Here is a 72,089-nt window from a genome sequence, read left to right as displayed (position 1 = left end):
CTTTAGACCTTCTTCTCCCTAGAACTCTTGTTCAGAAAGATTTTGAGGTTTTCACATGTTGCTGGAAATTAGTTTTATAGCAGCTTTTACTGTTAGTGTGCAATGTATTGACATTGTGTTGTGTGGTGGCTTCAACACTCTTACCAAGAGCACTTTATCTGAAATCACAGAATTCCATGTCCATGTGCAAATTGCTCCAAAAACCTGTTTGTAGGATTGACCATGTTCGCAGAAAGGGGCCTTAAGCATACTACTTAATGAAACAAGTAGTACTTAGTTGTGTTTTCATTAAAAAAAAAGAAAAAAGCCTTGGCTAGTGAAAGCCTAGTATTTGCTTAAATGAAAAATGAGAACTGATAAATATTCTCTCCTTCCACTAGAGGGAATCAAATGTCATAGTTGGTTGTGATGAAATGTGTCATTGAGGTAACTCCCATACTTTTAAATTTTAACTAGGGATTTAAATGGTGAACTTCACCCTTAATTTAGTTGTCAGGGCAGCTCTTTCTACATTTCACTACTTTGTGAATTGCAAAGAAGTTGAGGTTGCACTGTAACTGTTTCCTTTTTTTTAAGTATGATGCAGTCAAATAGAAGAACATGGCTGATCAGTTACTAAATTTTTTAAAATACAGTGTTTTAAACTTCAGTTTTATCTTTCTGTCTAGTGTTGAACAGACATACTGTTTACTGTAATTCTGAGGCCTACGTATATTTTTGGTATTCATTTTCATCTTAAAGTCTATCAGTGCTGTCTTTCTGGGCTGTAATACTTGAAGGCTTAGTATTGTAGCTTGGATGTACATTTAACTCTCTGATACCAATTTTAATATTTTTTTTCTGCACAGGGACTAGGGTGTTGTGTCAACTAGTGAACTTCTTAAAAGCAAATCAAAGATTAAAATGTACATATACTTGTAACATAATGGTGAACAAATTAGTTTCTTTAAATGCTGGCTTTGATAATTGCTTTTGAGGTGATGCAACTGCAGTGTTCAACTTTGTTATGAACTCAGCCCATAACCATGAAATACTATGTACATCTAGAGTGTGATAAATCAAGTTTAAACATCACTGCAAAACATCTACATTTCTGTTAAAAATCATAATAATTTGATTACTGTCTAAGCCCTTGATCTTTACCATTACAAACCAGCAATTTGAAGAAAAAGGTCAGTGCTTTCATCTTTAAAATTATCTAAAATCCACAACAAAAATACTTGAGAGCTATGGTTTCTAAAGTAGAATTCCTAGCCTTCATCCTAGAAACTTCAAAATACAAATAATGATATGTATGCACCTGCACTGTAAATGGAAAGGTAAGAATTCTTCAGTCTGTGATAGCTAATACTGATCTTCAAAGCTAAGTTGGGGGATTCCAGGTAACCTGTCAAATTGTCAGTGCAGAGCAGTTTCTACTTTCTGTGCTGTGCTTCTGTGTATGTAGAGATTTTATAGCTCCCATTATTTCCACATCTTCAAAGGTAGATGGGAGTAATTTCTCTGATTATGATCAGATTATGATATTTGTGGATAGTTCTCCTTAGATATTTGCCCCCCACCCTATGCCTGCAGGTAGGACATAGTGCTAAATCTGTTTTGATGCTGAAATGTGAGTATGATAAAGATATGACTAGCTTTCTATTTGCAGTGTTTGCTTGGTTGATATTAGTCTCGGGATTTTAGGAGTGGGCTTCATTGGAATAGTGACCCACAATCATCACTTTGTGTGGTTGTCACTAGGAGGGCTATATAGAGAGTATTCTAGAACCTGCATTGGAATCAGTTGCAGAAGTACTTTGCAACTTACAACACCTTTGCATTTGTAGAAGGTTTATTTTTACTATGCATTCTGTTGCATACTCTTCTCAGTTGATTGCTTGTATGAAGTGCAGTAGTATGCACTTGAATAAGCTTTTACTAGGAAACAAACTATTTCAGTACTACTTGAATCTTTGATTCTCTTTAGAACGGATTGATATGGCGTGTGCAAAACGTAGTCTCCTTTTACATATATGTGCTTCTACACAAAGTGAAAGGGAGAAGTTTTGTATACTGTTAATTTGTATAGTCTAACCTCTAAGAAACAGAATAGCTTGATAATTTGACCAGTTTTCACCTTTTGAACAGAAGATTGTTAAGGTGTATGAGAACAAAAATTCTTGCTTGTTTTTCTAGTTCAGATGCTGTAATTAAAGCTAGGATGCAAGAAAATGTGGTATTGCAGATGGTGACTATTCTTAGTGAAATGGAGATTTTAATTAAAATACAAGTTTAAGCATCTTATGAATAAGACTAGAATATATTTATTAGGTGTTTTGAATTTGTTTTTATTCTTGTTAACTCAACACTAAACTTGGAATTGTGAAAAGCTTTTTATTGAATAACTAAGTGAAACCAATTAGAAAGAATACAATTCTTACACTTCAGAATTTTGTATTCTGACTACTGAGAGTACAGTTCTTCAGAATTTTGTATTCTTACAACTATAAGAAGAAATAAAGGCAAGAATAAAATCCTGGCTAAAGAGTATAGTTGGAAAATATAGATATTTTTAGATAGGATTTCTTATTAGAGCCCAATTTGAGCTTTATGATGTAGATATATTTAGTGAAAAATGATGCTTGAAAAAGTGAAGGGGAAATAGAGAAAAACATACATTCTTGATGGTTATGTCGTAGACCAAAGAGACTTGGACTGTAATTTCATGTGATCTGTTGCAGTCTTACAAATCTGTTAAGTGAATCACACTTACTTCTACATCTGTCTTAATATTTTGCATCCTAGATGGTCTACTGGTAGACCTCTGTCCTGTATTTTTGAAGAAGGTATGTTTGGAATGCTATTTGCTAGCTATTAAGTTGTTGAGTTTTTTTGTATTGCATGTTAATCTGACATTTTGAGATAGATTTCATGATAGTTTATCTGTGTTTTGGTAGTCGGAGCTGGAAGAATGCATGGAAAAACTAAAGGAAGAACAGAAAGCTAGAGTAAAGGCTGAGGAACGATTACTAGAGGTAAAGATACTTAACTATTAACGATCTTTACTTTTAAAGGAGGCACTGCTCAGAGCATGCACTTGCTTAGGGGTAATTATCAATGACCACTGTTGTGGTAGCTTCCAGAGTTTCTGTTCAAAGTCACGTGGATCGTTTACCGTTCTTAAGGGCAGTGATGAAATCTGTGTTTAGTAATATTTGTTCTACTGATTCTGTTCCAGAGCCTTGAACTTCAGCTTAAGCTACTCTTTCAATGTGTTTTACACATTTTCTGAAAGACTTATGGTCTGGGGCATCCTGATACTTGCTTTTCTCAAGAAAGTGATGAAATCTATTTGCAGTATGTACACATAGATAGTTCTTTGTCTCCCAACTCACTTACCATGACTTGTGCTGGAAGCTGTGTGTTGCAACTGTTGTTCAGTTTGGTTTATTCTGTACCTTTGGTTTTTAAGCTTTATTTCTGCAGGCATTAACATATTGGATGGTTTTCTGCATGTCAGTTGTTGTGAGGTGCAGTTCAGCTTTGACAAAACTGAACAACTTAACACAGTTGAATTGTGAGGTCTGTTTCCCCTCTGCTGTTTCTGACCTAAAAATATTCTTCTGCACAAGTAAGCAGAATTTCTTCTACTATAGATGAGTGTAAGGTAGTGTAAGCAAATGGATTTGGTCCTTACATGTGATTTGGAGAGAAGTGAAAGTGGTGATATCCTTTGAAATATGAGCAACAAGTGATACCCCACAGTACAGGAAGCAGATATCTTATCTCAAAGACAGATTGTAGCCCGCTTGTGTGACTATCCCCATCTTTCTGTAATGTGATGTGCAGCAGTGGGCTCTGCTGCCTGTCTGTTGTTTAGATCCTTAAATGCTTTTTAGGCTAAACACCCCCTACAAGAAATCTTTCTCTGTCAAGGCTAGGCTGCTTGGACTTAGCACCTTGTACCAGGAGATGGAATAAAACAAGTAGCATTAATCTCTAAAAGTGTTTATTTTGTTGCTTATTTATCACCTACACTGCACTACACAATCTATAATTTTTTCATCCTCTCATAAAAAGTGCAAGACAGAAAGCCTGTGGTTGTACTTGATTGCATAGCTGTAATCTAATTAAATGAGGTAATGCTTCCCTAGAACACAAAACCTTGTGTATCCTGTAGTTATCATGCAGTTTTCAGTTTCATTGTCAATTTGATTACTGGTCAATGTGGAGAATAATTGAATCATCTTAAACTTTCAGTTTCGGGATGCACAGTGCAGGGGAGAGATAGCAGTAGTATGCATTCCCCCAATGTAGAGGGGCGAATATAAGGAGGGCATTGGTCTTAATTAAAGATTTTTTACTGGTAAAATAAATTCTTTGGTGTTAACATGTCATATAATACATACAAAGTAAAACAATATGAAAGCTAAATTTTTCTGCTTGTACTTGATCTGTAACATCCTGTACATGCTGAAGACAGTGCTAAGCCAGTGGCTTTGAGTGCCTGCAGGAATATCTATGGTAGCATAGAACTGCAGCTGTGGATAAGCAGACATGCACAGAGCTCATGTAACAGTGCCCTGAAAGTGTGTAGTACAGCAAACTCTGCATTTTGTTACATCAGTTATGATGCTGCTGTTTAGGCACACAGGTGAGATTTGATATTTTGGGGTCTTTTAAACTGAAAATGAAAGAAGTTTCTTTTTTTTTTTCCCCCACATAGCTGGAAATTGAAAATGCAAGATTAAGGAGTCTAAATATCTCCCTATCCGAGGTTCTTCATGCACAGTCAGTAACCAGCATGATTTTGGAAGATGAAGGTGTTCTAGGCAGCATTGAGAATTCTTTTCAAAAGTTTCATGCTTTTTTAGACCTCCTTAAAGATGCTGGGTAGGTTGTCACTTTAAGTCTTGCTGTTTTTCCTGATATCTTTCCAAAATTATCCTCGCAATGAAGTATGCTGCCTGCTACCCTGCCAGATTTCTAGGTCTGTACTCTCAGAGAGCAAAGGAAAATAAATTACCCATGTACCTATTGTTTAATCTTTTCCTAGTGGCAAAAGCATGATCTAAGCACTGTTCAGCTGAGTTCATGCATCTGTCTTTGCGAAAGGCTTTAAAGAAGCCTGTTCCAAAAGAGCAGAAAGCTTCTATTAAAGCACGTTTCCAAGTCTTTAGTGAATCACCTTTGTCTCTTAGCATTCCTACAATATGAAAAGCTCAAAATGCAGTTGAACTGCCTTCAGAAAGTGTCCTGCTACCTTGTGCTCTCCATTCACTAATTGAAGTATGGAAATCTACATGGGATTTGTATCTCCAGCCTTTGTATTTTAAGTCTGTATTTATTGTTACTAGTAGTAATAGTAGTAATACTACTACTACTACTACTACAGAATATTGATTAAAGTTTGTATTACCGCTGTACCTGCAGTTTGCAGAGGATGGTTCATCCTTCCCATTTTTCGAAGAATTTCAGCTTGAACCCAATTTGTAAAGTGTGTATGACCAAGCATGGCAGTCTCAGCCACAAGAAGAGAATGATACAAATATGTGTTGTAGCCTGCTCTGTGAGTTCAGAGAAGATCGCAGAAGATTTTATTTGCCCTCCCTATCTCCCACTTCCAAATTGTAGTGACATAACTCAGGACCTAAATGATAATGGCCTCAAGTTATGCCAGGTGAGATTTAGAAGGGATGTTAGAAAAATTTTTTTCCCTGAAAGTGTGGTCAGACATTGGAACTGGCTGCCCAGGGATGTGGTGAAATGGCTGCCACTGGAAGTGTCCAGGAAACATCTGGATGTGGTGCTTATGGGACATGGTTTAGTGATGAACCTAGCAGTGTTAGATTAATGGCAGGACTTGATATTAAGAGGTCTTTTTCAACCTTAATGATTCCATGATTCAGTGATTCTAACTTACTGTAAAGTTCACCCTGGGGCTGTGTTTTAATTTTTGTGACAATCGGTTTGTAGAGTTGCCATTACTACAGGAATTTCAAACTTCTCTAATACAAAAGTTTCAAACTTTTCACTACATGAAAAAAAATTATTTATATGGGCCCTATGTCTGTTTGTAGTAATAAGAAGCTGCACTGAACGTTACAGAATCCCAATCAGGAAGAATGCTCTTCTCAGTAAGCTTCTTTATATCTTAGCTATGCTATCAGTTAATGACTGCAACTTTCCACTTTTTACTGAGGCTTAAAACCTACATGTGATTGGTTTGGCCAACTTACAAGCTGTCAGGTGACCCAACATCATTGTATTTGTGAAGCTTGTCACTGAGATGTTAAGCGATTATGCGATTTGGAGATGTACACCAATTTCTGCTTGAATGACTGAGTTTTAATCTTTGTTCTGCCTGACATGGAATCTCATTGCCAGTATGCTGCTCTGAGTTCCATGCTAACTAGGAGAGCCTCGTTCTCAGCCTTGTAATGCTTGTTTTGAATCTGCAGGCTAATTTGTGCAAAGACAAGAAAATACCTTTAGCTACTTGTTTTCGTCTTAGTTAAGATATTCTGAGCATCACATAAAGTAATAGAAAACTATGTACAAAGTTTTAACAGATTCTACTTATGTTTTTTTAATGTTCAGTCTTTTGAAGAGTAAGAATAGTTTGTGTGATTTTCTGTTAAATGTTTATTTTACAGGCTTGGACAACTTGCTGTATTAGCTGGGATAGACCAATCAGATTTTGGTATTTTGGGGCATTCACAAATGAATGCTACTCTCAGTAAGCCTGTGAACATTGTAAAGGAGAAGTGTTTTGAAGAAGAAAGACAGGAACATACCGAGAATAGCAAAGTAAGTCTTTATAAGGAATGCTAGAGGCAATTCTACTTTATACTCTTTAATGTACTTTTTAGCTGTTAATCCCCCTCTGATTCATGAAGCTATTACTGCAACCTTTTGCTGTAGCTGCATTTATACAGATCATAATAATTCAGTGATTTATGTAAGCTTTTAAAGTGCTTACCACTTGGAGCATAAACGGCAGTATTTTGTAATGTATTACTCTTTGGTGGTAATTGTGTTGTTTCCTAGTCTGAAATAGGAAGTTTCAGTAGTGGAATCCATTCAAATTGGAAAATACCATTATAAGATTTCTTAGAAACATTTAATAATGAAGTATAGTGTTTTTAAGAACCCTGGTCTTAGAGGAGAGGCTATACAATGTACCTTCTGAAAATCATAAGTTATCTTGTAAGTAATTGTAGTGTATAGGTCCAGTCCTGATAGATTTCTCTGTGGCCATGACATGAGCTTCATGCAACTACAAATTTGTAGTATTTGTAAATATTGCATTAGGTTTTAGGTTCTACTTTGTGAATTAATAGTAAACCTTGAGAATTTTTCAAAGGAGATATTGAAATTCCTGTAACAAATAAAAAAACCTCAGGCTTTTTAAAAGGCTGTTAAAAATTTAGATACTGGAGGCCTGTAGCTATGTCCAAGTTGAATAAAACTGTTGTACCAAGAATCACTCTGCATTCCAGTGTGTTTCTTATATCCAGTCTTCCACTCTAACTGTTTTAATTTCCTCAAGAACACATAAGTTCCTTAAACATAGTGTTAAAAATTTGGAGGTTGTTCTAACAGTGTGGAGAGATTTTCCAGTTTTGCAGTTTTTGAAGACTCTTGTTCTTACCTCCCAGTACTGGTGATTAGTTTGGGTTCTTGTATCAGCTAGGTGTTGTGGTATAGAGACTACACTTCTGTGAATTGCTAGTAAACATAAGGAATTGCAGGTGTTTCAGGATGATAGATGTGATTAAGTTTTGGCTGCTTTTGTATAACTAACACATCTCTGGTATAAATGTCAAGCTAAATGTGAAACTGTAATGTGCCTACTCTGTGTCGTTATTACCCTAGCAATCTTCAGAAATCTGTTTTGAAAGGTGATAAAGATTGTTCAATTGCTATTACTCTGCATCTTACCTATATTAGGTAAAGACTGTATTTTGCTCTGCAGACTCCAGTATATATGGCAGTTGCAAAACTGGCTTTTTTTTTTTTTTTTTCCTCTAGTTCCCAGTTTTTTCATTGGAATCTTTTGTTTCAGAACAGAGCTGGGGACATCCAACTTCCTCTTCCTGTCACATTTCAATCCCAGATGGTTGTGAATAATGCCTTTTCATCACTTAAAGAAATGAGAGAACTTCAGGCTGCTGGACAGCAGTATCAGCCAGGTTTGTGGAAGGAAAATGAAGCTCAAACAATTAACCAAAATAAAGAGACTAAGCCTCGAAGTAGTACTCCAGTATTATCTGAAAGGAGAGTCAAACAAAATGAACAAGCAAAAGGACATTACTCAGCAAGGCAGTTGGCTACCAGTCTGCATTCATTTGCTGATTCCAGTGTACAAATTAGAAGTGATGATAGCAGAATATCCAATGGTATTCCTGGTGAAAAAAGCAAAAATTATTCCTCTAAGAAACACATCCCTGTAGCAAATGAAACAGCAACTCCAAGTAACGGAGTGAGAGGAGAGAAAAGTAGACTGCAGGTAGTAAACGTTAGCTCTGGAACTGATACTGTAGGATCTGTCTCTGAAATACAGGAAAGTATACCAAGTGTTACCAGCATTTGAAGTGTTTCTAAAATGTTTGAACTGTTCTTTATACTTACAAGATTACGTTTTGGATGTCTCAGTATAATAGTGAATTTTTTGTAAAGTTTTGTAGACTTTGACTTTTTAAAGCATTGCATACTGCTCAGTATTCGTGTTTCATGCTTGCGTTCTTTGTCACTAGATTTTTAGTTTTGAAAATGTGATACACCTAAAATGGTACCCGTGAGTTTGTACTACACGAGGGACTTGACATACGGATTTTATTATCACAGATTTTTGAGCTAATAAAGTTAATTTGAGTACATTTTTTTCCTAGTGTTTTATTTTTTTGCATGTATTCCAGTGGGAGTGCAGAAGTCGTTTTGGGGCAAACATCAATTCCTGCATAACAGTGTGTGGGTATGACAGTCCGAAAATTAGTGGAAGTTTCAGAGTCAAAAATAAGCCCAGAAACATTGCTATAGGAAACCTTTAAATACAACCATCATTAGTGCTATGACTGTAGATCATAGAATAGCACATGGAAGGGGCCTCTGGAGGATGTATAGTCTAACTCAGACTGCTCTCAGGACCTAGAGAAATGTGAGAATGTAAAACTAAGAGAATTGCCATTGTTTTAAAACTCCTGGGATTTAGCCTTGGCATCTTGTTCCTGTCCTTGTGCACAGAAGCAGCTGGTTTGCTGCTTCTGAACTACAATATACTTATACATACAGGAACTAGGCAGGATGATTTAGGCTGAACTGGGAGAAAAAACAGCCTGTAACTATTTTTTACTCAGTCATCTGCTATGTGATTTCTGGAACACATAGGATCTGTAGAAATTCCTGACTCCAGTTGCTTGACAAATATGAAAAAACTTATGAATCCTCAAATTCAATCCTACAGAGCAAATAGCAAAAGATTACCTTAGCTATTGCAGTATTGCACAAGTAATTGCACAATGAAAGTATGTTCTTTGTACAGACTTTGTCACTTCACAATATTAGAGGGTAATATATTAATCTGTTATTTTTTACATATTTTCCCAACCGCTTGTCTAATTTTTCAGTCATTCTTTCTTTGTGATTTTGGTCTGACTGAACAATATGTTCAGCAGTAAAAAGCCACCTATTCCCTTTTTGAAATCCAAATTCTAAAGCTAATCACTGAGAAATGCTGGATAAAATCATAAATTCAGAAGTGTTTTATTTGTGAGGTTAGGAGTTAGGAATCTGTCCCTAAAAATACTATGAAGAACTTAGAACAATTTATACATTACATGCCCAAAAGCAGGTGATACTTAATAGCTTTCATGTTAAATACTTGCTTTTCCATATTTGCCTTTAGAGTATGAATTACATCAAAAATCATCTTTTAAAGCAAAATTGACCAGGCAGTTTGCAATTTAGATGGGCATAGTTTTTTTCAGTGGATTAATACTTAATCTTTTTTTCCTGTTAAATCAGAAACATGAAGGATTCTTCGTGTTACTGGTGCTATGGTATTGCACTCTCACTGTAAGAATCTGTAGTGCATACTTTATATATAGTTGGATCTGAAATTGGCAGAGCCAATGGATTGAAGCTACTTGGGGAGAAGTATTCTTTTTGAGGCTATCATGAGTACATCAGAACTTCCAAGGCTTTTTCTAACAATTTAAAAACTCATTTACAAAAAGTATTTTACACATATAAACATATGTATTTGATATATGTTTAACAATAAAGTATTCTAACAAAAAGTAAAAATATTTTTATTTTAGATTATTAGGAAACCATTTTCTACCCTGAGTTGGAATAGAAACAGTTTCATTCTCTTGGTGTTAGTTAATGTTTTACATAATTGTCTATATTCTTGTTTGACCTAAAAGCCTGAAATCAATAGGCCAGCTATGTGCTAGAGAACATGTTACTGTTTACTCATTAAGCTCAATAATTTTTCTCTTTTCACTTAGTCTTCCCAAGACCTACTCTTCCCAGTTCAGGACTTCAATCTCTGAAAAACAGAATAGCCCTAAACCATTGTTTGAATCACCGAAGTGTAAGGTTTCACCAAAATTTGCTCATTTCACTAGTTTGCTTGACCAGACATCCCAGCTACCTCCTGAAATGCTTGCCAGGTTGCTATGTAGTCAGCATTATTTGTCTTTTAATAATGACGTCCATTTGTGGTACCAGACAGAGAACTTGTGTACACATGCTCTCCTTGAGTGAGTTGATTCTTTTCCAGCAGTAGTCGATCAAGGTTTTGCTGTCCAGCATAACATGAAGTCACAATGAACCTAATAAAAGTTCACTGAAAACTCTGAAAATTTATTTATTCTGTCTTCTTTTTCCAGTTATGCATTATAGTAAATAGAGCCCTCTTTGCTTTTGTGTTAATTACGCAAATCCAGGTTCATCTGCATGGACTGATTTGTAGCACTTGAAATTCTGAAGTTGTCAAATGGTAGTCAGATGGTAGTCAAATGGTAGAAGTCAGAAGCATTCCTGGAAATCATGGTTTTGAAAGCTTATATTGGGTGACTATGAATATTGGTATGATTCCATTATGGAATTCATGGTTTTTGATGTAATTAAAACATGGAATCATAATTGCTGCTAGCAAAATACTAAAACAGGAGAAATCTCAATCTAGTACAAACAAAACTGTAATGAGACCTATAATATTTATCTTTATTCTTTCCATCTGCAAAAGTATAATGATTCCTTGTCTGCAGCAAAAATTTCACATTTATTCCTTCCAATTTTATATACTTCCCATTAATGCACAGTATGAAGAGGGTTTTCTAAAGCTTCTGGGTGACAAGGCTTCCAGTGGAGTTGTCCTCTGATCTCGTGGGAGCTGCTATTTTTGACCCTTCTGGTCAGGATGATATTTCTGTGAATTGAAAGCTCCAATATCTGGTATTTCCACCAGTGCTCTGGGCTGATACCAGCACTAACTTGCCTTGTTTCTATTTTCTTGTTCTAGCTCTTTGTGCCTGCATTTGGAGTACATTTTTAACTTCAAATTTTTAATTTTCCTTGTGGTTTGTGCCACACAATTAGGATTCAAGACTGATCCTGGCGGGATGTTGAAGCACTTTCTGTAGTAGTAGGCAGGCTTCCTGACCTGAATCGCCAGTCCTACACTATTTCTGACTGCTTCCACTACCCCTTACTACGTTGGATGCCATTTTCCTAGCCAGACTGGAGTTCTAAGCTGCCTCTCTGGACCTACACAGGTGCTTTATATTTAATACTGGAAAAAGCCCATATGAGAAGCCTGTATCTTTTGATCTTATTCTACTTTGAGGCACCTAGTAAAAATAATAAAATTTTTAGTCACATCTATGTTGTTACTAAGCATTTCAGTAGTGGTTTCTATTTAATTACAACTGAGAAGTAACATAGTTGTTCTGGGTGTTGTGGTGTGAGGCATACTTTAAAAATACCTTGGGGTTTTGAAGTTTGCTATTATCTCTTAAAAATTGCAGAGGTTTCTGGTATCTGAAAGCAATTTTGATAGGTTTTTGGTAAGCTGTAGCTATCATTGAAATGAAAGTTATCTTTGCTCTAACACCAATGTTTCTGTTTACAATTTTTTAAACAAAATAACTTCCTTAAGATGAAAATATTTTAACTAAATACCGGATCAGGATATGGTCTGTAAATTCTTTTTGTGGTTCCAGGTATCACCTGGCTTTACAGGAAAAGGAACAAATTCACGTAGTCAGTATTTCTTCAGTGAAATAATTGCTAATGAAAAATGGTATTTTATATACATCTCAGAATTCACAAAATAACAGACATTGATAATGCAGTTTTCTCTACAGATAATTAATGTTGATGAACATTAGCTTGGTAAACGCCCATGAGACTAAAATAGGGCCAGCGTTTCAGGAAAAGACTGGGCAATCTAATGTGTTCAAGCACTGTGCTTTATAGAGCTACATATGAGAATTGTGAATCTTGCCCAAGATACTTTGGAATTATGGGACTCTGTGATACCCATCTGTTTTCAGTCATACTTCATGGCTTGCTTTGTCAAAATTGGTTTACTGCTACTACCTTTTAAATAACTTTGAAAACTGACTTGGGCAGAATGTCTCTCCCTGAAACAATCAGAAAATGGAATGAGCTAAAGTCTTTCTCTCAGTTACAACAGTTCAGTTGTACTACCTCTGTGTTTTTAATGAACCACGATACCGCAGGTATCTTCCATAGATCTTCCATATCTTCCCACCTGTGGGAGGAATGCTTTAGTATTCAGGGATATTAGCCTAGGATTTGGCGAACCTCAAGGCAAATCCAAGCTATGCTATCCATTATGTGAAGGTGATCAAGTTTCACAGCTCTCCTGCTTTTACTCTCTTTGATGAAATTCAAATAGCGATTTCCCTGCAACAGATTTTTTGAGGGAAGCTGCACAACATGCAGGCACTTGTTGGCTTATAGAAGGCAGGGATCCTCCTCTTCTACAAGGTAAGTATTTCACACAAAATATTAGAAGAATATTAGAAAATATTAGATTATTAGACTATTAGAAAATATTAGAAACCCATTTCATTCAAGATGAATCACAGAATCACAGAAATGGTCTGGTTGGATACAGTGGGTGATCTCCAGCTTCACAGCTTTATCAGGAACATATTAGAATACATTGCACAGGATTGTACCTGTATGTTTCTTACGTGTCTCCAGCGAGGGAGACTACACAACCTCTCTGGGACACGAGTTCTAGTGCAGGGTCGCTTCCATAGTTAAGTTCTTTGTCGTATTCAGGTGGAACTTCCTGTACATCAGTTTCTGTCCGTTGCCTCTTGTCATTTCATATGAAATACGAAGGATCTCCTAAAATGCACTGTAACTGTGTGTCGCTGCTTTTTAAGTCCTCACGCATTCACCCAGACTGCTTTTGGAACAAGCATCCCAGCGCTGCTGCAGCACCCGCAGGATGCACAGGCAAAAGGGAAAAGCACAGGCAGGAAGTTACAGCGGGACGTGCATTCACCGTGTGTGTGTGTGTTTGTGTTTCTATGTGTCAGTGTCTGTGTGTCTGTCTGCCTGTCTGCCCCCCGCACGCCTACCCAGCGTGGGCTCGGTGCGCTGCCCGCGCGGGGCGCGCCCCTGTGGGGACGCCGCGGAGCGCCGCGGGCCGGCGCCCCCGTCTCCTCCCCTCACGCCGCCTCCCCTCACACCGCCCCACCGCGGCAGCGCTGCCAATGGGCGGCCGGGACGGGCGTGGAAAGCGCCGGGCCCCGGCGGCCGTGGGTTTATAGCAGAGGGGTTGGCGGCGCGGGCGCAGCAGACCGAGCAGGAGTGGCAGCATGGCAGCGATGGAGGGCGGGCGGCAGGTCGCGAACTTCGGCGCCGGGCCGGCGAAGCTGCCGCGCTCCGTGAGTAGGGGCCGGGACTGGGGCACCGCGGGGCTGGGTGTCCTCGTCCCCCCGGCTCCCCGCGGGGCTCCGGCTGCAAAGCGACGGATAGGGAAACTAATCAATCGCAATTACATGAGTTTACCCGCACAGCGCCGAAACCTCTTGTCTTCCCCCCTTCTCCAAAGAACTGTCCTGATAAGCTCGGATTTTTGCAAACGACCTTGAGTGTGGTTCTTCGAATACTCTCTAGGATTTTGGGTTTTGGTTTTTTTTAGTGCTGGATGATACGGCACCAGCACCTATATCGTTAGTTTTGTGATGGGAAGGAAGCAGGACCTAAGCGCACAAAGATAGCTCTGTGGAGTGTGAGATTTGTCAGTTTAAATGCCATGGTAATTCCCTGAGACACCTTTTTATTAGAAGTTATAATGAATGTGGTGTACACTCAACCCTCTGGAAAGTTGCATCAGCAGCCATGGATTATCCAGTTACATATGGAGAGGGGTGGTTTCTGCCGAGCTGTACGTACCTGACTTTCAGTTTAAGAGTTATCTATCGTGGAATTTTTGTTTTGTTGTTAGTATCCTTCATAGTATTCTTCATTATTTTATGTGTTACTTCCTAAAAAAAATTCTTCAGATAAACAGATTTGCTGCAGAGCAACTTTCTTGTTTTTATGTGTTTGTGTTTCTTTCCCCTCCCATCTCTTTTCTCGAGGAAACGTCCTTTGTGGATAAGGTTGCAAAAAAATTTGTTGCAAAGAAATTTGTTGTTCTATGTCGAGCTCTAGATTCCAAAGGGACTCTCATATGCACTGCCTCCATACCCAGCTCTCTGACAGAGATGGTTAAAAACTGGGTTTAAGTTTTGATGAGTGCAGGTGGGCACAGCTGAACTCCCCATTATTAATCTGTTTGCCCTCTTGAAAATGCAGTGCTCTTTCGTGGACTGCTGTATCACCTGGATGATTTGTTTCTCTTGATTGTGGGCTGATGCTGCCCATGAAGCACGCAGACTCGGTAAAGAAAAAGATGGAGCAATTCATAGATTATAATGTGTGTCATAGATGTCTGTTGTGAGGCATGTGCAGATTTTTAGATTAGAATGTTACTGACAGAATTGGATTTTATCAAGCAGTTTAGCAAGCACTACTCTAGCAGTCTGTGTGTTCTCCCTTACTTTTTTTGCCTCCTCCTCAGGCAGGGATAAGTTTGCTCATAAAATGTGGTGGTTAAAACTTCACAATGTTTTAGTTGACCTTTTGGTAGCCAGCTGTTACAGTTGACAGGCCATGCAGATACCCAGTCAGCAAGGTAGATTTCTTAATCCTGAAATTGCCCAGAGTGTGCAGTTTCTTGTCAGATGCTAGGGTGCATGCGTGCAGCATTTGTTTGGTTCTGCCGGGGCTCCCTCTTATCCTGCTTCCTTTAGGAGCAGCCAAGACTGTTCTGGCTCTCAGACAAGAATTTACCAAAATCAGGAGCTGCAGACCCAGTGGTTGGAATCTCATGCTAATTTGTTCATACTTAAAAGCTCGGGGGGAAGACAGGAAAAAAAAAAAGAATGGCTGAAGCACTACTTGGCTGGTGACCTGTTTTTTGTTGTTGTCTCAAAATTTTGCTTAATTTCTTTCTTAACTCTCAATAAGATAGAGGCTTGTCTTCAAAAAGTGTGGAACTTCATTTTGTGAAACCAGTCATTGTCATGTTGTTGTTAAGATATCCGATTCCCCAGGCTGATCTTTCTTGGTATGTTTTCTTCAATGCTTTGGTTGTCCTATTTGCACAAGTCAAGTGAAAGGACAGAGGATGGAGTGGTGGGAGTGGGTATTAAGGATGCTTGTTTAAAAAGAGTGTATATGCAAACATTAGATGTTCTGTAAAGGTTAAGAGTTCCATTCAACTCCTAGAAATCATTCACAAATCTGGAAATGTAGCATTTGAAATAATAACTTATAACATGGTCTCCATAACAAGCATATTATTTAAGTTTGCTAGGTTATGAAAAGCCTTAAGCTTCTAGGTACAGCAAAATTGTATTGGTAACTGTACTTCTGTTAATCTCACTTGACGAGTGTCATGTTACTGCAATATGGGGCAGCTGGCATAGGCATGATGCATCAGATACTCCAGATAGTGGAGAATTCTCTTCATTTATTTCTGGATTTTTTTCTTTTGGTAGGTATTATTGGAAGCACAGAAAGAATTGGTGGACTACAAAGGACTTGGTATAAGTGTTCTTGGTAAGACTTAAAAATCTACATTTTTCATGATTATATTGTTCAACTGAATTGTTTAATAAGACTTTCTGATCTTTTGGCTCCATTTTTAATACCTGTGTGTCTGTAAAGATGTGTACAGATACCATATAGATGTATAGCATCCTTCCCATTAAGAAGGCAGTGCTCTCCTGCTGGCTGGCTTTTCAGCCCAGTTGCACAAAAGATTTATGCATCAAGATGGGGAGCAAATTATTAGTTGCTAAAAGTAGTACGTGCAGCTGTCTCCACACAATTCAGATTAATGTTTAAATTGTACACTTACACATGGAAGACAGCCCATGGATTTAAAAGGAATTACTGTGTAATTGTCCTTAATGTTTAATTAGCTTTACTGTGGGAAGAAGCCTCGCTAAAGGTAAAAGAACAAAACCTGTGCTTTTCCTGTACTTTATTATATACTTCTTACAGCATTAGCAGCAGAGAAGGTTCTTAGCATGAGGAAGAATGAAATCTTTCTAGTGACTATTTTCTTACCCACAAATGTGGTTGTAATAAGGTCATATGGGTGCCAAGTGTCAATGAACAGGATTTGCCTGTATCTGCACAAGACTGCAGGTATAAGTCTTCTGTGGGTATTTAGGAGTATTTATGCACCTAAAGAGGAGTAGGAACTGGGAATGACAACCTTCAGGCATTTTGGGTCTGTAGTGTGAAAGGTGTAAAGCTTAACACAATTTTAAAATCAAATTCATATATTACCGTCTTGTTTCATGTTATTTCTTCTCTCTATTCACCAAAGAAATGAGCCATCGGTCTTCAGATTTCACAAAAATCCTAAATACAACTGAAAATCTCATGCGTGAATTGCTGTAAGTGAATTACTTGCCACTTATTTTTATGTTATTGCGTGTGCTAGTTGCATCAGTGATGTCTAATGTGGAGACCTTTTTTTGAGAGCATCTCTTTGGTGGTGTTTTTCATGCGTGGTTACTGTGTATTGTAGGGTAATAACTTTGAGGAGGACACCAATCTTCTTATATGTAAATTTGATGCTTGTATTTTTGAATGTGACAATGGATTCTTATTAGGTTAAGATGTTTTTACATGTCTAGCTGAGTTTATTTTGAAATTTTGATTTTTGTCACCTTCATGGAATTAATGAAGGACATGATCTAAAAGAAATAAGTGCAAACAATAATAATCAGTTCTTTAGTGGTATGAATGTGATCTGCATGTTGTCCATAAGTCCTGTTTTATTAACAAAAGCTCTGTGGATCAATGTTAGAATCACTGAGCAAGAGCCCTTTTCTTATTCGTAGAATGACACATTTTAAAAAAAATTGAAATAAATGTATAATGGATTAGGATTACTGTTGTCATAGTAGTTAATAATGTCGTCCATTTAACACAAAAAGAGTTGACCCTCAGTCCAGCCGGCATCATTGACAAAGGGATTTTAATGAATAATTTGAATATGTAATTTTTGTGATTGTATGAGCAACTCTTTATTGCACTTGCTCTGCATGTATACTTTACTGTACTGTTGCACTTTCAAATTGAAGGGTCTCAGAGCTGAGCGCTACTGTAAGCACTTTGGTGACTTCATGACAGAGAAGTCATGAAGCTACCAATAGATAAAATTAAAAGTCAGCATTTATTGTGATGGAATATCTCTCAAGTCTGTGTGTACAGCTACTCAGGAGTGAGTTTGTTTCATGCAGTGCCAGGGTCGGGGAAAGGAAGGTTTTTTTCAGCGAATTTTTATCACTAAAATTCATAGCATTTACTCTTAAATATTTGACCAGTAATATTTGACTCAAGACCAGTGCTGAGGTAAGTTAGTGGGATTGATCTAACGTCTAGGCAAAGAGCCTTCTAAAACGGCAGCGTTTTTCCACAGTCACGGTTAAATGCATAATATCAAGTTGTATGCATCCTGTGTCACCTGGGAATAACATAAATGGTTATTTCTTTTGTGCAGAAATATACCAGACAACTACAAAGTTATTTTCCTTCAAGGAGGTGGATCTGCTCAGTTCAGTGCAGTCCCACTTAACCTTATTGGTTTAAAGGAGGGAAGACAGGCAGATTATGTGGTTACTGGAGGCTGGTCGGCAAAAGCAGCTAAAGAAGCAGAGAAGTATGCCAAAGTAAATATTGTTCATCCCAAGCTGGGAGCCTATACAAGTAAGTTGATGATTGCCTCTGTCCATGTGAATGCTTGGCATTTTGACTTGCTCTAAAAGCGGATCCAATGTAGCTATTGGGCTGCTGAATGTTAACTAGAGTTGACTGCCCAGCACTCGAAAGAATGTCTGCCATGCTTCTCCGTGTTCAACACTGGGAGATTTATTAAATGGCTTAACAGTTTCCACCAAAAAAAAAAAAGGTGAAATGAGGCTGAGCAGATGCCAGAAAATAAGTGGCAAGACAAAAGTATCTAAGTAGGGAAATTGTCTGGGCTCTCTCAGGGTTTTTTTTTAAATATGTTACCGAGTTCTTCACAGCTATTCACAGGGATATTGTGAGATATTTCAATTTCATCTACACTCAGTTATAAGATTGCTCTAAAATTCAGAAGCAGGTCTGAAATTTTAACTTTGTTGACCCAGTATATGAGAGACCTGAATTCTGTTACCCGCTTTTAAGGATTCCTAAATTATTATCTTTCCCACCAATGTGTCACTGAATATATATAATTCTTGGAGCAGGAATATGTGAGATCTAGTTTCTGTTCCTGCTACTTTTGCTCACTTTTCTTCCCTCTGGTCCAAATTACAGCACTTGAACTAAAAAAAGTGGCAACAAGACAAAGAATATCCCTGTATAAGTTAGTGTATTAACTGGAAATTAGGGCACTATCTTGGAAAGTAAATTTATATTCTGTGAGGCTCAGGAAGGAATTGAACCTACAACTTTCCAGTCTGGGGGAGTGTAATTCATCATTTCGTAGCTGTAGATAAGAGGAGGGGCAGTAAGTAATGATGGAGGCAGTGGTACCATCTCCCACCCTTCCCTCCACCTCCGATCAGGTTCTGGAGGAGAAAAGAAAAGGAGAGAAACTATTTGTTCTATGCCAAACCTGTTCTGTGCTGTCAGGACATGCCTGTATATTGCCTGTTGACAGAAGAGATCTTAGTTTTGTAAATCAGTTGCAAAGCTTAAAATGGGAGAAAGGTGGGTGACCTTGTGTTTGTTCAGCTTGGGCAAGACTTAAATGCTTCTGGGATTGCACAGAAGCAGAGTTTTAGAAAACTTTGCCAGTGAGAACATTTGGATGTTTCAGTGGTTCCAAAGGCAGCAGGAATATTCTTGGATTCAGTGTCTGAATTCCTCTGAAATGCTGTTTTGAACCCCTCAGACAGAAGTTTGTAGTCTGGAATTGCAAATGGGAGGAAAATTATTTGAAGAATAAGGGGTGAAAATCAAAAAGTTTTGCAAACTTAATGATGGCTCACCGGAGAATTTTGGGAATGCACTGGTATATTGGCTTTGCAGATACATTATCTTCCTGGTAACGACATGATTAATAGTCTATATGGCAAAATTGTTCTTGGTTTGCACTTAAGTTTCATGTTCAAGTAAAACTGCATGCCAAGAAAGTAACTTGTCTCCAGTGACCTCTGGGTTTCTTTTTTGGCTCTTAGGCATTCCTGACCCAAGCACTTGGAATCTTAATCCGGATGCATCTTATGTGTATTATTGTGCTAATGAAACTGTTCATGGTGTGGAGTTTGACTTTGTACCTGATGTCAAAGGAGCTGTCCTGGTTTGTGATATGTCGTCAAACTTTCTGTCCAAACCTGTGGATGTTTCCAAGGTAAAAAATTGGACACAGTAACTGCACAAAGCATTTTCAAAATTTAATGCATGTAATGAAGCACTTTGAAATGTCTGAATGGCTAGAGATGCTGAGCGGTGAAATTAAGGAAGTCGTGTTTTGTTAATTGAATATCTGATGATAGATAGAAGTGTTGAAATTTCAGGTTTGAGATTTCAATGTCTGTTTTCCTTTTTCTCGTAAAAACATACTGAACTGTGTTGAGATTGTTCATGTTAATAGACGCCCAAGATTATTTTGCTACTGTGTGATCTTCTCTGATGAAGAAAATACCTGCTAAAAGAAAATAACAGCTAAAATAAATGTCTTCTAAATAATATTTAGTCTGTAGATAGTGTATGGCTGCAGCAGGGTACTGGTAATAAATTTTTTAATCCTGCCTCTGTCATGAAAAATCTGTAACCTCTTTTAAGCTCCTAAAGCTTCCTCTGCCTCATGATTATGGTGTCTGTTTCACAGATAGTACAGGGGCAGAACATAGGCAGTTACTATTTTTGTAGAGTATACTATGAGTAGAAGTGTTACTGACTAGTGAAATAGCATGTTTCACCTTTCTTACCTGTGTGTAGCAAAATGGAGTAGTTGTTAATGCATTAAACTTGGCCTTCCCTCATCTGCCTCTTTGTACAGGTGGATTTTATGATGATTGTTCTGAAATACCAGATGGGTTGAAAATACTGTGAACTGTGTAGGAATTCGTTTTTAGTAAATTTGCTTGGAGTAGTGTGAAATTGCAACAGGCTGCCTTGAGAATTATTTGCAGCTATTAAATAAACATTTAGCAAACTGTTGTGAAATTTGTTGTGATTATCTTCTTCAGCTGAGTAGCCATAAGTGCACTTTCAAATCAGAACTTCTGCTAACTATTCTTTTAACCTACAACTTGCTGATTTTCAACACATTCTCTGTTCTGTTCAGCTGAGTAGTATGCCTGGGGTATTACTTAGTAATAAGATCTACAAGTGAATGCATGTACCAAGTTCTTTTCTTCTTCCTTTTAAAGTTTGGTGTGATTTTCGCTGGTGCTCAGAAGAATGTTGGCTGTGCTGGAGTTACTGTTGTAATAGTACGTGAGGACTTGCTGGGATTTGCACTGAAGGAATGCCCTGTTGTTCTGGATTACAAAACACAGGCAGCAAATAGCTCATTGTATAACACTCCACCATGCTACAGGTAACTCACCCTGCTCTGTGATATCCCTTACTCAGAAAGCTGCCGCGCTGCCATCTGCTGCTCTTATCTAGAAAAGCTTCCAAAGTTGCGTGTTTGCCCTCAAGCCACTGATACCTTGGAGTGTTTCACGTGATTCCTGTGAGAAAATGGGAAGTGTCCAGCCGTGTGACTAGTAGGCTTTGCGTTGCCTGGTGCGACTGAGCCACAGAGGATGTAACCCTTTTTAAAGTAAATATGACATGTCATAGTTCCATTGTAGAAGTTTCAGGATGCAGTTCTGGTTTACATGAGCACAGCTCTAGTCAATTCAGTGGTGATGCATCTCCTATTGCAAGGAGGTAATTTGGCACTTAGACTTGCTTCTTGATCCTAAATACAATTTGATTTAATTTCTTCTTGACGTTGTTCTCAGCATTTGAACCTCCAGATCCCCACTGGCTTTCTTTACTGGCAAATGGTTAATAATATGGTGATTAAAGTTTTAAATAATATATTACAAGAATATGTATTATTTTAATATTTTAAAATGTTTATTGTTCTTTCTACATCTTTCACTATTGTTGGTTTTGAAATGAAACTGTAGAAGAATTTTTTAAAAGGCATTTTAGTAGTTGCTTTGCTTTTACTCTCTTGTAGAGTTTTGCATAATTCTTTGACTGCCATCTCAGTGTTTGGTTTGGCATCCAAAGATAAAATTGATCTAGCTTTATAAACATTGCTAGCAATCAAAATTATGAAATTGCCATGTACCTGATGATTTGATTATGCAAGAAGCAGATCAGACTACAGCTTGCTTTTTTAAAATTGCTATCTTGTAGCTTCTGATAACTAGTGAAACGGTGCTTTGCTACTAGTATGTATAGCTGTTGAACTAGCAGTATCTACCTGTGCTTATCCTGAAGAATTCTTATACCAGCATCCTCTGAAATGATTGTTTAAAAAAAGATCTTCAAGCTAGTTATCATTTTTTTTCCCAGAAGCTTTTAAAATTACTTTGAAAATAGATTTCCTTTTCAGGATAATTTTATAATGAAATTTTATACTGATATTTAGTCTAAGCTCTTATAGCTTGTTTGCATGTTCCAGAATTGCAAAGTTAGGTTGCCTAATGATCTCCAGCACACATTAAATGTATAGTACAGGCCCAAAGTTCAGTGATTCCTGTATATAAACCCTATGACTTAATTCCATCATTACAATCAATATCACTACAAATTTTACTCAATTTAAGTATTTCTGAATCTGCTGATTGTCACTGCAGTGTGCTATTGCCATGACATAGGAGCAGCTATCTTTATCAGGAGAACAGAAAATCTTGTAAAATTTGTTTATGCCAGATTTTACAGTGCAGAACTTGTTCCCCCAAATTGTGTGCATACTGTACAGTACGTAGTGCTGTAATTATGCATTCTTACTGGCAGCCTGTCTGCCCTGTTGGCTGGGTACACCCAGTAAGAATTAGCTATTCAATGTTTCCAGATTTTGGTCTGCTCAATGTAGCTTTGTAACATAGGCAGGATGTATGTCTTTTCCAGTACTTGATGAAACCTCTGTTTCATGATCGATTATGTGCCTGACTGCCAAGTCACACATACTGGTTTTGGACACTGTATAATTGAATGTGCCAGGTTTTAAATCCAGCCATTCATGTTTTCCAAGTACAAAGCTATTTCCATTTGAAAAACTGAAGTTTACTTAATCTCAGTACTTGGACACAGTGTTGTTTTGAAAAGCAAAACAAATCAAATTCTGCAGTCTTATATTAGCCATTGCAAAGAACTTCTGGAAAGAAAGTGCAGCTTTAGCTGTTACTCAGTATCTGACAGTAGCCTTAACAGAGTAGTGGGTGGTTAAGGGAACTGAAAATAAAGTTGAACCATGAGTTTCTCCTTTCTCATCACTGTCTTGCTGGCTTTCACTTCATGCTACGGACTCACATTGGAGTACGCTCCAGAATCCAGAATGTAACAGACTGAAATGTTGGCAGGATGCACATCTGTTTGGCTTAGCCCTAACTGCCTGTTCCAGTTTAAGGAACTGGCAAAGCTTCTTAGTTCTCTTTTTCTGTGCTCTTTTCCTTGCACTTGTTAATGTTTTGCTGGCAAACAGGCAGGAAATATTAACTGAATTTGCAAAAACTATTTCAGCAAAATGTTAAATTAAATTAAGGTTATGGTAATGGCTTTAACCTTATGGCACTACATAGTTGACTCTTTGACCCTAATCTGTTTAGCTAAAATTAACAATGAATTTGCTATAAAAATCTCATTTGCAAGCTCTGAAATGCATTTTGAACTTAAAATTGTTCCAGAAACATTATTTTGATTGATGTAAAAGAGAGATAAAAGGTTTCAGCTGTCTGGGATTTTGTGAATGACTCTAAGGCTGACTTCTAAGAGTTCACTTGTCCCAAAAAGTTTTGCTCAAGGAAGTGAGGGCAAGATGTGAATGTGGCTCTGAATATTTGCCAAGGGCATAGTCTATACTTCACTTAAATCCTTTACACTGGAGTAGTTGATAGTGTGCTGTCATAAATGTGGCAAGATTGTGCTCTCAGAGCAGTAGGTACTTCCTATAAATGGCAGCCTGTAACCTTGGTTATTCTGCAGCCTTTTGGAAGTGTTCAAGGATTTAGTACTGGCATCCCTTTAGAAATAAAAAGCAGTGAAATTTTAAACAGCCTCCTGCTAGATATGTGTTAGGGAAACTTGTAGGGTAATGTTCTCTGAGCACTCCCTTGGAATCAATAATGAAGGGATTCATAAGAATGAACTTGTTGGATATAGGCCATAAAAACTTGTGAGCAGGTTTTTATGTAAATTGTTGTAGTCGTGGGAAATGTCTGAACTTGAACAAGCTGAGTTTTGTAGCAAAAGCACAAAGGCAAAAGGCGTCAGGGATTTTTTTATGTTGCACTTTGTGATTAGCATTGAAATTCTTGATCTCAAGCCATGTGATGCCAGTAGGCTTCCAGATCTCTACTAAGAACTTGACTGGTAACAGTCAAGTGATATACATCATAATTTGTTTCACCAAACTTCACTGTTCATGTGAGCAAAGGGTCTTTGTAAACAGCAACGGGATTAGAATTTTATTTTTAACATTTCTAAAAATATGGTTACATTTCTGGCATAATAATGTACGTGTATTTGAGATTTACTCCTGTATTTTTGCTAGAGTAGCTGCACAGGGCAAATGCTATTAACGTTTTTGCTAAATCTGGCTCCTTCTAGGCAGTTGTGTAGTCCGTCTAGGCAGGACCTGACAGGCAGTTGTGTAGGCAGTAATTGGCAGTGCGTGCAGCATGTCTGGGGATGTCTTTGGGAGCCCTGCTGGGCTGCAGGAAGCCTGCAGGACATGTCCTTCTGTGGTACAAAGGATTAAAATTGGTCCAACAGATATATGTGACATTTGAATTTCAGGATATTTCATCCTGTGTCCAGAAAACATTGTCTGTTTAGAGTTGTCATAACTTGTAAAATAGTCTAGGTTTTCATTTGTTAATCTTAACTGTCCTTAAATCAAACATGGCATTTTGGTACTGAAACATTTTGTGAACTATTAGACAAGACTTATTTTTTTCCTGTTTGAATAATTTCACTGAAAAATGTTCTTTCCTTTTGTAGTATTTATATCATGGGATTGGTACTGGAATGGATAAAGAATAATGGTGGAGCTGCAGCTATGGATAAACTCAGTTTAATCAAGTCACGGATGATTTATGATATTATAGACAAATCTAATGGATTTTATGCGTAAGTTGCTATGCTTTTCCCTTTTGCTTCAATATTTGCTACATAACCAAACATTCATAACTTTTGAGAGTTTAATTGTATTTTTGAAGTCACCTTTTTTGAGGACTGCTAGAGATAATAATATTTGTGCAAACCATTTGCTTGCTAACTGTCCAAGGATAAGTCTCATTCCAGTAGGAAGTTATTTTCACTTACCGTGGATTAGTAGTGAACCCTACTAAAAACATATTCTAAACTTAATAAAACAGGAGCGTAGGAGAAGAGTATACAAAGAACAGATATGCAGATTCTGGTTGGTATGCTTACAGAATGTCTTGGTGACACATAGGCCAAGACACAGAAAATTGCCTGTAAGAAATTGCAGACACTCCTTTGCATTGTACTTTGCCTGCCACTTTCCAGGAGTCTGCTTTTTCTCTGTCAAGCAGAGCATTTTTATTAGCTAATTATGCTAAATTCTGAAACATTTCCTGAAGTAAAATAGAAAGATCAGACCTCAAAATGGAATACATTTTCTTTATGTACTTTATGCACAGTTGATTTTCTTCAGTTATTTTTGCTGGCTTTCCAAAGCAGATTTAACCCTCTTGACTTTTACACAGAGTTGCAAAGGTATTTTTGACCTCATGGGACCTATGCATAGTTAAAAGTTGATACTGTAATAATTTTAATATTTGCCAAGCTCAGACTACTAACTGACCATGAAACTGCAAAATATTTTCTTTCACCTTCAGTGTAAAAGCAACAGTGTGGGGACCTAATTTACTTTCAAGTCCAAGTTAGGACAGAGCAAATTAAATTTGGATTTTAAATGAAAGCTGTCTGCAGTTATAATTGTCAGGGATAAAGTTTCATCATAATATTTAATACATTCTTCTTACCATTTAGTTAATGAAAACAGCTTTGCCTTTAGCATCACCATGATCAGGATTGTGATCCTACTCCAGGGAAATCCTGGGGGTTTTCATAAATGTCAGAAAGCAAATGAAGCCTTGAAAAAAACATTTTGTGACAAACAGAAATCTATATCTGGCAGGTTGGTCTGTAAGGCAATGAGTGGGAAATGCAATGCAAATTGGATGGTAAATAGTCAGTTGGGAAAGCAGAGCAAGCTTCACTAACTGAGCTGTATGCAGCTTCCTAAGCAATACAGTTAAGACTGTGAATTTTTAAATTGTATCTATAACTTAAAGGAAGACTTAATTTGAAGCTGCCTTCCCAGCTGTAATGTGGCACTTAATCTGTGGCACACTTCCCTGAGTAAGCCATGTGACAAGCCATTTAGCAAACGGAGCCTTTCTTCCATGAAGTGCTCTGTGCCATTTGTAGTTTGTTTTTCAACGTCTGTGCACTGAGTTACATCAGATTGCCTAGTAGCAACTGGGTATTCTAAAACTAGAGCATGACTGCAGTAATTCATGTATGGGAGTGCTTAGAAACATAGGCCTTTTTGAACATTATTTTCCTCGTTGAACCTGAAGTAGAAGATTTGCACAGGTGGGTGTTTGATGGATCTTTTTTTCTTTTACTCATGGAGACATCTGGAAAAAGGAACAAGAGAGGAACGAAAAAGAATGATACTCATTCTTTTCCAAATAGCATAATAATAGGTATGAAATCCACATGCAGTTTATGAAAACTCATTTATATTGAATGCCTGCAAGAATCTACATCACAGCCTTAGAAAAAAAATAAATCTGAAGGTTTCAGATCTCCTTTATAATTAGAAACACTAAAAAAGATACTTAAATCTTCTCTTCCTTACCTCGTAATTTCTTAGCTTCACAAAATAGTTGAAGAGAAATTACACATATCTTGAGTTTTCCACTTCAGATTAAATGGGATTTTAAGAAATTAAGGAGTTGTGATGCATTTCATGTAATGTTGTGGCCATATATGCAGTGTAAGATTTGTTCTAGAGATTACTCAGAATCATGAAGTAGACAAGAGGTATGTTAATTTAGAAGATGGGCTGAAATCACTAACATAAGTTTCTGATGTCTATGAAAATTTATTTATGCTGTGTTCTTATACTTCCTATAGTTCTATTTAGCTGAGTGTAATTCTGGTAGCACTTTTGACTAGTTGAGAAGTCAATCTTTGAAGAGAAAGAAAAGAAACTGCTTTAGACTTTGTCAAAATTCCCTGTAAGTAGTTCACCCATGCTAACTTTTTTCTTTTTTTCTCTTTTTCTTTTTTTTTTTTAAATTTAATTTGGTCTTTATGCAAGCCTCGTGTCCGTTTCTCTGGCACAATTCTGAGTGTGTCAGGAAGGGTTAATAAGCTTTCCACTTTACTTCCATTATTATACTTGGTTAAAAAAGGAACGTTGCTCTCTTTCACAGAAAGTAATGACAAGTTTGATTATGAAGGATTGATTTTGGTTCTAAACTGGTGTGATTATTCATTTCTCAAACTGCATATAGCTGAAATAAAAATTTTGCACAAAGCGGGTTAAGCATTACATTCTGCAACCTTTCTAGGTGTCCAGTGGAGAGAAAGAACCGAAGCAGAATGAATGTACCTTTCCGCATTGGCAGTGTCAAGGGCGATGAAGCCCTGGAAAAGAAATTCCTTGAGAAGGCTGTGGAACTTAACATGATATCTCTGAAAGGACATCGGTAAGTATTAGTCAAGTGAATCTCTGTACTGTGCAGAATAAACTGTTACTACAGTGGTACAGCATCAGGCGTTGTGCATTGACTTACCAGCCTTTATCACACATAAACTGTTCCTCATACTGGTTTGGCAACACTTGAGAATAGCAGTCTAGAGATTGTAATCAGAGATTGCTGGTGGCTCAGCTACTGCTTAGGTGAAGTGGGGGACTTCAGAGAGCTTTATCCTTAATTCTGCTCTCTTCTGCAAATCTGTCTCTGTGCAGATGCCAAAGATATCTTTTGAGGTCAGATTGTATCAGTGTATAAAATCTCTCAGATGGCTTGTGTGCCTGGTTTCAAGAGTTCTTTCCTATGTTCCGTAGTATTTGTAGGATTAGTTTTTTGATGTCATTGGGCTACAGCTTTGGAGCTGTAAATAACTAATAAATACTAAGCTTTTCTAGACTGCAAGGCTGCCTTGAAGAATTAAATATTGCTTCCCATGCACATAAATGTGAATTTTATAATTTTAGAGTAGGAATAGATTTGAATGTCTGTGACTGCTACTAATGTATTTTTTTAGAATATACAAAACTTTTCTGAGTATTTTTTTTCTCTCCTCTTTTCAATTCAGGTCTGTGGGAGGAATCCGTGCCTCTTTATATAATGCGGTGACTGTAGAAGATGTTCAGAAGCTTGCAACATTCATGAGAAGCTTCATGCAGATGCATCAGTCATAAATGCCCATGGGTTAGAGCCATGCTGCACATCTATAAAATAAAAGCTAAAGGGTTTTAACATGACTGTGATACTGCACAGCTGTAGCGCACAAGTTTTATTTTCCTTTAGTTCCTGTAGCAATATTAATTAACTGAATGGAACAGAGGCCCAGTCTTGCAGTGATGTGGCAACTTTGATTGAGGTGAGGATCCCCAGACTGATCATGATTGATTACAAAATTTGAAAATGTGTGGTTAAAACATGAATAACATTGTAAGATGCTATGGATATGAGTCTGTTTCTCACTTCTAGTTAGAAGTGACTTCAGCAATACCTTCTTTTTAGTATAATTCAGGAAGCAAAATTTGTCATAAGCTCTCTGTAATGCTTTACAAATACTCCCTGACTGCATAATGAAGGTAAACTGACACAGTCTCTAGGGACATCTAGTTGATTTGTGGGGTATATTCTAACAGTGTAGTATTTAGGAGTTCACACCAGTGTTCCTAACTTGAGAATCTGGCCTTCAGACTACTGCTGCAGTGCTAGAAGTACTGTCATAATCATTGCAAGTAATTGTGGTTAAAGTCTGCAAGGCTGGGCCTTTCTTCCTATTAACATTTATTAGTTTAAAGCTAAGATTCATGAGTCTGATTAAATCAATTTCTAAGATTTTTTTTTTATTTCTCTATGCATTTTGTATATTAAACTCTTAGGTTATTAATGTTACATTCTTATTTTGGAGCATGCATATTTGCTGCTGCAAAAAATTTGCTTTTTATTTGTTAACCTAGTGCCAGACTAGATTGTTGTCTGATGAGCCTGTGACTTTCTCTGCACTGACTTTGAGCCCAAAGTGCAGCAGACTTCTTTGTCTGGTGTTTCCTAAGTGTTTTCTCTCTCTACTTGCTCCAGTATTTGTTCTACCTTTTCATTCTTTCAGTTGTGTAGCCTTTTATATGTGGAACTTTGTCCAGCTGGAGTAAATAAGTCTTCTCTGCCTTTTCCTGATACTGCAGTGTAGTAGTTTTTGGTCCCACTTTCTCACTTGGTCCTTCTAGCTTATTGCACACTTTGATACTCTGGGCTAGAGAGGTCACTGTCGTTATGCCAAGATTTTCGGAGGGTCTCCTGTTGTAGAACCCTTGAGTTACTTTTTTTCTCAGCTTGTGACTTTAATGCCAATGTCCATACATTGACCTTAATCTCCTATTTTAACTTGTGTAGAAGCTGTCTGCTGCTGTCAGAGTGTTTAGCATTGCTACAACTGGTTTCAGACTAAACTCTCTGGCACACAATGGGGATTTTTTTTTTAATTTTTGTGTAACGTCAGTACAGTTGTAACAATTTATTAATGATAATGATGTACTATCCCTTTGTTGATGGAACCTCAGAGCAAGTCAATGGAATGTGCTAGGGGTTGAGTTACATTCCTATCTGAAAAGTCATCATTTTAAGACTACTCTTTGGAGATTTCTATCAACTTAGTGTTACTCAAAGTAAGTAAATTATGTGAAAAAAATAAAATCTAATCATGTCATGATGTGAAGTACCACCGTGTTTGAGCCTTTTTGATTTTTGTCATTTTCAGGATGAAAATCAAGACTAATGTGTGTTAGAATTTTAGATTCTGGTGTACTCCTTTTCCCTAAAAAGCAAACTTCCCTCATGTATGTTTTATTTCTTTGCAAGAAGAGTATTTCCAGTAGAAGCCATGGAAGCAAAAGTATTATTATGAATGCTTAGAGAACCCTTTTTCCCCTGCCAGTTACAAATATATAATTTGGATTCCATATTAAGCTTTTTAACTTCATAAATGTCTTTTTCTGAGTTGTATGTACTTGCTTTCAGCTGTAGCTCTGGCTTATCTCTTTCCAAAAAACAACCAACCTTTCCATTTTATAGTAGTCTTGCATTCCTCTTAGCAAGCATGCTTTTATGTGTGTTTACAAAAAAAACTGATTTGTGCAGCTGATTAGTGAGTCTGACAAGGAACCTCTTGCTGCCTCTGAATTGTGCCTAGCATCTTGTCAACTTTTTTTAACCCAGTAAGGAAAAAATCATGTAGAAATAAAATACAGAGTGAAGACTGCATTAAGCAGACAAGGGTAGACTGAATATCAAGTGAGGGGCATACAGGAATATTGGGAATACAGAAGCATGTCCTGAATGAATTATTTACTTGAGGTTTGTTTCAGACTAATCCATGCAGCAATTCTAGCCTCCCAAGCTGTTTGTATGTATTTGGGATTTTGAGCCCTTGTGGACAGCTAAATCCTGATTCTCCCACATCAGATTGGTAGGAGGAATTTCAACAACCTGTTGCTGAGACTCTCTTTTTTTTTTTTTTCTCATCAGCACTTACAAACTGGGTTAGTAATTTCAGGGCCTGGAAGCAGCTCTTTTGGTGTGATATGAATACTCTGGAGACATTAAAAGGTGTACAAAATAAAGAAAATACTGGTCTCACCTAAGTTGGCCCATATGGAAAGGGAATCATAAGACAAGATCTTTTCAATGAACAATTCTTTGAATTCCTTTTCTAATGAATCATCTCTATCTCCTAGCTCTTGTGTTTGATTTCACAAAAACATGTTCTAGCATTCTCCTTTGTAGTAAAAAAGTCTCTAGCCACTGCCTTTCCCAGACCTGGCCTAAAAAGAGAAAGCTGCATGCTCCCTCTGTATCTACTCTGTTCAGTGAGGGATGCTTTAGCCCAGGTGTCAACTGTCCTTCAGGAAGGTACCATGTCCCAGAGATTCCTGTCAGTTGTCTACAATAAGAACTTCCTATGGTAGTTAACATCTGTAAGCCAAGCAAAAATTAAATAAGAATTGGAAGTCTGGATTGCCATATCCTTATTTAACTAGTAATTCTAGTGGAGAGAAATGATTTATACAGGCAGCAGTGTGGGGAGTCCTGCTCTTCTGTAAGCTGATGCTCTGTATTTTCCTGTTTTCCTGTTTTGGTTTAAATTAATCCCAGTTTTTTCTTTTCAACTCGTAACTTATTATTTTTCAATAAACCCAGGGATGTTTGGATGTAAAAAGCGTAAGCCTATTCCTGACATTCAAGTAAGTGTTTGGAATGAAACAGGAATAAAAGACATCATATATTGATGAATTAGTAGTTGCAAAGGTATGCTGAAAGTGTTACTAAGTCTGGCACTATATTGGTATATGTTTAATTTTCACTGTATTTCATTCTCTGGGTAGAAAATAAAATGAGGATGATCCTTTTTGTACTTAATAATGATATACCTAATTAAAAAGTGAAATGTTGCAAGTTTTTACATTAAATCAGCCCATTTAATTAGAAGGAAGATTCCAGTCAGCGATTGGACTCTTGATAATCTAAAACCAGGATTCATGACAATCTGTGGTAAATAACACTCTTTTAGACTAAAGAAATGAAGAAGTTATAATTACTGATGGATTACTGAATGATTGGAGGAGAGTGATCAAAGAGATGCAAGGATAGATTTTTTTTTTTAAGTAGCTGAAGAATAGATGTGTATTTGATGTAAGGAAACCAAAAGCTGTACATTTTCTGAAATCTAAGAAAATTGGAATTATATCTCCTACTTTTACACTATGCATAAAAAGAAAAAAATTGTATATTTTGGTAAGTGAATTAATTACAAAAGAAATGTAAAGAAATCATATGAGAAAGTAGAAATTTGCTAAACTATTGTAAGAGAAATCGCCATTAAACTGCTTAGAATTTTTAATATAACAAACCAACCTGGGTATGATTCTATATTGTAGTTCCATGAAGTAATCTGAAGAGATTTGAGAGATGTATTGCTAAAACTAGGGATGGTAGTAACAAACTCTCTACTGTAAAACTTAGTAAATATTCTTCCATAGAGTAAGCAGTAGTCTTCAGAATTGAAACAACACTACGGAAGTTCCAACTCTGGTGCTAGGTTTTGAAGCTTGGCAAACCAGACCTAAATAATTATAAAAGCTGGAAAACCTCTGGTCTGGTAGTGCCCTGCCAGTATAGCATCACACTGGCTTATGGCTTTTCTTTCTTTCCAGGGCAGCCCCAATCATGCTACTTTGGGGCGTGTTTTTATTGCGAAGACACACCCTTTGGCCTTAGTGTTAGACATGTTAATGCTTGACTCAGTTGTGATTGTTCTTTGCCTGATGTCACAGTACATGTGACAGTAATATGAGTTGTATTGTCAGCTCTACTCTCTCAGTACTGAAATAGAATATTTTGTCTGTGGAGGTATTTCACTAAGCCACCTAAATGGTACCTCTTGTTTGGTATGTCATGGAAGCTTGTCTTCAGTTTCCTAAACCTGTCTGGAGATGTGAAGTAGTTTGGTGCAAGACAGGACATTGCTGTGGTGCTGTGAAGGGTCCTCAGGTGTGGCAAGAGAAAGGGTGATAGACAATGACACTGCCTTGGTTCTCTACTCTCTTCACCTGGGAGGAATACTGGTTATTGTATGGCTATATGACCATAAAGGCTGTAGCAGAAACCTGGCTAGATTGGGAATCAAGGCAGAGCACACTTCTGTATGTCAGTTAAATGGCAGGATTGAACCACACTCTCACTTTCCCTGTACAACCGCACAATGTATCCCCAATGTATAATTTACTTGATCCGTATTGTAGTGATAGCTGCAGATGAATAAAAAAATTCTCTATTCAATTACTTCTTTACATCTCTGTTACGATGAGAGAAGCAGTCCCATTGTTCCAGATGCCCACCAGCAGTAGTTTTAATTACAGCATTACTTTGAAATCAAATTGCTTGTTTGATAGCCCTAGTCAGAATCTTTAAGTGGCAATAGTGTGTACATTTCAGTAAGTGAAAAATAGTCCACTGTGTTACATTTGTATGTGTAAAGCCAGAATATTACTTCTGTCCTTACTACATTTGACACAGAGAAGACAACCACATCTGGAATTCTGATGATAGCTCTCTGCCAGGTTTTGACTGGTTTGATATCTCACTGCTGGTTGGTAGATGTTCTCAACTGCCCCTGAATGGAAAAAAAAGGAAATTTTGCCCTTGTGGCCAAGAAGGCCAACAGTGTCCTGGTGTGTACAAGGAAGAGCAGTGCCAGCTGGTCAAGGGAGATCATCCTGCTCTTCTGCTTAGCCCTGGTTTGACACATTTGGAGTGCTGTGTCCACTTCTGAGCTTCTCAGCACAACAAAGACATGGAGCTTCTAAAGCAAGTTCAGTGGATGGCAGCAAAGGTGACGAGGGGACTGGAACATAAGTTTCTTACGAGGAAAGGCTGAGGGAGCTGGGCCTGTTCAGCCCAGAGAGGAGAGACTGAGAGGGGGCCTGATCAGTGTCAGTAAGTATCTGAAGGGAGGGTGTCAAGAGAGTGGATCCAGGCTCTGCTTCGTGGTGCTGAGCAATAGGAGAGAGGCAACGAGCACAAATGGATGCACAGGACCTTTCCTTTGAATATTAAGAAGAACTTGACTGAGCCCTGGAACAGATTGTGCACAGAGGTAATGGGGTCTCCTCCACTGGGAAAATTCAAGAATTGTCTGGACACAATTCTGTGCCTTGTACTCTAGGATGACCCTGTTTGAGCAGGAAGGTTGAAACAGATGACCAACCATAATGCCTTCCAGTTGTATCCATTCAGTGATGCACATGCAAGGAAATGCATTCAAAAAATAGACCACATATCCTTTGCATTTTAAAAGATATTTTAAAAGTATAGGTGAATATTAGATACCCTTGTTTTCTGAAGTTTTAGTTTGTGTTCTGATCGTGCTGATACCCATGATTTTATATATACCCTTAAACATGACTTATTTATCCAATATGGAAATAGTTCCACAGTTATTCCATTGACAGTGAAGAGATTTGGGGACACCTTACTGTGGTCTTTTAGTATACAAAGGTAGCTTATAAGAAATGCAGAGCAAGACTTTTTATAGGGATCTGTACTTAGAGGACAAGAGGATAACTGTTTTAAACTTTAAACCGAAAAAGTGAGGTTTAGATACGACATAAGGAAGAATTATGGTGAGGTTGGTGAGGCACTAGAACAGGCTGCCCAGAGAAGCTGTGGATGTCCCATCCCTGGGACAAGGTTCAAGTGTTCAGGTTTGGATGGAGCTCTGAACAACCTGTTCTAGTGGAAGGAGTCCTTGCCCACAGCAGGGGAGTTGGAATAGATTGTCTTTGAAGGCACCTTACAACACAAACCATTCTGTGATGAAGCAAACATTTTACTTTGGAGAAGTGTTAGTGTAAATCTTAGTTCAAGGTTTGTATCAAATGTTTGTGTGACAATTGATGTTCAGAACGGGAAAAATGAATAATAGGGGAATTTCACAACGCAGAATTGCCACAGCTCTGCATTACTAAAATAACGCCTTTAAACATTGAGCCAAAATGCTGCTGAGCATTGCTAAATCCTTACTGAAAGAGAATGAACCACAATGGAAGACTGTTGTGCTCAGTGTATTTGCTTCTGGTTCTCACTTTCCAAAAACTTTGTTTAGAAAATTCACTTAAGATTCTCATTAATGACTGTAGAAAATACAGAGCTTATTATATTAAGAATGGTCATGCAGAATGAAAAGCATCGAGGAATTTACTTAAAGGATCAGATGTCTGTGGATGAGATATGAAGCAGCATACACTTTGTGTGTCTCTCACCATATCTGTGAAAGGAAGGACATTTTGCAAAAAAAGCATCTTTTAAAGCAGTTTAGTTCCAGAATAAGACTGAGCCAGAAGTAGACAGGAAATATATGTCTGCAGAATAATAAAACTATATTCACAGAGGAAGATGCTAGAAAGACATCATAAACAATCTGGAGTGTAACCCATTATCCTCTGTGTTAACCCCCAGAGAATGTGAAAAGCTTCTTGTAATGTCTTTTACACACAAATAGCCTTGTATATCAGTCTGATCTCAGTCAGATTAAACCAAAGAAACAGGCTATCCATTTAGAAAATTGTCAAAAGAAATTTGTGAAAGGCTGGGAAGTTCTCTGTCTCAGGAGATGCTGATGGGAAAGATCCACAAGAGCAGAAGGAGGTCAGTGATTTACAGTATCATGCTTCTCCTTGCTCTCTGCTGAAGTGCTGGCAAATGCTCTGTGTGCCTGTCTGTGCAAAAGGCATTGGGATGGAGCCCTACTCAGTATAAAGCAAATGATCAGTGCTTAGGTGTGAGTGTGTGGCAGTGGGGGTTTGAAGATATTTGGTCTCTCCCTGCCTGTAGCAGTGGGGGTTTGAAGAATATGTTTAGTCTCTGTTGAAAGTTTGTTTACCCCCTGTCTTGCCATGGCAGTTAGAATAATTCCAGATTTTTCCCTGTCTATCCTCAAAAATCCTGCCCCTGTAGATTGTCTGTCATGATTTGTTACACCCCTTTATCCAGAGAATTTGCTGTCAGTTGCGATTTTTCCTTTCTGCCATTGGTGTGTGACTTTCCCACTCCAGGTTATGTTTACATTTGTTACCCCAGACCCCTCCTAACTAGCCAGACGGTCTCCTCCTGGGATTCCACCCCCCCCCCCCCCCCCCCCCCCCATAAAAGCCGTTGTTTTTCTCCGTTTCCCTACTCTTTTGCTGCTGTCCCCCTCTGAGCCATGCCGCTCCCACGTCCCACCCGCCGCAACGCAACCGTCAGCAGCCTCGGCGTGCCCCTTCACAGCGAGAGAGAACACCCTCGCGGTGCAGCATCAGCAGCTGTGGCTCCTGCTGCGGAAAAGATCGCCTGCACGGCTGGTGCAGCCTGCAGCATCACTGCTGCTGCTAGTGCTGGCGCTGCCACTGCCCGCATGGTTGCGTCACCTGCCTCGTTTTGGCGCTGCTCCTGCTGCGGGAAAGAATAACACACATGTGGCAGCGCCACTGATTCCACATGGCGCTGCCCCGGCACTGCTTCTGCGCGGGAAAGAAATAAAACAGCATGGAGAAACAAGCAAAGAGCCCTTCCTTTTTCCTTTACCCTGAATCCTTCAGTGTTGGGTCCACGTTTATCGGCCATTCCTGGCGGTCTGGGACCCCAGCCAGTGGCAGAACCGCGATCCTGCCTGACAGCAGCAGAGGTAGAGCGCGGCCACTCCTGGCACGCGTGCCGATTGCCTCCTGCAATCGGGACACAACATCATGAGTGAATTTAGAAAATTCAATTCCAGGCAAGGTCATAAAAGGCCAGAAAATGCGTATTTCAAGGCTTAATGCACATTCAAACTACATGTTGCAGAGCAAATTGTAGTTCAGATTGGGAAGAAATCTTTTGCGGTCAATTAATAGCTTAGCCCAATTCAGCTCTGTGTAACAGAGGTCCGAGAACACAGAAGAGAGTTCATAAGTTGCTCAAGAGTGAAGAGCCAAAAAAGCAGTGCTTTACTTGAATAAAGGCATCACCAGAAATGGCCACAGCTCTGATGTGACTTGCAAGGCCTGAATCTCTTGACTCAGTTAACCAGTGTGGCTCACAAATGGAAAAGATTTCAATCACCACAGGCAACTGGGGGACAAGCTGCTGTACATCCCTGAGAAACTATGAACTCCTGGTACCGCAGCATGGAACTGTGAAAGAGCAATTTATTTTGTTTAAGTATTTAAAGGGCAATTAATAGGTTGTTACATGACTGACTGATTACATTTGGATTATCTTTAGGCTGTTTTACAGAATATATTCATCTAGCAACCCATCTCAAAAACCTGTGATATCAGGAAGCTTAGGAGCTGAAATGTCCCAGACTCCTGAGTGGAGGGGTTGCTTTGAGTTTATTCTAACAGTGATGCTTACCTTACAAATTTTTTTTAAATGTGAAAGGGGTATTATGTTGTCTCAAATTAAGTCTCAAAAATTCCAGTCCCTATATTAAATTATTGCAATGCTATTAAAAGCCCAGTTCTAGAAAGTGGTGATTATTCTCTGAAAAGAAATTTAATTACTGTTAAAATGTAGGATAGAAGAGAATTTTATGTCACTCATTCCCTTACTTATGCTCATTTAAATTATTTGGATTTCTTCTGTTTTACATTGCTATTAAAGAGAACTGATACCAGATTGTTAGTTTTAGCAACAAGATGTGAAGTTCTAGAGGAGTAGATATTGCTCACTAGCAGTGGGCCTTGGTATGTCCTACTCCAGGCATATTCTGAATCATGGCACTTCTTCAATCTCTTCTCCCATTCACACTTTCAGTCAGGCAGGTTAGCTGGCTGAAGGTGATGTGCTACTGATTACAGTATGTTGCAGGATACTTTGCAGTTTATCACAGCGGTAGCAAGGATCTCAGAAACCTTGCAGCTGCTCTCAACACGGCCGCTGCCACTTTTGGTTCTATTGAGTGGAATACATGAGGATTAATGATGGGAGAGCAACACAATCTGAGCTTGACTGGACACACACTGTGTCCCATGCTAGGGTAAAGGAGAAGGAAAAGCAATTTCCATTGGTTGAGGGACAATAAGCACAAAACACATTATAAATTACAGCTGTGCTGCCTATGACAAAATATGGTGCAGTGTTTTATTATCCTATTACAAAAAACATTATTCAGTAACAGGTATTTAAGACAGAGGTAGTTACGATTCACACTTGAGACAGCATTTTGAGATAGAGAAGATAAGAGACTCAGAAACTGAGCTGGAAATAATAGCTATTAAGCTACTTAATTGTTAAGCTGTTTCTGAATTCCAGAAAGAAAGAAGATCTGTTTGGCAGTAAGGAAGAAGAGATGACCAGTGTTACTTAATTGATATGGTATGGCAAGTTCCCATCTTCTGGTGCAGGAGTTTTAAAAGTCCTTACAATGAAGGGCTGAAGCTCCTTCCCTAAACTAGGGCATGCTACAAATTTTTCAGAAATAGCATTGGTGGCTTAGGTGCCCAGTCTTCCTTTTTCAGGGAGATAGATCAAAATTGTGTAGGAGATACAAGGCTAGGTGGCTGCAGTGTGGGAAGACGGAGACTGAAAAAGTGCAAAAGAGAAGGAATGAGTGGGTTGGGTGAGAAGTCATGGCTTGGGTACCAGTGTTAGCAAATGCTGTTCCTGCTGCTGATTGTTCAGCCAGATGCTCTCAAGTTCAGTGCTCTTGGAGAGGTGCTGATTTAAAGGCCAAAAATTTAGGCATATTTCTTCACAGAGCTGTATAAAGACAGGGGGAATCTGCCATCAGTCAAGGGGTGAGAAACAGACAGGCTCCGGCCACATGCTTTTGACCAGCCTCTTCACCACTCAGATAGAAGCAGCCTGGGGGGGTCCTCCTGTAGGAAAAACTGCTCTCCAGAAGTTGGTAGCCCTGCATCCTGTTGGCACTTCGGCAAGAGCTGTGGAGCAAGTGACCTGATTATTCTTTTGCTGATACATGCACTTTTTCTTTTGTTTTCTTAATTCTTTCCTAATCTCTGACAACTGGGGATAAACTGGCTCGAGGGCAGATAGCTCAGCTTGACAGCTGAGGGTTTTTTATTGCTGTGGCTGCTGTTTTGTAGAGAGGGGGATGAATCTCTGTGTCCTTTTTAAACAGTGATGACCATCTTGTGCTTTTTCCCCTTGGACAATAATTGAAAATATGCCATGAAATCACCCAAAGTCTTGAGACTAAGCATATGGGCATTGATGTAAGATATCTGTAAATATTTCAGTGAAGCAAGGCTCTAGAGAAGGCAGTGTATTTTGTTGCAGTCACTGAAAGTTATTTCATTTCCTTCTTCATAAGAGATAGCAACAGCCTGCTCTGTGGTGTCCCTGTTAGCTGCAGCTGCACCAGTCCTGTCACTTACACTAAGGGGAGTGTTTAATGCTCCAGATCTGATTTTCCCGAGGTTATGTTCAGTACTGCTGGAAGTGTAACTGCGTGAATGATAATGGACTTTATTGATGTGTTATTAATGGTGTACATCTTTCTGATGTCCGATATGCTGCATGGTAACAACTTAGTTTTCTGCAATATTGTTTAAAAAGTTACCACTAGCACCAAATGAACTAGTTCAGGGGGATTCTTTAATTGGTCATTAATGAAGTGTTTAGTGATAAAAAGTAAAGGCTGTCTGCCCCACAGTTATACCAGGCTTCTGTTAATAGTCCATTAGACCATACTTTATAATATCTTACCACACATATCCTTTTAGTTCAGGAATGAGTGGATATAAATTGAATTTTTATGACTCTTAGAACTCCAAACCAGTTATCTTCTTATGCAACATATGGTAGCTACAAGGCTGAGAGATCAGATTAATCTGTTTGGATTTTGTTTCACTTACAAAATAAAGGTCCCATTAACAGGTATGCGTAAAGTAATCGTACAGTGTACTTGTGACGCACATTCTGCCTTTCTTACCAACAGAGCTACAGGCTACTCAGTTTGCCATAATGCCAATCTGTTGTGTCCCAGACCAGAGGAGGGAGGTCAAGTGCCAGAGTATGTAGAACTAATCTGTTCCAGGGGTTATCTCCTTTTAGAGAGACCAACCTCAGGTTATCCGTCTTCTGTTTTGCAGGTTTGTGCTGTGAGACAATTATCAGATTGCCTGCACAGTAGGCACGTGGAGTGCTGGGACATTTTTTGTGAGTATGACAGACATAAAATGGGGCTGTAAAAGTGTTATGCAGACAGTAGGATCTGAAAAAATCAGGGTTCAGTTTTGTCCTGAGGGGTGCTCTGCAAGGTGCTATCTTTGTTCTATGGTTCTTCCCACATCAGGCTGATTTCCAAGTCCTCTGATGGTCTACTTGTCACTCAGAAAGGTCAATCAGGATTTAATCAGGTTGAAATATAGATTGAAAGTCTTAAAATGGACATGTTGGAGTAGAAATGCTGAAGTGGCCATTCTGTCACTGTTGTAAGGCTCTGGTTTGGTTTTAGATATCCTTTTTCTCTCCCATTGCTGGAATTGTTGAAATAAGTACCTGCTACTGACAACAACCTAACCCTCAACTTCACTTTCATGTACTACTCAAGGTATGTCTGTTGATATATTTATAGAGATTAATTCATCTCTCTGCTGTCAAAGTGAAATGATGGCACTTGATTCCTGAAAGACACAGAGTGACAAATTTAATATCTGATAGCTTTTATTAGAAGGACAGCTCTCTTGAAAGTGGTGTTGCTCAGCAGGGCTAATTTAGAGTGGCTTTTTCTCACAAATTGATATAACTCTTGTAGTATGTTTGTGGTGCAGCTGTTGCTGATGTTGTGGAAGAGCTTCCAATTCCCAGGCAGAAACTGTGGAGTGGGACAGCTTTTCTGGAGAATCTGTACGTGTACTATGGTCTGTGACTCCCTGGTGTGGTACCAGACTCAGGAAATCACCTATTGTATATCACAGCAATAACACAAAATAAAAATGTTAAGGGACTGGTCATCAGCTGCAGTCTTTTGCATTATTATTCTGCATCTTGCACTGCACAAAATGAGCTTCTGAGCCAAAGAGAATACTGACACAGTAAGGAAAGTATATACTGAGGCTGAAACTGGACTTTGACAAAATTCTGTGATTCAAAGCACTCTTTACTTTTTAGAAATAATAAATTTATTTTTACCATCTTTACTATAGCTAAAAATAAGCAATATTTGGAAGACTTGACATTTAAGCCCTGGTTACATAGTTCTCTGTCTGTTGCTACTATTGATTTCTAATTCAATACTGTAGTATGCTATAGCTAGTAATATTGGAATGCTCTATAAATACTAATTAGACATTCTAATAATTTAGCCTGATTGTTCAAAATATTTACTACCTTTATTGTGCCTGTTGCAACACCTCTTACAGAGACATAGATATACCCTTGAATGAATCCTTAGGCATAAGCAAGCTAGATGTTACCTCTATTCTACATAGATGGGTTTTTTTCTGTCAGTCTTGATATCCTTTATAGAAGCCTCATTTTGTTCAATGAAAAATTAAAAGACATAATGTATATAGTTATTTATATTTAGAGTATAAAAATGCCAATATAAGATGTAAAAATCCTGATGCAGTGATAGTAAATATTTTCAGGATTGCAATACTGATGGTTACACAACACTTAAATTTAAAAGATCACCACTCTGAATTATAAAGGACAACATCATTGAGGTGTTCTAATAGAGCTGGAAGTCTTCAGATGCTTCAGAAGTTTAGGGAGTGGGTGATATAATTAAAAATAATCTCTGCTTTCTCACACAATTTAAGATTTTTTCCCCTATCCTATTTGTTTTGGTTTTTTATTTTTTAATGATGTAAAATTCTGGAGACTTGTTTGATATAAATCCAGTAATGGCTTTTGGAATTCATGGTGAGACTTGATCACATTTCAAACCTATGTTCTTTGTAGACTTTTGTTACCTCTGACAATCTGTGACAATACAACTCACTGATGAGTTTTATGCAGTGTTTGTAATTATGTCCTTGTCCTGGCAAGAATGTGGCTTTTACATTTCTTGCTACTGTATTTCACTCTGAGTTAATGTCTGTCTCGAATATATCTATCTATTTAGAAAATCTGAAAATAGTTATGACGGGTAATAGCAAAAAAATTCTCTAGTGTGCAATCCCAAAATTTCCCTTTCTGAAATCCCCTTCAAAGAAACACGATTTTTAGTTTTTGCTTTGTATAAGACTTCTCATTGCTAAATTGCTAAATAATTAGAGAAAATCTGACTTAATTTTTCTTTAAGTTGTCTCATTTCATGATATGTTCCAACCATAGGTGCAGCTACACCTAGTCAATATGTTTGACTTCTTTGATAGCACTATAAAGCAGGGATTTTAGTTTAACTGCAAATATCTCTGTGCATTTATGATGCCATAGTAAGAATAATTGTCACATATGTAGTATTTTATTAATTTTCTACCTTAAAGATTTCACAAGTATTTTCCTATCAATTGTATTTTTTATACGTGCCTTAATAATAGCACTTAGATATTACACCAGAAGGAACGGCTTCAGGGCAGAGAAGGAATAGTTTATTTTTTGTATTTGGACACAGGTTTTGCTGCACGCTGAAGAATCACTTCTATTGAGAAGCACTTCAGTGTTGTGAAGTAAATAAATATACCTTTCACAATGAACTTAACAACTTCCAGCAATGTGAATAGTATTAAAAAAAATTTAAAAGGAAGAAAAAGTACGTAAAGTTTTAAAATATCAGAGAAATGTCTTTGTGAACCAGATAATAAGACAGAAAATCACCAAAATGCCAGGAGGGCAATTTGAAATGAGAAGGCTGGTTAGGAACTGGATTGTAATTTGGGCAATAAACCCTGTTTATGATAGTCTTCCAGTCATTAACTGTGTCTGTTGCCAGAGGAAACTGGGACTATTAACTTCCTCTGACTGAACCAGAGGCAGAAAGCAATAATTTCTTTTACAAGCAGAAGGAAAGGTTCTGCTCAATAAAAAGCAATTAAACATTTCCTATAAAAAACAATGCTCAGGAGACCTCATGCCACTGTCAATGTTGCCCTCAAAAGCTTTCCTTTGGCTCTTTGAAAGATACTCCATGCTATTTGTTTATTTATTACACCTCAGCAATAACAAACTTTACTGAAGACAGATTTTGTTGAGGTGAATGATTCCACTGAATGACTAAGGATCTAATGAATTTCCTTCTCATCCCAAGGAGCTAATCTTTGATCTGTTTTCAGAGGCAACAACTAAAGAGATATTCCTGTATGCTTATCTTGCTCTGAACAACTAGAGATGACTTTTTAATTATTCAGATAATTTCTTTATGCCTCTTTAATTAATTTTGAACTTTTTTCCTCAGTAGTATATTTGTTGCTTTATTATCTTGAATCAGTTACTTGTTCAGGAAATTAGACTGTATCATTATATGCTGTATAAAGAAATGTTTTCTTTCAATCTCCTCAGGCTACAAAATTATTTTGGAGCTATTATTTCTGTTAAAAGATTTTAATCCTGTGATCCTTGTCTGGATCATAGCATTCTGTGTACCACAAAAAGAGAAGAAAGAGCAGTCCTTTTTCCATGGAGTTCAGAATTGAACAGTAGTGAAAGATGCAAAAAAATAGCAGACATGGCTTCTAGCTGTAAGAGGAGTAGCCTGGGAAGAGAATGACTTCATTTTCATAATATACTGGTATCATTTAGCTGTATGAGTAATTTGCTCACAAGGAAAAGGATAATAAATTATTGCAAATTACTCCTTCAATTTATCATTATCAACATATAACAGTCATATCACTTTAGCAGTTCGTAAAAATGTGGTATTTCACGGGGTTTTATTAGTATCTGGATTGCTGTACAAAACGCCTTTCAGAAGAGAGTCTGCATCATTACATTGCTTCCCATTTATCACCAGCTGGCTATCAAAGGATACAGGAGTAAAACAAACAATGAAAATTACAGCCCACATGCTGGTCCTCTTTCCACCATGGCGTCTGCAGTAATTGAAAGCTTGGCTTCTCTAACTGCAGCTGAATTCATGCAACGTCTACTGCCAAACAAAACACTCATATTACTGCTTATTTCAAAGCTAGTTTTCAGTAATGTTACTACTCAAGACTGTTAGTGAGTGGTGGATTAAGTACTTCAACACTTAAGCAAAATCATCTCTGAAGGCCAAAGAAAAGCCTACTTGACTCAACATTTTGTCTAAGATCATTCTATCACATTACATTAGAAAAGGTGTGTGACAGAAGTGTGGGAGCTCTTCCTCACCCCACAGGCAGCCACCCCATGTATCTGTGGTCTTGTGACCTACTTAGTGTTCGCCTCCTCAGTATGGGTTACAAATCCGACTTACACATCATTGTGGTTGTGTTTACCTTCTGAATTGTAGAAAATGGAAAAGGGGGAAAGCAAAGATTCAGGGAGACAAAATATATTCAAATGCAGGTCTGCTATAGAAGATAAGTGCTGAAAAATCTCTATGAGCAGGATTTACTCTAGCTCTACTACACTGCCTTTCTCTTTAGCTAGGTGAGAAAAGGTTATAGTGAGAAATACTTCAATGTACTCTCTATCCCCCTATTGGAGGGATTTTCAAAGCCATAAAACTAACAACTATTACTTCTCCTTGAAACAGGAATGGCAATAACATACCAGGGTGATGGGTTACAACTTCAGAGAGATGTGTGCCATTCTGTAGAAGTCAATGAACGTAGAGGTTTATAGAAAATCAGATCACAGACTGCTTAATAAGAGAGAATTCCAGTGAATGAAAAAAATAGAAGGATTTGAAAACTGCTAATATTTTCTATTAGAGCAACTGAGAGTTAGACACTGGGGAAAAAATTTTGACTCCTCCTTTGGGTCAAAAATGTAAGCATGAGGTAGCATTTTAGAGTACAATCTCCAAAAGGTTTGCAATGATTTAATGTATGCTAAGTAATTCACAATAATAACAAGAGTGGGCAAATTTTAGATAATTATTGGCTGTGTTATACCAAATTATTTGGTCTGGTGGTTAAAAGAAAAGATTCTTTGCCTAAAGACCTTTTTGTTCAGTTCCTTCTTATTTTACCAGACCAAAGCAAGCATTATCCAGAAGATTTTTGTGATCTCATGGGCAGGCAAGAAGTGGGAACAGAAATGATAGCAAATATATCCAAGCCCTACAAAAGGGCTACAAAAGTAATTTTCATTAAAAAAGGTATTTTTTAATGCTTTTAATGCTTTTGGAATTGGATCATCTGCCTCAGCTTATTGGAAGGGAATCTACCAGGCTTGACTCTGAGGTGCGTGTGTGTGGCCAAAGCACATATGAGTAAAAGGTTTGGCCTAAGGTCTTCATTCTCCTTTTAGAAAGGGATAGATATATAGCAGCAAATAGAAATGGAAGACTAACAGCCATTGCTGATAGAATAGACTTACAGCAAGTAAGAGACATATAACTAGACAGGTGTCATGTTGTGGGTTTATCCCAGACTTCCATTAGATTGAAATGATGGCTATTCTCAAAAATCTTTCTATGCCAAATTCATGGACAGTAGCTGTTCATGTGTATAATCGGTGTTTTGTTTTGGGGTTTTTTTTCTTTTTTTCTTATTTTTTTTTAAAATATTTGGAACATTCCTCTACAAATTTCTAAAGGTTCATACAAAAAGGTGTTTGTTATTTGGAAACACTTTTTCTACTGCCCTGGAGGTTCAAATATTCAAATATCAGATGCAGTGCCTTCCAAATAATGTGATTTGATTTGGAAGCTTGTTCCCTTACAGCAAAAGAGAAAGATTCTGCTCTACAGATTCTCTTAAAAAGAGGAACACATTCAGCACTAGAAAATGTAAAAATACAGCAACAAACCACATACTAGTAATGTCACAAAGACGGTTGTCTCGGCTGTTGCAAATATGAGAAAAAGGAAAACAAAGGGGAAATAAAGGAAAAATCAATGGGTAGATTTTATATGACATGTCTGAGGGTCTTTCCCATGTACCAGTATATTTCTTTTAAAGCAGTCTCACACTACTTAATGAGCGAAGCATAGATGTGTGTGTGCATCAAAAATGCATGATATATCCACCTTAGCTCCATATAATCCCTTTGGAAATAAAAACAGGCAACTTTACTAAGATATTGCAGAATTTAATAATTGATTAGTTTAAGATTTAATGATATGTTTCATCTATGCATTAATCATTTCTCCCCCTTCTGATGTTAATGCTTTTGAAAGTCATTGCTTGATGACACCATGTAAATTCAGCAGTCTGACAGTTAAAAGAAAGGTTTAGAGGTCTTGGATAAGTTTTTGAAAATTAGTATATTGTAAGTACCAAGAAATTTTAGATGCAGTATCTTAGCAGGGAAAAAAAAATCAATCATAAATTGCAAAGGGACCACATTCATTTTGTTAAGTTGTTTGCAATTTTTCCTGACCTGCTTTTATCAGATGTGAATTTGCCTTTATCTGGGAAGTATTTACTTCGTCTGAGAAATGTGAATGTTGCCTTACATATGACTTGAGTTAAAAAAAAAAATTATTTAAAAGCAGTGATTGCAAATAGTTGAAAGAGATCTTTGTTTCTGTCAAAGTCATGTTAATAACAGTCTGAACACAGGAGGGAGACAAAGACTTGGTTAAGATAGATACAGAAAAGTTTTAAAAGATAAACTTTGGGAAAGTAGAGTGAATACAGCTGGTGATTTGCAAGTACTATGTTTGTTTTAAAATAATATTTTTATCATATATCATATTGCTTTCTAAATTGCCCCCTAACATTATTTGTTGAGAAGTAGTTCACCCTACATATTTTTCCTTTATAAATTGCTTCAAATGTGATAATTTCTTAGCCTATTTCTGGAACTGATATCATGGATAGACTTCCCTTGTCTCTGCTTATAGCTGATCTTGAGGTATTTTTGCCAATAGAAAAATTACATTGAATCACATAAAAGTTATATTGTCTCTGCAGATTGTACCACTAATATTTGAAGAAAAATGCACTTATTCATTTTTTTTTTAACTGAGCATCATTTGCCATGAGCATGTAGTGTTTTCCAGTGCATTTTTTGTTTGAAAACTCTTAGCAATGAGTTGATATGATAGAGAAAGATTTTAAAAATTGTTTTCTTCCAAAACCTCTTGGCATAAAAAAATTAGCAAACCATGACTGCACAACTTTTACAGTCTTCTGCAGTTTGCAATGAGAGCAGAGGTGAGGAAACTTGCTGGATGTTTGGTAGATGGGAAACCTCAGCCCTCTTTCCCTACAGCAGAAGTACAACAACATGCCAGGCTTTGCCAATGTGAGCTAGCCATATCTCTGAAGAAACCCATCCTGAATTAATTTGCCTTGTACACACAAGGTCTGTCTGCTGAGGTTGAAGGTCAGCTCATTTTTCTGATTGCTGATATGGTTTCCTACTTGCTGAGAGTTGAACTGAGACTGCTTACACTGGCCAGCAAAGAGTCAGAGGATGGACTTTTCATTGCAGTCATATAGTAAAGAAAACAAAACTGACTGGCAGTGAATCCTATCAATTGACTTAGAGATGGCGGGAAAAAACTGGATATGATAAGGCAACAAAATGAAAATGTGGACAAACTTCTGAATGGTAGGAGTAGTTTTCTGTGTAGGCTTTACCAAGAAGGTTACCCTGTCCTTGTAATACTGTTTTTGTGCTTTATATCTTCTTGTGACATTTGAAAATGATAACACCAGTTAATCTTTACATTTTGGTATAGTAAAATTGTTTAAAAATAATTCCAAGGACTTCAAGGTAAAATTAAATGCAGGGGATGATAATTTGAGTAAATTTGTCAGTACTACTCTGTACTCTAGATACCAGTTCAATTCTGGATGACTTTATGTCCTTCTCTGAGATCCATGTAACTAGGAAATCAACATTCCAAAATGCATCAATGAGCTGTCTTCTACATGTGAAAGCAATTCATAGTGACAAAAAATATACAGAAATAAAATAAAGGATTACTCTACTGGATAATTAAAACCTCTTAAAACATGGTTAACTTCTATGCTATTAAAAAGAAAATGCAAGCCAGATGTTTAGTGTAAGTATGTGGCTTAGTTTGGACTGCATAGATGCAGCATCTCTGTGCCTTTTAGATCAACAAAACAAACTAAAAGTAATTTTTTTTAGTGTAGAGAAATTCACTGTACTCCAGGAGAATCATAGAATTATAAAATCACAGAATCATTGAATTTTTAGGTTTGGCCTAAAAAGGATACAAAGATCACCTTGTTCCAACCCTCCTGCCATGAGCAAGTCTGGTCAGAGTCCCATCCAAGACCCTGAACACTTCCAGGGATGAGGAATCCGCAGCTGGGTAAGAGAAGCAGCATCAGGAATTGTCCCTTAAACAAGAACAATATTGATTGTAAAATTATAGTGGATCTGTCGAACTATTTAATAACTACTGTTGCTGAAACAGTGCATAACTGGAACTCATACTCCGGGAGTTGCCACTATCAGGACGACTCCACAGATGTGTTGGAAAGTCCTTCTTTCCCACCCAACTATCGAAGAAGGAGTCAGAAGGCTGTCGTTCTCAAGGTTGTTTATTAATTGTTATCTAAAACATTTTCTGTCTGGCCTGCCGCAATCTGTTCAGCAGGTCAGCCAAAAGCACACTCCCCTCCCATGAGGCTGGTGCTATCTTTTATACTAAAAACTATGTGTACTATATTTACAATTCTGTTCCAATACCTGTCACCTATGTTAGACAGTCAGCTTCTATTCTAAACCAATCTAAAAGTGCCAACATCACCCAAATAATGGAGGCTAGGAAGAAGAAGGAAGAAAGACAAGGCACGCCCTGATTCCTCCATCTTGGAGCCTCAGACCCCCATGTACAAAATCCTAAAATTTTTCTCTTCACCCTGTGATCACTACTATTGTGCTATCTGAACTTTTGTGACTTGTAATTTTTCATACAGAGTTGGTAATTTGCTCCATGGGCTAAGATCGAAACCCCACGTGTCTTTGGCTGCATGCCAGGGTCTCAGAGCCCCCGGCCAGGGGCTCGGGCCATCCAGAGCACTCTGAGGGGTGTCCTGGGTTCTGACACCATACATTTAATAGATACAGCAAAATGAGCTCTCAGGCAGTCTAGGAACAGCTACTTGGGCTATGTGGCAGAGGCAGTACTATTCTCTCTACAGTCCATTTTCTACAACGAAGCAATTGCTATGTCAGTTCTGCATTAGATCTTTGCTGGCAAGAGTGATTAGGATTGCACAATCTGCTGGAGTTTTAGACAGCTGAGTTCTGTGCATCTAAAAAACTTAGCCATAAACAAGAAGGCAGAACTACAAGAAAACCATTGCACCAGTGGGAAATTTCAAGAAAAGGTAACTGTAGACACTTTCTGCCTACTTTCCTGCCTAGATGAGATGACAATGCTGAGCTCTAGCTGAGACAACACTTGAGAAATGCTAAAAAACTCATTTTGGATAACATATAAGCACTTCAGTTTCTCTCTTTTACTGATGTTTAGGTTTCCTTTTCTTGTCTGTAACAGAACCTTTGGTGCCCTGTGGGGGCATGCTCACTGAGTGGCTGGGGTACCCTGCCTGCCTGGAGTTCATGGGGATAACTCATGACTCAAGTGAGTAATGGAGGTTTCTGCCTAGTCTGGGATTTTGTCTCACAGAAAGGGAAATGAAAGGAATAGTCGGTGAATGGATATCTTACTGATGATGAGTGTTACTGATTGTCGAGATCACTGTCACTATCCAGAATGAATTATGATTTTATTTTAGGGCAGCACAACTAATCATGTAGAGTGAAGAGGACCTTAAGAATACTACTTTCTGCATCCTAGCAAAGACACTTCATAATAATAAACAGAGAGACATTAAGGCTGTCCCATCAATATCAGTGATTCTGTCATATAAATTCTGTCAGCAATATTGCATTATTTAGAAATATATAATACTCCACAAAGAGACTGCACACTAAATATGCTTGAGAAAATAAATAAAACAAATGCACAGAGAGATAAACAAGATGAGCAGATCACATGTTAGCTTTGATTCAGTAACTTTTAGGTTTCAGCTTCCTGAGAAAAGAACAAAATTTACCGGTGTTATACGTCAGACATACAGATACTTGAAAAGACTTGTGAGGACCACATCTTTCAAAAAGGAATAAAAATGGGGACTGTTCTGTAAAAAGGACAAAAGAGAATAAGGCCCACTTATGGTCTCTAGCTGGCAAAACTATGTGACTACCTATCTGCTTGTCTATTTCAGCCTGATCATGCTCACAGTTATGATAAAGGTTGAAATTCTATGCACTTAAGGGAGCTGCTCACAGGTCTTGATTCTAGAATATTTGGTGGGTAAAATAACACAAATGATGACACAAAAGTTATGTCTCTCTGAAGGCCTGGAATATCCACGTCAGGTGGATATTCCTGTGGTTCAAGTGGTGATGGATGTCATTAATTTACGCTAAGTTGTTAATGCTTTGCTCAGGTTTTCTTTCTATCTGCGTATGTTTTCCTGTTCAGCGTCAATTGAAGAGGGAAGGCAAAAATTAAATGACGACAAGAAAGCTATGCACCTAGTTTTTAAAAGTAACTTTGTGTGCTTGTGCACAGAGAAAGAAGCAGCTTTACAAGTACTGAATGTTACCTGATATTCCTTGGAAGTACTTGTTTTCCTGTACAACTGGCAGAGTTGCACTGTGATCCCATTTTAACAGACTGATGCATCTTCAACACACCAGAGTAGAAACTTCCTAAAAACTTGAATTTATTGACTCCTGATGTATTAGAATAATCTGTACAAGTTTTATTATGTTTCTACAGATACAGTTTTATAATGAAAATATTTTGAAATATTAATTAAGTTTATGTATGAATTACAAGTATTATTTCATGCACTTGCTGGCCATTTTATTTTTATTTCAGCTCTCTATACCATGTATTTCCTTTGGACTAAAAATGACTGAACTAAAGCAATATCATGCAAGAAAAGATAGACTCAGTAGGACTGGCCTGAATGAGATAAAAAAGGTAAAAGAGCTCTGCAATTACAATTGACAAGTTGGTTTAATATCCAGTGAAAGAAGAATGCAATTCAAGTGCTGCTGGATTAATTAAGTAATATGGCAAAACAAACCATGGATTATTATCATTTTCAGTATGCCTCTGAACTTAGGGAGGCCTGAGGGCTCAGAGTTCAACTTCTCTCCACACAGGAAGTGCTGATATCTATAATGAACATGGGTGTCAAGATATAAAAATGTATTATATATGAGACACATAATAGAAGTATATATCTGGCAGATTTTATACAAAATACAAAGAAGCTATCTTTTATCTCATAAATCTTATTATGTGAATATCTTAGATCTCTCTGTATATATAGACTATATAGATAATAGATTGCAGTGATTTTGGAACATAGACTAAGAAAATGGAAGGAAAAATCTCAATGTCTAATATTATCAGAAAGAAAATAATCTGAGGAAAACAACCAGTAAATGGTCTGGTGGAAGTGAGTGAAATAAACGATATGAGCCAGCTTGCATTTACTGGAAATCTGCTGCTGCCTGGGACATTATAAAAATCAATCAGGTGAAAATAGAAATTGAATGACCAATGGATGATTTAACAAATTTGTAAAAGTTTCATAGAAAACCTGGAAACTCTGAAAAGAATTCTGTGTAAATTCACATGCAAACTACTAAAAGATGCACAGATCACATCCTAGAAAATGTCACTTTTAGTAGACTGACCAACTGTTTTGAAAGTCCCCTGTAGCCCAGGATGTGGAGGGTAAGAGTTCTCACTGTAGAGCAGTGTGAGGAGTGGTACAAAAGAGATGGTGCCATGTTACTCTGCAGGCGGTGGAAAAAACTCCCTTGTCATGGTGAAATTAGGTATGGCAAAGTTTTGTTAATTTAAGGGCCAGATTTCTTGCCTGATTAGAAGCTGGTCTTGCTTGATCTGTTGGGGTGGATTGGAATTACTGATGAAGTATCATCAATTTGTTGAAGACCAGTGGATTTGCATTAATTTCTATTGACTGATGACAGTGAAAAGCAGAATGATCAGAGGCAGCCTGACACAGGTTTGAGAAGGATGCATCTGTTGATGTGATAGGAATTCTGCTGGTGAGTGTCCAGGAAGCACTCACACTGAGGAAGTCTTGACGCAAACCTGCTGGCAATACTAGTATTGTGTACAGACCATGAGCACAAGTGATAATTTTGTCCTTCCGCTCCAGACTCGCAACTGCCCAATATTGTATTTCGCTGGACAGTAAACTGCAGATCTGCTTGATCTTTGGATGCATTTGGAAGCAGGTGTGTCATGAGTACTCAGGTGGAGGCTGACTCCCAAGGGGAGTGAATGGAGAAATGTGGCCTGTCCCTACAGCTTTGGAAATACAAGCCTTGACAGAATGTGTAAAGGTGAGGACAAAGGCGAGCCGTGGCAAGGGAAAATCAGGCAACTGGTAAGTGACACTGAGAAAATCTTTCATCAAAGTGTAGGCTGAAGTCACCAGAGACCAGGATTTCAGCAACTGGCTTTTTTGTAAAACCAAGCAAAAAGCAGACCTGAAAAGAAAATGCAGTATCTGAGCAACAGTAAGTAAGGTCTAATGGTGTCCACAGACAGATAACGTGAGCAGAACTGTGCAAAAGCATGTATTTCCTTTCAGAACAATAAAACCCAAGCATACCAAAAATTACTAATAGAGATAGGAATCTGTATGAAATGTTGACCTGTATAAAATATCCTTCAATAGAAAATGAGTGGAGCTTGAAACCTATCATGTTGCAGACCTGAAAACATATGAAATGAATAAAGACACAGAGACAGTTCTTACCTTTTGAGGAGAAAAGTTGTACTGAATGGAGAAGAAGGTAATCAGTCAAAGCAATCAAGGAAAGCATCAGAGCAGCAAATGATCAGGATGTGCTTTGGAGCCAGTGAGTAAAAAACAGCTAATATCAGAAATAAGCTTAGCATGGATGACCAGTGGTGATGTAGATGACTTAAATTGCGATATATTTGTGACTGTTTCTCACCGTACAGTAGTGAAAGTATTGTGTGTTGTTTACTGCCTTAATAGGCTAAACCAATGTAATTTTGTGTTAAATTACTACACTAGGTGCAGTCCAATTGTCATGAAATTGGTAGCAAAGCTGTGAGAGAAGGTTTGAATTTTTGAAAGTTAGCCCTAAATTTCAGAGAAACATTGCAATCAGGGCTCCGTCACAGGTAATAAAGTAGCAAAAAGTTGTGTCTGAAGGAGGGGCAAATATAAACAACAGTCCAGTCATTACACTGTAGTAGGCAAACACAAAGAGCTTATTTGTATATATGTATGCATAATGGGAGTTGTGTTCTTTATAGTCAACTTACATTCAAAAAGTAACCTACATATTCAGTCCTAGCTGATACATATTGCCACTCAGCATATATGAAAAAGCACTTGTGGATTCAAGACAAAGAACATGTTGCAAATTCTGTTATCAAATTTAGAAATTCAACATAGGACTATCTGCCCTTGCATATTTTAAGCTTCCAGTTAATCTCAAAATAAATGTACCTACATATGTAGTGTAATACACATTTGAAGATGACAGAACAGCTTTTTTTAGATTTCAAATAGTAAAATGCTAAATGTTTACAAATGTTGGCAGAATACCTTATTATAATGGTGCTTTTCAATCATGGTGCTTAGAAATCAATTTAAAATAATATTTGAGGACAAGCTTTCTTGAATGAGAGTGAGATAGCTGTTCCAGAAGTCAACAATTTCAGTGCTGCTCTCTCCACTGTTGTCTCACTTAAGGAAGTGTTCCTGAACACACACTTTTCCCTAAGACAGAATGTGAAGATAGTGCTGCCACACTCCTTTCCAAAGCAGTCTGAGAGCACTGTATGATTGCAACTCTGCCAGAAACAAATGAACAGCAAGGTAATTACATGAATGTACATGAATGGCGACTGCAACCTATTTAATATTTTATATTAAATTTTATTAAATTGTGAACCACCAATAAAAGCAGTAACCAATAAGCAGTAACCACCAATAAGCATGTGCATTCACTTTCTTATTTAAAACACAGATGTATGCTGTGATCTCTAGTTTCTGTATGATGCCATCATGCAAGAAAAATTTTTGCATCATGAAATATTTTATCTTTTGATATGCTCAATCTCTGCTAATAGAATTCAATATATATATGTATGTCTTTGTACCATTCACCTGCAACACAGGATCACCCAGGAAATTATTCCCACATATGCTTGTCAAAATATAACCAGTGGCCAGAAAAGGAGTATATCTTATTATAAACTTGCAGTTAGACTGTAAGTAGCACCATAGGCCAAGACTACCTTAGATAAATTTTGTAACAATTGTAAGTGCTCTATACATATGCCTTATTCAGGCATATTTACAGAGATATTTAATTACAATGCCATGTCTATCTTGTCGTAATGCAGAATAAGCACTCAGATTGGTCAGATACCTCTATTTATCTTCTTCTGAAAAATGCAACTGAAAACTTAGTATGCATTGGCATGGAGGAATTTCAAAAATAACTGTATTCACTGTTCATGGACTGCTGCTTCATAGTCAGCACAATTTCAGAATTGGAACTAGAAAGTAGTTAAATGTCACAAAGCATACAATATGGGACAAACAGTGGGTTTGATTATCTTCATCTGTCCCATCCTCTCCAGTGAAGGATTCAGAAATTTATGCAATTTATAGACATAGAATTTGTGTACAATAATTTACACACATATTGTTGATTTGACACAATACTTCTAGACTTATAGAAAATCTAAGATGTTAATTGTGTATCCCTTGATTTCAAAGTAAAATACTCCAATGAAGATTTGCAAACCCAAATCAGAAGCCATCCAACATCTCAATAATAAAGAAACCAGTATTTAGCTTGCATGTCATTTTTGGTGCTGAGAAGTTTATAAAGAGCTTCATAATCCAGATCTCTGGGAGCAACTTGTAAACAAGAGGAATGATACCTGTGTCTCTATGATCACTGGGAGCAAACACATCAACCAATCTGGGCAGCTGAAGTAATGTCTGAAATACCATGATTGTCAAAAATTAAAATGAAAGTAATAAGATTTGGAGGTGTTATGTTCTACCTGGCTTCTATTTTTCCTACCCTGAAGGTTGTTGGACCAGTAGGAAAAGTTGTTCTCTGGATAAAAAGTGGAGATAGAGATGAAGTATATTGGCTCAAATTCCCACTACTTCTGAGATAAAAAGGAACACAGAAAAACAAAATGAATGGAAGTCATCAGAAAGTCACATTATTACTTTAGCACTGCTTCATATCTACAGTTTTAAGGTCTTAGCTCTCCAGCTGCTTGTCAGAGATGCAGTCACAGAAATAAGAGAAGCAGCTTGCATTTTCTATCATTCTCTCTTTTTTTAAATGTGGAAATCTGGCGGCTGTGACCATCCAGAATTTTTATCCCAGTGCTTCCTTTTTTTCCCCAAAGTGGATTCCTAAGGAAGACCTGGTGTTTAGGGATTCTAAGATTTGTTCTCTTCCTCCCTAGATATAGGGTTCTAGCTTTGCTCACCTGTAGGTGACAGTTAAGCTCATAAGATCTCAGGCTTTTAGTAGTGAAAGAAGTGGTGACTATTTTGTGTGTGGAGGTAGAGATCCATTTTTAGTGTTCTACCAATATGGTAGCAGTTTGGATTGTAAAACCTTTGGCAGAAGTTCTGATCATGGCAGCTGGGCAGAAAAAGATCTGTATTACTAATTGCATGCAGCATGTATTGGGCTTATTTGAGTAGCAGTATGCAAACTGATGTATGCTCACTAACATGTTCCACTACTTCATGAACATTTTAATCTTAACATTAGTCCCAGAAAAAAAGTCACTGCTTTCCAAAAATCAAAGTTGGTGTCAGTAAAGACTGACATTCTTTGCTTTTATTAAATAAGTTAATACATAATCAGAATTAAATGCCCAGCTACTTATCTAAGGTTGCAATGCAAGATGTGGTCGGGGGTGTGTATCCCATTGCCATCTTTTAGAACCAGGTGGGGCAGTTATCTTCTGTTATCTTCTGTTATCTTCTGTTAGTAGGTCAGCTGTTAAAACCAGGTGGGGCAGTTTTCTTTATCTGTTTCACAACCCATCCTCTCTCCAGGGAGATATCTTCTGTTAATGGGCCATTGAGTCTCACTGCATGACTGATAAAATTACACCATCCCATTCTGAGATGTGCCAACCAGGGAGAGGAGTCAAGCATTCCTACCTGGATATAATCTGAGTATTGGAACACCACAGGCAGCCTTTTCCCACTGGATTACCAGAGGTGCTGCCTTTTTCCACTGGCTTCCCAGAGAAAGCCCAGGCTCATCTACACCAGCACTGGACCTTCAGAGGAAAACTACACCCTTCTACAGGATCACTGCTTCAACAGAACCACATCTGTCACTCCTAAAAGTCTGCAGCCACCATTTAATCAGATTGCTACCAACACCTTGACCTTGATAAAGAACAGTTATTCCTACTCCCATATCTTTGCCTAAGAGCCCCTTATTTTCAAAACTATAATAATTCAGAGCGAGGGGGTTTACATTGTCCATTTCAAGAGAGGCTCCTGCCTTCCTTAGCAGACACTTGTCTTTTCAAACCAAGACACTTCTCCATGGGAAAATACCTATATTAAAGATTTTGCCTAAAGGATTTATTGAAGTTGTTTCAGTAGGTATTCTTTCAGAGAGAAGGGGAGAGCTTACTATGGGTGAAAAATCTTTGTGGTAAGAAAATTCTATCATATACTTTATTAATAATGAAGGCTTTAATAAATTCTGGCAGATTACACAAGGTCAGTCTTTATAGGAAAAAGGTTCCTTTCTAACACCGTAACTCCTGTGTGCACACTTACCACTTACTCAGTATTTTTTGATCCATGTTTCTTCACAGCCCAAATTTTAAACAAGGATTTTTTAAAGCTGCTCTTAAAGTAAGTTGCATTAAATTATTTAGACTCTTTTCCAAACCCCTTTAAGAAATTCATAGGATATCCCAAAACTTCTGGGCACCACCCCCACCCACCTTATTAGAGTGGAGAAGAAATTTTGTGGGGGAAAATGTGTTAAAAGTGCCAGAAAAATCTGCATGCAAAGACTGGCCTCCAATAATTAGCAAGTAATAAGAAAGAAATCATCACATATGTACAATTGGCAAACTGAGTCATGCCTCAGCAATATGCTTCTTTGCTATGATTGAGCATGCCAGTTCATTTTCAAAGCAGTAATTTGAATGGTGTAAAGGGAGACCCATTTATTTGCTTCCTTCCCCCCTCCACCCTCCTCCAGCAAAAGACAGAGCATTAGTTAAAAAAACAAATGAAGGAAAATTCCCCAAAGAACCTTAGCAAGGAGAAAGAAAAACATCCATTGTAAACAGCGGGTAGGTCTTCTGACAGGCTTTGTTTGCAAATGATAACAATTACAGGTAATTTTTCATTTCAATTGGAAGAACAGGTATTAAAAAAAAGGAGAGCAAGAGAAACAGAGAGCGAGTGAGATTTCCCAAGTGCCTTATTCCCTCCCAGGTCTACAACCTAACAGGAGTGTAGAGAGCTCGGTAGTTTCTTCTTATTCCATTAAGTGAGATCTAATTGTGTCTCTTCTGTCTGTTGGCAGATGCGGTTTCTACATAACAACAGCCCAGAGACAGAGCTGCCTGATTAATGCCTCCAGCTGTCATATGCCCCATTATCTGTGCATTTGCATAACTTAATGGTTTAGGACAGGGGAGAGAGGATGCTTAATTTAATGTTTAGCAGGCCCTTGATAGCTGAATAATTTAAGAACTATCAAGGGAGGTCAGTCCTACAGCGATTCAGCAAGACAGCCGTGATTTCTGAATATCATTAAAATCCTTACTTAGGATAATTTGAGAAAAAAAAAAAAAAAGAAAAAGAAGGGGAGCTTGGAAAAACAACAATGCCTGAAAGGAGACCCTGCTTTTCTGTTAACTATTCCTGCCCTGAAGATTAGGAGAAAGACTTGTGGAAAAAGCCACATCAATAAATAGCATGGACAAGAGAGAAAGGGGTTAACCCCATGCAAGCTCTCTCTCCCCCTCTCTCCCTCCTCCTCTCCTCCCTCGCCTTCTTGCCCCATCCCCCAGTCTTCTCGTAACTGAAGGGTGGATATACAGAATTTTCTTAAACTCATCAAAAAGCCCAACATGCTTTGAACGTGAAATGCTCTTGGTTTCGCTAGATGCTAATGAATATTATTAAGCTAATCTTCCATTTGTTTTCTAATTATGTGTCAGAAAGAACTTGCAGTGGCAGCTGAGGCAGCTGCCAGGGTGCATTTATTTATCTTCCAATCCTGTGTCTACTGACCGCCTATAGCACAGAGTGATTAGGATCAAATAAAAAGGGATAAAAACCCCTGGATTATTTTTGCAGCTTGATTACTGTTCTTTTCATTAAGTTCTGCATGATGTTTGACTCTATTTTAAGAACTGATAAAATGGAGTTATTTAGGCTTCCCCGTGAGGCGTTCTGTCGTAATAATGCAAAAATGAATGAAAGAAGTAATCTACAGCTGGACTGATCCACTGTATTGGCTCTGGCTGAGATGAAGCTAATTTTCCCCACAGCAGCCCTTGTAGTGCCATGCTTTGCACTGGTGGTTAGAAAGGTGTTGATAGCATACCAGTGTTTTAGCTACTGCTGAGCTGTGCTGTCACAGCATCAGTGCAGGCTCTCCAACATTTCCTTGCTCACCAGTGAGGATGGGCAAGATGTTGGGAGAATGCAGCCAAAGCATCTGACCCAAACTGACCAAAAGGATATTCCATACCATATGGCATATGCTTGGCAATATAAACTAAGAGAAAGAGAGAAGAGGGGAGCAGGCATTTGTTATTAATACATTTGTCTTTTAGTGCCACCACTGTGCATCTGGAAGCACTACTTCCTGGAAAGCAACTGAGCATTGTCTGCTGATGGGAAATAAAGAACAAAACTTTGCTTTCCTTTGCTTCTGTGCATAACCTTTTTTCTTGCTTTATTAAGTTGCCTTTATCTTGACCCACAATTTTTTTTTTCTCCATGTCATTTTTCCCCCCGTGTTCTACAGAGGACAGGAGTGATGGAGAAGATTGGTGGGCAACTGACATCCATCCATCCATCCATCCATCCATCCATCCATCCATCCATCCATCCATCCATCCCACTATGCCCTATCTATTTGGTAGCCAAATCAAGGACTTGCTCAATGAGTCATGGTATCATAGAACCTTAGAAAAATAGAATGGCTTGGGTTAGAAGGGACCTTAAAGGTCATCTTAAGTAATTCAAGTAAAGTAATTTAGTAAGTAAACTGGTAATTTAGTAAATTTAGTAATTAAGTTAAGTAATTTAAGTAAAGGTCATCATAAAGTAATTTGCCATTGCTTTTTCCTAGGCAGAAAGACAAAATAAATTCCAGAGCTCCAAGACGGGGGAGATACAAAACTCCTATCCTATCTCTCCTGGGACCAAGGCTGAGAACAACTCTTCAAGATACATCTTCATAAACAAAGTAGAGCTAGCACAAAGGTGGGGGGCTCCAGAGAAGGAGCTTGACATCATATGCCCCCCTAATTTGTGCTTTTCTCTCAATTATGCTAATTTTCTAAACATATAAAAATTATATTCACCCTGTGTGGGTGGGCTTTTGTGGACACCTTTCCATAACTGCCCCTGAAGGCCTTCAACAAAATCCACTTTTATATTAGCTCTCATATTAAAATTATCTTGAGTTTCATTTCTAGGCTGGAAAAGGCAACAGCACCAGCATGGACTGGTGAGGGACACCACTTATGTCCATCAGGACTCTGAGCCATTGACCACTATCCTTGGGATGCAACCATTCAAATTTCTTATTCAAAATTCAAAATTCTTATCTATCCAACAGTTTAATTCATCTTTTTCCAATTGAGAGAGAAGGATATTTTGGGGGACTGTATCAAAAACTTATGGACTTGTGTATGTTCAGGTTCCTGAGGTTTGAACTAACTGATTGTTCTTTACAGTGGGAGGGACTTCACTCCAGGAGAAAGACGCTCTGCTATTTCTGTTGAATACATTGCATTTTTCCGGTCCTGTCATCCCCTCTCACCAACAGAGTTTTGTCCTTCCTGAGATCTGGCACTTTGAAATCGATAGATTAAGGATTTAAACAAGTTCAAAACACAATGATTAATAATTCTGTTAAGAGCTTGATAGATTCAGTGTAACTTAGTGGAATGACATGATTTACATTTACTGGATGAGCTGAGTCTGCTTTTCTGCCTGTGGTAAGCAAGCTGAATTTCTAGCCAGCACTTTGGCCCTAAGCATTTCTTTTTGCACATGTTTCTGGACAACCACATATTTTCTGTCTTGTCTGTTCTGCTTTGCCCAGTTCACTCCACCTGGCCCTAACAGAAACCCCCATGGGTTTTCCTTAGGTTCATTGTGTGGATCCTTCTTGCAAATGGCTTTTTGGCAGAATGTGCCTTGCTTTAGCTAGTCAATTCTATAAAATATATGAACAGCTTATTTGATTTCTGATTTAATTCCCATGGTGTATAGGCAATTGCAAATGTGCTGATGATAAAGAAATAATCTGTAAAACTACCAGAACCTCATGTCAGTGTATTTGCACATACAGTCCATATGCATCTCTACACACAAAGCTATGTACATATAACTGGGTGAGTTACCTCAATTTTTCCCCTCCATGTTCTTAAATCAACAACTTAGAGCACCATCTGACATTGGAGCACTTGGTGTTTCTCTGAGATTTAGAAAAAGGTTTAGGGAAAATTGAGTTGGAGCATTACATTGAGTTGGAAGAGAACAATTGCTATGGCTGCCTGGCAGCTGCCCAAGATTTTATAAGGGATTGAATACCTCCTATCTTTGTGCTGTTGAAATTTCCTTCTATGCCATTTTTGTCTTGACATTTTATAAATATGGAAAAGCAACAATTGTCAGCTGAATTAATTATTCAGCTGGTTCTCTGTAGCAAATCTACAGTCTGTAGATTACAACCTGTGTCTTCACCAAGCAGTTACACTTGACAATGACATTTGGTGGGGTGGGGTAGTTAGAGCTGTAACAGCATGGAAAGGAGAAAGAAATCTGCTCCTCTGTTTAGTGGGCTGTTTTGTCTTTTTTATGATCTTTATCAAAATTTGCAATACCCAGCAGAACAGGATGAGTGGCTTGCTTGTTGGGTGTTATGTGGTGACTTTTATACACAGAACTGATCCTTCGTAGGAAAGTCACGGATAGCTCTGGTTATTTCTATGGATAAAAAGAGAGATGATGCTGGCTTTTTTATTGCTTTGTTTAGCTACATTACTATTTCTTTCTCCCAGAAAGCAAGATTTTTCTTCTTTTACTCACTGATACTTTTAATGTTTGATTATCTTTCCAGTTGCTTTGTTTTAAAAGGGGAAATTGAGAAACAAACCTGCATTGTGGGGCTCGGTTTCTGAGAGGTAAATTTCCATAAGGTTCATTTTTGGCCACTGCCTTTTTGTAGCTTCCTAGCAGGGAATTGATTAGAAGCAGTGTGAAACTGAAGTAGAAACTGGGATCTTTCATTTGGTGGAAAATTGTAGTTCCAGGTTAGAGAACTCACTTTTAAACATGAAGTCCTGCTCTGTTGGCCTTATAGTTATTTTTCTCATTTTTTTTCAGAGACAAATTTAGTATTATTGCTCGAAACCTCCAATGACAAGGTTGTCCATTTGTAGGCTTCTGCTAACAGAACAGGAATAAGAAAAAAATGGGACAGCAAAAAATTCCTTATGCTCACTAACATAAATCATCACAGTAGTTCAAATCAGCACATATGGTATGGTAACACTGCCCATTGCTTTGAGACCCTCTAATGGAAGACCATATGGGCTTCTGCTGCATCAAAACACAATAGACCTGTGTTTAGGACTCCACAGCGACCTGGATTCAGAACTTTCTTGCTTTTATTGGTTTGTGTGTCTGCATGAACATTTTTTCTTCCAACACAGTGGGTCTTCTTCTTTTTTTTTTCTTTTTTTCAAGTTCCTTTGTTCAGTGACAGATTCCAATGGGTTGAGCAAGACAATGCTGTGCCTGTGGTTTTTGCATTTCACGTGATTGCCTTTGCGCATTTGGTGATATTTACAGATTTCAGAAATAGTAAGAGAATATTACAACTGGATGACTTAATCAGAATAAATTAATGGAGAGAAAAAGTATTTTATTTTTTTCTGGCGCATCTCTTTTGAATGACAGAAATTTTTTTTGAATCATGGAAATTAGGGCGTCATCCTGAGAATTTCCAAAGGTTCATGGTCACTCTCCTGCAAATGTCACTCTATCCTGTGGCTATGCTGAAAGAGCTGAAACACAAAATGTTGTTAAAACTGTGGTATCAGGGTCTTATAAATTTATTTATCTAAAGACGTACACACCATTACTGTAATAGGCATAAAAAATACCCATGAATTTAAGCACTTCCACCACATTGATACTTGTTACTAAGTATGTTGGCTATAGGTCCTTGCTTTTGCCACATTCATTGATCCCTAAAAAAAAAAAATCAATCACAACCCTTTCTTCCCCCACACCACCTCCCCCGGGAAAACATGCAAATCTTCTATGGATCCCACTGTTTTCATTCAAAATATTCTCTTTTTTCTCAGTCGTGTTTTGGCTAGTCATTTTACTGCCCCCTCTTGGACCCCCCTCAGGGTCCCCAAAATCCATTTGACTTACATCCCATCAGCTGGCTATGGGTCTTTAGTTCGGTCCTCAGGTGGAGTGGGATGGACGAGATCCTGTTTTCAGCTCCCTTCTCAGAACAGGAGCAGAGAGTTGGTGGCCTTTGTGGGACCATACAATGGTGTGCAGGTGACAAGTGTCTTTGTATAACAATATTTCTCCTTCTCTTTCTCTTAAATTATCTGTTATGCGTGGATCAAGGCTTAGTTGAATCAGTTTTTTGGAAGTATGACAAAAATACAGTCACCAAGGGCTCTGCATTCACCAAAGACGGTCCAAGCCCAGTGTAAGATAGAGGACAGCAGATGGACATGGAGGACAGATGGGGACATGGTTATTAACACAATGATGAAGAGTGGTTGGCTGGAGAATGGTTTCCCTTTCTGTTCCCAAAGTGGACAGGTTTTCTCTGGCAGCTGGAGCTAGCTGGTGGGAATGAGAACAGTCAGAGGAGGGCAGATGTCTTCACATTGGTGAGCAGGGAAATAGGGCATAAAACTCCCTTCAAGTAATAGCTCTTCTGCATCCAGGATGGGTTTAAACTGATTTTGCAGACAGGGGTTTTGAGAAGCACAAGGTTCAAATGGTAGTGGATGTACATGGAAGCAAAAGGGGCTGAAATTAATTGTGAAAGGGCTCAAACCAAGGTAGAGGGGTGCATGGGTGGACTGAGGAAGAAAAGACAGGTATAACTTGCTAATAATATAAGCATATTTCTGTCAGTTTTCTATAAGAAATACTGCTGAGCAAGAACACAAGTTTAGCAATATTGCAAAGTTAGATTAGATAAAATTATCATAATTCCAGCATCAGGTAACTGTTTATTTTGTAACTGCTTCTTCTGAAAGTGCTCTTGCTTTGATGGTCATGCTGGGTGAGTTCAAATTGAATTGTATACTTTTCAGTATAAGTAGCAAGTTGTTGTATTCCACTGTGGGGAACTGCAAGAAGTTCTTCTAAAAATAGATGGTCAGGAATGAAATTAGGCCAAACGAGGCAAACATTGTATATGATAACCGTTTATTGGTAACAAACAAACAAAACCAAACACCCCCCGAAACAACAACAACAAAAACCCAAACAAACAAAATAAAATAAAAAGGAGTTACCCTACTTAAGAGGGCTAGAGAAGACAGAGCAAGAGGAAGAAAAACGGGAAAGGAACGGGGGGTGTAGAGAGAGGGAGAGAGGAGACAGAGGGAAAAGAGGGCGTTACCCGCGGAGCTCGGGGGGCGCTGGCGATGTCCCCGGTGAGGCGGCGCCGTGCACGCTGCCGGCCCGGGCACGGCCCCTGCGGCGGCGGGACACGAGGGGAGGGCAGCGGGCAGGAGGGCGGGAGCCTGGGCAGGGTCGCGGCGGGGCTGGGCCCGGTCAGGCTCGGAGGCGGGCGGGGCTGCAGGCAGGGACAGCGGGGCTGGGACGAAGGAGGCCGGCGCTGCTCCGGGACTCAGGGAGGGAGGTCAGATGCGCGGGCGAGCGAGAGCCGGCGCGGGCAGGAGAGCCAAAAGGCAGGACACCAAAAGCAGGTTCGAAAAGCCCTCCCAAAAGGGTCAAAAGGCAAGGGACAGAACAGCCCCCGGAGCTCGGAGTGCAGTTAGTTTTCATGCGCCCGGCTCCTCCCAGGTCCGCCTGCGGACAGGACGCCATGGCCCAGGCCGATGGATGTCCCAGCGCAGTCCATGGTCAGAGACCTTCTGCCGTCTGACTGGAGAGTGTCTCTGGGGTATTGTGCCTTCGGTGTTCCCCTGCTGACTGCCTGTCGCCTGTGAGACATGAAATGGTGCCAGGCAAAGTCCCCTCAGAGCCAAGGCTTTCCTCTTTCCTCTTTTCCTGGCTGTCTCGTGGACATGGCACATGTGCAACCCCTGCCCCACTGACAGCCAGGGTTGAGACAAATAGATTGGCTCCTCACACAAGTTAAGTAGTCTGCATAGCCCTGAGCTCTTGGTTATATTTAGATAGAGAAAAGGTAGAGATGAGTTATTTTTTGTAAATAATTGCTCCAGGAATTTCCCCAATTTAGCTTTTTAAAACTTTAAATTTTTAAAATTCTTTTTTTAAACGCCTTTTAAGACCTTTCTTAGTGCTCTGCCACACCTATCAAGGTCCTCTGTTCCTGTCTGTTTTTAAGTTTTGGACTACTTCAAGTAAGTTTCATAGCTATGTGTAGTTCTTGATTTTAAAACATGGGGCTGAGAGTTCTGCAAAAGATGGCAGAATGAATAGTAATTGCTGATACAGACCTGTTCAGGAGCAGAAAGGAACAGGGAATCTGCTTGTTTCTCTTCAATCCTTCTGAACCAGAAGGTTTTCCTTCGAATCTCAAAATTGGATTTGTTTTTAGGGAAAAGCTCCAGTCAGCATTTGCTCTTCTAAATCAATTAAAAAATGTAAGTCCTGTGATAAATGATCTCCTGCATATAGATTCAAAACCACTTTTTGATTCTGTCTTTTTCTGTCACACAGAAAACATAAGAAACCTCACATTTATTTTCTTCTACTCACACATGTAGTGGAACAATGCAAACATTCTTCAGCTGCACTAGATATTACCTAGATGATAATTTAAAAATAAAATACCCTTTTCCGTCTGTTTCCAGAGGTGATTAGGATGACAAGTTAATCATCTGAGCCCTGCATTCTTCAACTCATCACAGCATATCTCTTCTGATGTAGCTGTCCATTCAATTCAAAGCAGGCTTTTTAAAAGGACTCTAAGTATGTTGCAGATCTAGTTATCTGAAAAATCCCTTAGCCTTTTTCTTAACTAGACACATATGAATTAAAAGTGAGAAAGACTGCAGGAGTCCCAGAGAGGTGGTCATTAAGAGCATAGCTGGAACAACCTCAGTGCCCTGAACTGAAATCTGAGGAGACTCAGAGACAGCTCTTGGCAGAGTGTCGTGATTCCCAGTGACCTGGGGAAATCACTTACACTCCCTCTGCTCAAGGCTCCTCATTTGCAAAAGAAGAACTTTTCTTTGCTTTAAGGATCCTGTACCACTAATGACAGTGAGTGCTCAGCTTCTGAGCTGATGAAAGTCAGTCAGATATATGCCGGTAGACTTTAGCCTGTCTTGTGCCTTTTGGGGTACAATGTGCAAAGAAGCCAACTTTACCACCCACTGTACTACATATAATTTACAGAATCTAAGTAAGTATCCAGAGAATTATATTTTGTGATGGGACTGACAGTTATGAAGAACAGAGGTGGTAAAAGGTAGTCTTTCAAGAGATAGAACAATCCAGTTCAAAGCCCTTGATATCTGAAAACTACCCATGAGCTCAGAAGAGAAGCTAGTTGCAATCTCCTGCTGCCTCTGCTGTACCCTGGGCTGCCCTGCAGTCTGGTATTTTGTATGCATTCAACTGTTGTTTTTCTTTTGTTAGCACCTTCTGTAGCTGGCATAGACTGAAAGAACATCTATTTAGAAATGGTTGTTTCCCTTCTGAGGTTTTCTTGATAAATGCAGAGATTATGGCAAATTTTCTTCTCTCACCAATATGAAATTTTACTTTTAAATGGACTCTAACGTTAATAAAATCTTCATAAACCCTGGCAGTGTAACAATAGTGATTTATTGCTCAGCCATCAAAAAGAAGAAAATATGTTCAAAATAATTCCTCTAAGGAGCTCTAGCAGAAATCTCTTAAAAATGTTACACAAAACTGATGCTGTGAGGACTGGGCTAAAATAAGGGCTGGACAGCTCAGCCTGAGGTGGAGGTATCACTGGTCAAATCACTGTTCTTCTGTCTTTAGTTTTATGGATTAAAGCCCATCAGGAATACAATTCTGTCTTAAATCTTCTGGTCTGTGTCATGAGTAATAGATTTTCAGTTCCCACGGGATCAGAATTATTAAACGTATCCAGATTTAACTCAACATTTATTATCTAATTTTATTATTGAATTCAGAGTTTCTTTTGAATAGCATATGTGGAAATCTAAGAGAATGGAAATGGAAATAAAGAAAATCCATCTTAAGGTCCAGCCTGTGAAGTGACTCCATATCTCGGTTCTGGTCAACAGCCTATGAGAAGATGCGTTAAAAGAAAAAAAATCTTAGCTTTCATCTTTACACAAATACATATTGTAATGAAACTCTATGAGCTGTGAGAGGTTCAAGTACTTGTTTTTACTGACCATGTACAAAATTAGTTACATATGTGCATTCCTGTGCTGGCAGCTTCTGTTAACTTTTAATAAAGGTGCAAATGATTTCTTCAGCAGTGCCTACTTGAACAATATTTTATTTGATATCTATGTGAAATGAGCCAGGAAACATGAGGCAATTCTGTTCCCCACAGTAATAAGGGTGACAGAAAAGAGAATAATTTGCCACATGATCATGGGATCAGAAGAACATGCAATATGTGAATATGCACGGAGACTGCATATTAAAGTGTCTCTGAAGCTGCTCTTACTTCGCCAAGCTGATACATGACACTGAAGAAAAACTGCTCCTGAATGTCACCTGTAATATTTCAGTTGTATCTTGAGAAGAATGTGGTAGGTGCTAATTGTGCTGGAAACCTGGTGATCTATTTTCACTGTGAGTGTTAGCTTATAATTTGTGCCCATACTGAATTTTTGAAACATGGTTCAGTAAAAAATTAAGTTGTTTCCCTGTCACCTCTTTCAACACAATGCTCTGTCAACTATTGAAGTTTGGCCTCACTTTGCAGATGTTAAAAAGCATTAGTGCAGGCAGAGCTATTTTGTTCAGTTGAAGAAATTATCCCTCCATTTACCTTGCCCTCAAATTCAGGTCTGTGAATGCACTTTTGATAGGCATAGAAAAATTCTTGGCCTATGCTAACAAGTATGAGTGAAAAGTTCTGTGTTTAAGGAATCAAGTGCAGAAATTAAGGTCTTGCAAGCAATTGTATAGTATCAAGTCAAGTCTGAGAATGAAGCCAAATTCTTACATTGCAGAGATGCTTTACAGTTTCTCCTGATATGTAGCTTTCCAAAGCACATTCAGTAAAAAACACTACAATTTTGCTTCATCTGCTGAGTAAGAGGGTCTTGGGAGATTTACATGTAGGTCTAACTGCAAGAAAAGGATCAGACTGAGAATGCTCCTGACACAATGTAATATTCTGCTTTTTGGCCTCTGAAACTGTGCTGCTTATTCCCAATTGTATTAAAAAAAACTGTTTCATGTGGAGATGTGTAATTACCAACAAATATGTGGCAGAATGGGAGATGGGCATATATTGGTCCTTTTCTTACTTCTCCCTGGCTGCATACTTGAAGTCACCACGAGGAAGAGGACACTGGTTTAAACCAGTGTTCACTTCTCTGCTACCTGCATGTATATCTATTACAAGGATGAAAAAAGTGGGAATGGTAAATATCGTATAATGTATATATGCCAAATACTAATTAACACTGATAAGTGTCAACTTCCCTCTAACAGGGCACTGTCTCCTTTTAACAGGGCACTGTGCATTTGCCAGCTTTGCTTTTTGTTTGTAAATAACTTGTCTAAACTAAAACAATTTAAAAACTCCTCCTCACTTTTGTCAATAGAAAAGATACGTGCTGTTATTCACTTTATCAGCCAGTCAAGCAGTGCTGTTTCAGAGCCTGATCCAGAGTCCATGGAAAGACTCCTACTGGGTTAAACGTATTTAAGATCAAGCTCTTAACAATGGTAGCACTTTAATAAATCACAGTCTTGCAGCCTCTTTGACAGGCTGCATACCTTTGTGCTTCTCTATGGCCTGCTAGCTTTAGGGTTTTCTTTGTTTTTTAAGGATTTGATTTTACCCAAGCAACCCTGACTTATGTTCTGTACAGCCTCACTGAACCTAAATAGAGTATTACAGATTGTAAGTCAGAACTGATTCTTATTCTCTGATGTTGTCTTTTTCTGATCCAAAGTTCACTGTCATGCTAGCTTGTCTCTTCCCCTCATCTGCTTTCAAAATTTCATTTCTCTTTTATTTCTGTATTTCCAGAGCTCTGGCCCCATCACTCAGCTGCTAAATCTCTGTCTATTGGGCTGCCTTCTTCCTCTCAGCTGCCAGATCTTTGCTGGCTCCCAGCAATCTTCTTTCCATCCTCAAGTGCTATAATGTATTTGCTGCTATTTAGTGAGTTAACAAAGATGGGTAAGCCCACACTCTTATTCTGTCTCCCAGCATTCCTAGATGGAGAGTGTAAGTCAAGCCAAATTCCTTCTTCTAAGGAATCTTAAATTCTTAATAGGCATGCCTTTCAAATTCTCCAAACTAGATAGGCCCATATCCTCTGACAGTAACTTGACATTACTCCATTGACTTCAACAGCTTTACTTTGACTACGGCTGAAATTTACGCCTTAGAATAAATGGAGCTTGTGTTCACATAAATCACTAGAAAATAGTTAGATGTGTGGCCAGTTAAATATCTGATGTCAGATTGCTACAAGTTCCCAAATTAGTGCTGATTAATATAAAATCTTAAATTTGAAATGAAATTAAAATTACCATTATCTAATGGAAATAGATGTGTACTATATCTTCAGTGACAGTCATGAGTTTAATAATCTAACAAACCACTGGATGTCTCTACTGTGCCATGTCATTCCAGTTAAAAATATATATATCAGGCACAAAAGCCTACTTACAAAAGAAGGCAGTTTGAACATGGAAATATTTGAAATGATGGGACAGAGATTTGAGATCTCTCGCTGGATATGCTATGTAATGCAGACATTACATATACAATACAGTAAAATTCAACTGATTCTTACAAATAAGGAATTTCCTTTTTTTAATTTAGGTGGTACCTGTTTTTCAGAGGTATAGAGGTGAATCAGAGGTGATTTTTGATTGCCTTTGTTTCTTTAAATCAGCTTTGTTTCTTTAAATCTGCATTCAGATTTAAACTTTAGTCTTCCTTCTTCAAACACCCTTCAAACACCCTTCTAAGAGGGACAGCCTTATTCCTTTGCTGTCCCTCTCCATGGACCAGAGATGATGGAGATAGTGCTCTCGAAACTCTAAATGTTAATTAAGTAACAAAAGGCTACATGGGAACTAAGGCAATTTAAAACAGGAAGGATAAAATCATGAAGACAGGAATACCTAATGGTGTCATGTATTACATGGGCTATGTGCTTATATATGTAAGGGGAAGGGGATGAACCCTTCGATAGATACCAGCTGGATTTAGTCACCATGGCTACACAAGATTTGTTCTGGCTGTCCCTTCAAGCTGTTTTTCCAGTAAGAAGGATTACAGGGCTGTGAGGTTTCTATGGGGCAGGCACCACATTGCTTCTGAGACAGGCTGGCAGCAGTACATCCAGACACCTGATGAGAAGGCTACAGGCATTTCTTCATTCAGGAACCTCAGCAGGTACAAGAAAGGCTGTGCTTGAAAGTGAGGCTGGTTCTGTTTGCTTGTCATCCTGTGCCACCCTCTTGGGGACCGCTTGTATTCTGTATGAGCATGTGTTAGTTTGCTAAAGGATTCCAAAAGCACTTAGTGAGTAACATTGTCCAGAGTGGGTGTTTTGTACAGCAGATTAAATAGTGACTATATGACCCAGATTGTTCCTTCCAGTCTTGTTTTGATTTGAAGTAAAAAAAAAAGTGAAGCATCAAAATTAATAATTAACACCACCACCATGCGATTTTCAATTTATCAGAAAACTACCGATCTGTCAGAGTAGTTATAAGTCATTACCAGTATGAATGCTTTTGCTTATTTGCAGTCCCTCACACAGTCACTTTTACTTCTGAAGATGAAATCAGGATGTGAAAAATGTGTGCCTGGTTTGAGAACTGGAGTTATTACAGTCAAATGCTTCTTTGCCATGGCGGAAATGACGACTCGCTGGCATCTCTAGTATAGCTGCTGGGTATTCATAGCAGAAGAGGTGCCATGTGTGATGCTAGAAGGCAATGGTGGTAAATTATTGTGTTGAGCTAGCGAAGAGGGAATTTACAGAGTGTTTTCAGATACTCATGAATTATTCGTACCAAGAAAAAGGTAATAAATGGGGCCTAGATACTCTTACCTCAGTCTTAATAATCATGACTGTAGTTGGTACTTCTATTTAGTTGGGGTTTTTTTGTTTGTTTTTATTTTTTATTTTTGAAATCCATAAAGATGTTGAAACAGAAAAAGCAATTATCTGTAATGCCAGTGGATTCAATCTACTTCATCCCTAAACTTCGGTTGGAGCAGAGAAGTTGAGTTTTAAAAAGGCTGCTCTGGCCTCCGGTATCTGTAATAAATTCCTGCATAGCAAAGTTTAAATATGCAGCTTCAGGGAACAAAGCAAGCCACTAAAATGCAGATAAATCAACAGCTTTTGTTCAGAGGAACCTTTTCACCTCTTCAATGGGATGAAACTTGCAAGAAAGAGCCAGTATTTTGAATTTTGAATCCTGCTTTTCATCCAAAGCACTTTGCAAAAAAAAAAAAAAGGAATAAATTAGTTTCCCCTTGTGATATAGTGTTTGCAAATGTTGATGTTTCACTTTGAAGGGGACTAGGTCAAGACAAAATGAGGAACAATGTTTTCTTGAAAGTCTAATAGGCAACCTGTACTAAGAGCCAGGAATAGGACCTGCATGATCATAAAAGTAGTTTACTGGTTTTTAGAAATGAAATAATGTACAGGACAAATCTCTAAAGAATCTAGTCTACTGGTCATGGCAGAGGATGCAAACTCCCCAGCTGACTGCAGGTGTTTCTGCGTTGACAGTAGAATAAAAGTAACCATATGTTAACTCCATTGGCAAACACACTCAAGCTCATGGCTTGAGCTAGGTCAGGTCTGTAACTAAGTGTGGCAATGCCTGATCTCATTGGGGATTTAGTTCTTAGACTGTGTCAATTTGAGACCCGTAGAATGCTAATAAATGTGTCCTCTTACCTTGCAGAGCCCTTGCAAGGATGACTGTATGGATATTAATGGATTTCAGGTACTTGGCTGAATCTGCCAAAATAAACATGGCGTATGTTTTGCCAACTATCTTGCTTTGTCCAGATCGCAATGTACCTTGACTCATATTGTGCATATCAGACTCAAAAATTTACTTTTTTTTTCCCACCTGTGGCATTTCTCGAATATATATTTCTTAATCCTAAATTTATATGTATTTTACCTTTCCAGAATAATCAGGTTTGCAGTTTCCCTTGGGGAGAATATTTGCTACTTCAGTAAACTTTTAGACACGCATTCTGAACATTTTCTTGACTCTGTATCCATTATACTTTATACATTCTCTAAATAGCTCCATTCATTACTTATGTTTTTCTAGCTTTAGAATATTTAATCTATCCTATTATGTCTCCCAACTATGCACTGAGGTGTCACTTAGCCAGGCTGTCATGCAGAATTAGCTCCTCTAATTCTCCTCATTATTCACCTGTGGAACCTTAGTTTTTGGGAAGATCTGGTGTAAACTCCCCATCTATTTGTCAACATATTTTGGTCTGTGGACTGTATGCAATGTGCCACCTGTGAATATATGAGAATTGTACAAGGCAAGGACAAGCCCATTTCAGTTTCCTCATGTGACACTCAAATCTAACCACTTTCTCCTTTTCACTGCTTTGTATCATAATGAACTCCACATTGCCACCTCCTACCTCTTCTCCATCCTGCACAACCTACCCAGAATATTTCTGCCTGGAGAGTATATCTACCACCACCCTAGTGAACGTGTCTTCATTAGCTTTCATTAAACTCACTTAACTGTTCAC

The 72,089-nt window shown here is 38.2% G+C and overlaps 2 protein-coding genes across 7 annotated transcripts in view; both read left to right on the top strand.

Annotated features, from left to right (window-relative positions):
• Positions 1-8,867, top strand: part of CEP78 (centrosomal protein 78) — a 23,911-nt gene extending 15,044 nt beyond the window's left edge. For 4 of the 6 annotated variants that reach the window (XM_038124712.1, XM_038124707.1, XM_038124708.1 and 1 more), the window contains 4 exons: positions 2,940-3,017; positions 4,709-4,875; positions 6,639-6,792; positions 8,051-8,867. In XM_038124712.1, coding sequence (XP_037980640.1) covers positions 2,940-3,017; positions 4,709-4,875; positions 6,639-6,792; positions 8,051-8,578 — 927 coding nt within the window. In that variant the 3' untranslated portion in view covers positions 8,579-8,867. Of the gene's footprint in view, positions 1-2,939; positions 3,018-4,708; positions 4,876-6,638; positions 6,793-8,016 lie in introns of all 6 variants that reach the window. The other 2 variants (XM_038124713.1, XM_038124714.1) reach the window with 2 other exon arrangements.
• Positions 8,868-13,770: 4,903 nt separating this feature from the next.
• Positions 13,771-29,766, top strand: PSAT1 (phosphoserine aminotransferase 1). The gene is made up of 9 exons (XM_038125030.1): positions 13,771-13,922; positions 16,086-16,146; positions 16,925-16,994; positions 18,107-18,312; positions 19,773-19,945; positions 20,970-21,139; positions 24,766-24,894; positions 27,378-27,515; positions 28,129-29,766. Exons 1-9 carry the CDS (start codon positions 13,854-13,856, stop codon positions 28,232-28,234), a joined length of 1,122 nt encoding a protein of 373 aa, XP_037980958.1. The 5' UTR covers positions 13,771-13,853; the 3' UTR covers positions 28,235-29,766.
• The last annotated feature ends 42,323 nt before the right edge of the window (positions 29,767-72,089 follow it).

Source organism: Motacilla alba, chromosome Z, assembly GCF_015832195.1.
Source record: "Motacilla alba alba isolate MOTALB_02 chromosome Z, Motacilla_alba_V1.0_pri, whole genome shotgun sequence".
Taxonomy (NCBI): Eukaryota; Metazoa; Chordata; class Aves; order Passeriformes; family Motacillidae; genus Motacilla; species Motacilla alba.
The sequence above is the reverse complement of the archived record's forward strand: the minus strand, read 5'-3'. Positions and strand labels throughout refer to the sequence as shown.

What these genes read in the sequence shown, in the direction of transcription:
- PSAT1 (XM_038125030.1), top strand. Translation starts at nt 13,854, where the DNA reads ATGGCAGCGATGGAGGGCGGGCGGCAGGTCGCGAACTTCGGCGCCGGG. An exon ending in AACCTGTGGATGTTTCCAAG is followed by an intron (nt 19,946 to 20,969) that starts GTAAAAAATTGG and finishes TTCCTTTTAAAG; the next exon opens with TTTGGTGTGATTTTCGCTGG. An exon ending in ATATCTCTGAAAGGACATCG is followed by an intron (nt 27,516 to 28,128) that starts GTAAGTATTAGT and finishes TTTTCAATTCAG; the next exon opens with GTCTGTGGGAGGAATCCGTG.